The 72,089-nt window shown below is 37.3% G+C and overlaps 5 protein-coding genes, 1 long non-coding RNA gene and 1 other non-coding gene across 8 annotated transcripts; 4 read left to right on the forward strand and 3 right to left on the reverse strand.

Moving 5' to 3' along the window:
* The first annotated feature begins 8,512 nt into the window (after nucleotides 1-8,512).
* On the forward strand, nucleotides 8,513-11,503 carry LOC113321493 (tetratricopeptide repeat domain-containing protein PYG7, chloroplastic-like). Its single transcript, XM_026569410.1, has 5 exons — nucleotides 8,513-8,880; nucleotides 9,670-9,721; nucleotides 10,079-10,365; nucleotides 10,635-10,781; nucleotides 10,943-11,503. Exons 1-5 carry the CDS (start codon nucleotides 8,668-8,670, stop codon nucleotides 11,225-11,227), a joined length of 984 nt encoding a protein of 327 aa, XP_026425195.1. The 5' UTR covers nucleotides 8,513-8,667; the 3' UTR covers nucleotides 11,228-11,503.
* A 2,333-nt stretch (nucleotides 11,504-13,836) lies between these two features.
* On the forward strand, nucleotides 13,837-16,530 carry LOC113321520 (glutamate dehydrogenase 2-like). The gene is made up of 9 exons (XM_026569431.1): nucleotides 13,837-14,180; nucleotides 14,281-14,394; nucleotides 14,733-14,954; nucleotides 15,065-15,139; nucleotides 15,245-15,361; nucleotides 15,455-15,705; nucleotides 15,797-15,872; nucleotides 15,950-16,036; nucleotides 16,113-16,530. Exons 1-9 carry the CDS (start codon nucleotides 14,073-14,075, stop codon nucleotides 16,296-16,298), a joined length of 1,236 nt encoding a protein of 411 aa, XP_026425216.1. The 5' UTR covers nucleotides 13,837-14,072; the 3' UTR covers nucleotides 16,299-16,530.
* Nucleotides 16,531-32,092: 15,562 nt separating this feature from the next.
* Nucleotides 32,093-34,004, forward strand: LOC113321531 (MATH domain and coiled-coil domain-containing protein At3g44800-like). Its single transcript, XM_026569434.1, has 2 exons — nucleotides 32,093-32,213; nucleotides 32,934-34,004. The coding sequence occupies exon 2, from the start codon at nucleotides 32,952-32,954 to the stop codon at nucleotides 33,798-33,800; it is 849 nt and encodes a 282-aa protein (XP_026425219.1). The 5' UTR covers nucleotides 32,093-32,213; nucleotides 32,934-32,951; the 3' UTR covers nucleotides 33,801-34,004.
* Nucleotides 34,005-34,167: 163 nt separating this feature from the next.
* LOC113321543 lies at nucleotides 34,168-35,535 on the reverse strand. The gene is made up of 3 exons (XR_003346742.1): nucleotides 35,042-35,535; nucleotides 34,658-34,929; nucleotides 34,168-34,580 (listed from the first exon to the last, which is right to left on the reverse strand). It is a non-coding gene; the product is annotated as an uncharacterized LOC113321543 (long non-coding RNA).
* An 8,948-nt stretch (nucleotides 35,536-44,483) lies between these two features.
* TRNAD-AUC lies at nucleotides 44,484-44,557 on the forward strand. The gene has a single exon. It is a non-coding gene; the product is annotated as a tRNA-Asp (tRNA).
* Nucleotides 44,558-66,241: 21,684 nt separating this feature from the next.
* LOC113321503 (putative disease resistance protein RGA1) lies at nucleotides 66,242-70,589 on the reverse strand. 2 transcript variants are annotated; one of them, XM_026569418.1, is made up of 6 exons: nucleotides 68,196-70,589; nucleotides 67,795-67,894; nucleotides 67,565-67,685; nucleotides 66,927-67,211; nucleotides 66,765-66,835; nucleotides 66,242-66,651 (listed from the first exon to the last, which is right to left on the reverse strand). In XM_026569418.1, the coding sequence occupies exon 1, from the start codon at nucleotides 70,458-70,460 to the stop codon at nucleotides 68,199-68,201; it is 2,262 nt and encodes a 753-aa protein (XP_026425203.1). In that variant the 5' UTR covers nucleotides 70,461-70,589; the 3' UTR covers nucleotides 66,242-66,651; nucleotides 66,765-66,835; nucleotides 66,927-67,211; nucleotides 67,565-67,685; nucleotides 67,795-67,894; nucleotides 68,196-68,198. The 2 variants fall into 2 exon arrangements, with proteins under 2 accessions (XP_026425203.1, XP_026425210.1); XM_026569425.1 differs by lacking the exon at nucleotides 67,795-67,894.
* On the reverse strand, nucleotides 70,486-71,882 carry LOC113274463 (putative disease resistance protein RGA3). The gene is made up of 2 exons (XM_026523848.1): nucleotides 70,643-71,882; nucleotides 70,486-70,499 (listed from the first exon to the last, which is right to left on the reverse strand). The coding sequence occupies exons 1-2, from the start codon at nucleotides 71,880-71,882 to the stop codon at nucleotides 70,486-70,488; spliced, it is 1,254 nt and encodes a 417-aa protein (XP_026379633.1).
* Nucleotides 71,883-72,089: the final 207 nt, after the last annotated feature.

The raw sequence follows: 72,089 nt of genomic DNA on the forward strand, positions 1-72,089 counted from the left end.
AACTGAAATATCACCAACTCATTGGGTGAACATTCACAATTCTCGTAAAGCCGGACAGCTAGCTTGGCTTAGAATTCGGTTCTTAGCCTAAAAACTATCTCTTGGTGATTAGTAGTCATAACTTCAGGTCATTCTAGAAACATGTGTAGATGCACTTTACACTCTTATCACGTGTCTTTAGTTGTTATCAGTGCTAGGATTGTGCCTTAGATAGCTAGATTGACATCTCCATTTTGCTGTGAGCTTCTACTGTCTTGCACATGTCACATTTGATGGAATCTGAGATTATATTTTGTCCTAGAACTTTGTAGGTACGTTCTAAGCAAACCTTCACGAGACTTCACTCGTCCACTAGGGACACTTAGTGGTTTAAAAGGCTTAGTGCATATGCTAAATGCATTCGAGAGACCAGCGACAGTGGTATAGGTAGGATTTCCTTAGTTTTGTTTTACTTGAGGACAAGTAAAATTCAGGTTTGGGGGTATTTGATGAGTGCTAAAAAGTGCATATTTCTATATATTTTTCTTGGCATTTAACTCATCTTTTGTGCATTAATTCTACATTTTATCACATATTCTGTATTTTCTTTGTTTTCAAGAATAAATATTTTTATTAATTAATTTTGCATTTTTAGGTAATAAATAAAGTTTGGATGAATAGCGGAGCGGAAAAGAGCAGAAAAGCGGTGAAAAGCCGGGAGGAATTACACAAGGAAGCCGCGAAGAATGTTGTGCACAAGACCAAAAGGCTAGAAATGGGCTTGAAGAGGAAGAATTGTTCTTAAAGAAGATATGGGCTTGGCATACCCAAGGCCCAAAACCCTCATCCAAATCCATTTCCTATATCCATACCCGTTTCCCTTTCTAGCCGTCAGATTGGATCATCTCAGCATCCTACGGTCGCAGCATCGCCAGTACATCAAAGTCTGAAGCTCCTGTCTAACACCACATCACCTTACTCGATCTTGAGCCGTCAGTTTCGTTGTATTTTTGCATCCAAAGGTCGCTCATGATCTGTCTCCATCTCGCCGTTAGATCCGTTCCAGAAGATATTATCCCACGGCTCATCTTCGCAAGACATCAAATCTTGATGTTCCCGACACACACCCTAACACCTAGGTCTATTATACCCAAACAAACATACCCTAAGCTATAACGCCATCGACCTTCTCTTTCCTTCTTCTTCTCCTCTTCTTTCTGCAACAACCATGTCCGCCTCAACCACTACCATGTCCGCCTCTGCCACCACCATAACTCTCACCAAAGACATCATGGCTCCTACCAACTGAAACCCACTCTTCCCCTACTCCTCTAACTTTCTATAACATCAATTCCTCGATATTTTCCTCTCACAGGAACCCTAGGTTAGGGGTTGATGAAATAGATGAGCTAGAAAAGCAATTAGGACATGGGAAGAACAAGAGAAGACGCAGGAAGAGGAATAGAGGCATGGGTGAAGAGTCATAATCATTTTCATAGATTAGGTAAGATTTTTTATCAAACCCTAATTTTTCTGATTTGGGGATTCTTTGATTATAGCTTGTATGTATAAATAGGGGTCTCTGGGTGTTGTAATGGGGCATGCCCGGAGTAGCCGGTGCACCAAGTTGTAGTAGTTTATTTTCAGTATTGTGTTCATCATGTTATAATTTAATAACTAGGGTTTTGATGAAACCCATAATCATATGTTAAGATAATTCATGTTCATGTTGTTGTTCTTGTTGTGCTTCATTGCTTTAGGAATGATAGTTAGCTAATGGATCAAATTAGCCTGTGATCAATTGTACTGTAAGAAGACAGTTGATACTAGGGGTGAGTTAGTGAAGTTGGTTGATAAGTCATCCATTTGAGACCTCTCTGGAGGAAGAAATGTGCTTAATTGATAAAGGAATGACAGTTAGCTAATTGAACCAAATGAGCCTGTGATAGGTTGTGCTGTAAGAAGACAGCTTATACTAGGGGTGAGTTAGGGAGACTAACTGAGAGATCATTCATTGTAGTTTTATCTGGAAAAGAACAAGAACATAATTTGAATAGGAATTGCCATAGCTTAGGATTATTGGGTGGATTCAAATGCCCTAGTGCTTTTAGTCACTGTCACTAGAAAGAATTAGAAAACAACACCAGCTCCCTCCTTGTCCCTGTGGACTTCCCCTGCTTATTCATTATCTACTATCTGACCCTGTATACTTGCAGGTGTAAATATAACCATAGTTTTAGGTTTAATTCCTTGAGCTACCATGTATCAACAATAGAAGTTGATGCATTTTGTATGTATACTGATTAGAGAATAACTGAAATCTACTAGAGAAAAAGATTGATTATGCACATTTATTGTATCTATGTATTTAAGTTTGCGTATCAACAACAGAAGTTGATGCAATTGTATGGAGTCAACAACCAATGTTTACACAGTAACTTAAATGTACCACATTTTGTTTGTGTCAACAATGGAAGTTGATGCCAATGAATGGAAACAACAATAGATTTTGTGTATCAACAATAGAAGTTGATACAATTGTATGGAGTCAACAACCAATGTTTACACAGTAACATAAATGTAGCACATTTTGTTTTTGTCAACAATGGAAGTTGACATCATATCTGAAATGTACTCCAGTTATATATTGCTACAATTTCATATACGTCGCAAATCACTCGGGGGCTACGCCCCCTCGTGAAAGATATATTATGGGTAAAAAGTGAGAAAAAAAATATTATTGTCAAAAATTATTTTACTAACTATATTTTTATGTTGATTTGCAGGTTCATGAAGATTTTGTTGATTCGGTGACAGATGAAGAGATGTATTTGATAGATCTTTCGGCACCAACACGAGAGTTGGAATAAGAGAGACAGAGGAATGAGAATCTGGAAGAACAAAACATGTTTCTTGAGTTTGAAAAGAAGGAAATAAATTATCATAAGGAGGGCGAAACAAAGGCATTGATGAGCGACATAATATTCATCAAGAAAATCATTGACATCAACAAGCACAGGATTCAGTTGCAGCCTGGAGAAGAAGAGAGACTCGAGGATATTTCTAATGAAGTGAAGCTATGGAATGAAAAGGAGAATAATCTCAAGAGGGCAAGATCAGGGAGTACTCTAGAGGAATTCAGAAGAGAAACCAATGCTATGCTTGAGATTGAAGTAACTCAAGTGGAGAATAAAGGTGAAGACCCATCTGAAAAGGAAAATGAAGCTGAGTTGGAACCTGTTAGAAATGGAGAACCATCTGAAAATCAGAATGAAGCTGACTTGAATGTCGAAGAAGAACAAAAATCAATTCAACTGGAACTGTCACTTTCAGATGCAGGTGAAACTGATTTAGAATAAATCTTTAAGAAGGGTTATCAGAGTGGACTACAATTTCAGGTATACCCTTTGGTGTCGGATGCTTTAAAGACAAAATGGCAGAAGGGCTTCCATGTAGGAAGAGAAGAAAAAAGAAGACAAGAAGAAGCAGATATTCAAATAGCTAATGTGATAGCAGAGATTGGTAACTCAGATCAACGTTAGAAGAGGACAAAGATCTTCAGATGAGTACTGTGGTTGCAGAGATTGGTAACTCAGCTCAACAGATAGAAGAGGAGAATGAAGTAAAAGAAGGAGAAAGGAATACAAACATGTAGGAAGCGGAGATGGTGGGAGATTTAATTGTTTATTCAACTCCTCCAATGACCATTATAGATCCAGGAACATCGGATTATGTCCCTACAGGTACTGTTTAACTCAGTTGAAGAAGTAATAAATTTGAAAGACATATTAGTTACTCTAAAAATTGTATGCAAGTATGTTTAAGTTATACCAATTTGGATAATCTATTGATTTGTTATGAATTAATTTGAGTAAGTTGTTTATATATGCTTTTTTTTTATCAAGTGTCAACAATGAAAGTTGATCCATGAAAGCAATGGATCAATAAATAATGAATGATTGGTTTGTTATAAAGAAGAGAATGAGTGTTAGGATTTACAAATAATGGAATTAATTTTGTACATACAGATATAAAAATGCATACTTTTTATTTTTGTAAGTGTCAACAATAGAAGTTGATACAATAATGTGGGGTAAACAATGGAAGTTGATCCAATAGAAGAACCAACAACAATTGTTAATCCCAAAGAATAATGCGTCAACAATGATATGTTGATATTGTTTAATCTAATCGGATTATTTCCCTGCAGGTACTACCCCAAGCTTCGGTGCGATCACTGCTGGAATATTTACTCCTACTCCTCCGGAAAAAATGGAAGATTCTCCCACTCAACAAACAGAGAGGGTGATTAAACTCCCGATGATGATAATGTGTTAGAAGGCCTTAAAGTTCTATTCAAATTATATGAAATTGATGGCCCAACTGAAGACGAAGACACCACCCAAGACGATGATGATTCTGAAGCGACGCAAAGCAAAAGGAATCAGTCTGAAGCTACTGGAAGAGCAACGAGGTATAAAACAAGGTCATCAAGGAATGCGCATCATAAAAACACATTTGATGATTAAGTGAAGAAGAGGACCAGAAGAGGAAAAGGAAAGAAGAAAGGGGGAGGTGTTGAAGAAGAAACGATAGTAATCGACCTTGATGATTACGTTGATGTGACGCCACCTGATCTAAAAGCGCTGAAGAAGCCAGAAAACCTCAAACTTTGGAAATCCTGCACCAAGGCGCAACAATAGGTCCTTCGTCAATTCTTTGAGCAAGCAAAACAATGGTATGTAACTCTGTAACAAATTGCATGTTTATTCATAGGTATAAACAGTGAAAGTTGATGCCATGCAATATCTACGAAAAACGATTGTAAAATCCAAGTTGCAGTTAAAATTTTCTAATATGTAATGCTTCAACAATAATATATTATGTTATGTCAGGGAGTTAACATAATCTTTGCAAATGCAGTACCAGAGCACGTACCTTTTATTTCAACAATGTACTGGAAGAGATCGTCTATGGAAGGCATCTCCAATATCTAATGGATAACCAGAACATTAATAGTGAGATTGTTGACTACTACACCAACATGCTGCAATCAAAGATGGAAAATCCATCTAAGCCGGCATACTATGGGAAGAAGCACTTAATTTTGTCTATAAATTGTTATATAAGTAACGAAAACTCTTAATCTGTCTTTTGAATAACTTGTCACATAAACTTATTTAGTTCTACATTATGGTAGTTGTTACCTTATTTAGGTGAAATGAAAAAATTTAATGTACTAGGGATGGTTCAAGTATAAATTATGAATAAATGAATGAATTATTGTTGTTATCTGTCAAAAAAAAACTAGATGCCAAAAATGATGCAACAAATAATGAGGGGTGCAGTAGCTAGAAAAGATACAATGAAAGTGGAAAAATGTGGGATTCCAGATATGTTGAGGAAATATTACCCAGTGGATGACAATGACGCAATATTATTGATACCGATGTGTCTACAAGACGGGATTAGAAACCCTTCCATTGGGTGTTTCTTACGTTGATGCGTGGAAGATGGTTGATCTTCAACACCATTTATCACTACAAAAGATACAACGAGCAGTATAATGTCATGGTCCAAACATTGACTCCAGTCCTGAACCAAATGGGTATAAAAGATGTTGAGACAGGTGGACCAGTAACTACAATTTTAGACCATTACACGGTACCACAGAAATGGGGTTTGGACTGCGCAATGCACATCTGCTTGTTCATGAAGTGCTTGGTGAAGCGTGGATAATACTGGGATCTAGATGGTAAGAAGATCCAATACCATGAGAACATAAACAGGAAGAGAGCGAAGATTGCTACCAGGATGTTAACTGAATTCGGTGCATGTAAACCAACTTTGGAAATTACTGACACACTGGAAGAAGGTAAGCAAGTTCAAAAACTTACAGACTCAGTCGAAGAGGTACTCAACATAACATAGAATTATACAACTTAGAATCAAAACCTAATACCCATAAACAAAGGGAACTTGATCGAGGAAAAACTATTTTATGTTATCAACTCCAATTGTTGATCGCATCAATAACAGTAAGTAGAAGATGGGAATCATGTTTACCTCTTTCAATTTTGTCTTTGAATCTTCAAAATCAGTAAAACCTAATTTTCTATCATTTCTTCTCTGATTTTTTGATTATTGAAACTGAAAATGATTATAACCAAATCGGTTACTCAGATTTATATAGGTTGACGGTTTATTATTTCAGTTTTGATCGACGGTTTCGAATTTGATTTTGGATTCAAAATTTTTTCTTCTTCTGCAGTTACAAAAGAGCGAGGTAGAAGGGATGCAGGAGAGAGAGATCGTGCGATGAACAGTAACGGCTACTGGAGTAAATGTCACTCCAACGTTATAATCGTATAATTTATTTAGGGGCATTATAGTAATCTACTTGTCCGTGTTTTTGAGGGGAGGGTATTATTATTTTGGGGAGGATATTTATGTTGGGCCTCTATAATAGGGGCATTTAATTAATGTACCCTTATAAAAATAAAGTACAAAATCCTAACATCTAACGTGTAACTCGGACCGATTAAACACTAAATAGTAATCAAACCAAAATCATATAATCATATAACAACGGACTTACGAGTAAACAATAGATATAGTTACGTTTGCATTCACGAAAAATATGAATGTGGGGAACAAATCGAACACAAGTCCACCTGATAGAATACCTAAAAAAAGTATTTAAGCTTACATTGAATATAGCTGGTGTTATCGTAGTACAGTGGTAAAAGTTATTGGGTGATCCCAATAATCTGAGATCTAAACCTTAATATGATAATTGATACGAAAGAATTACAGGTTATCAATTCTTTTTTCAGATTGAAATCCTTGAAAGAGGTCTATGGTCTTATAGTTGTTTGTCCCTATCTTTACCCTTGTATCAGGGCTCGAGAGTTCCTTTATTCAATTTTTTTCCTTCTTTTTGTTGCTGGATATTTAGATTGGACACATCTTCTCTTTGTTTCCCGGACCTAGAGTCTGCGGTGGATGACCCATTTCGTGTCCTAACTCGGATTTTTCTGGCAATATAAATAGAATTGGCTGCAAAAGCCATCTAAAAGGGGTATTCTTGTATGTGAGAATATAGTAATGGAAAAGTAACCGAGCCATATCTGGTGTATCATAAGGGGTTTCCTTTTCTATTGATTCCTATGGGTTTGATAAAAAAAATTTTATTGAATGAGGTATTCAACTCCAGGGATGAGTCGAAAAAGAAATATTTCTTGGTTTTACCTCCTATTTTTGATTAAGAGAATAAATCCTTTTATCAAAGGGTCAGGAAAAGAAAAAGATCTGGGTCTCCCGTGGGAATGACTTGGAAAATCCAAAACCAAAAAGAGCGGTATTTGCTAGCAACAACATAATGGAGGCGGTCCGCATGAAAAATTCATCCCTAAAATTCTATTTGAATCCTAACGACTCTGAAAGAGAGAAAAACCCATCCTGGGATTGTTGTTTGGTACTAAGTAAATTTTAGTTCCATCACCTAGATAATGATTCATTCAAAATCTTTGAGTGATTGAGTCGGAATGTTATGAGATTATTCAAGAATACACATTGAATACTGAGATTACGCAAAGAGTTTCTGGTAATAGATCAGTGTTCAAAAACATTTTTATGGTTTCTCTAGAAGAAATGAAACTAAAGATACCGTAGAATTGTACGAAGACTACCCAAAAAGTTATACATGTATATTTTCAAAGGAGTAGCAAACGTATTCGTAGGTTCACCAATACTCCGTTGAAAATATTATGGTTGTTCTAGAAGAAATGAAAGTAAAGATACGGTAAAAATAATTTTTTTTGGAAAAAGAGCAACCTTGCTTTCTTGCACAGATCCCCTATTAGGCAACTGTTCAAGAAAGCAAGGTTGCTCCTTTTCCAAAAATTTATTTTTGTTAGCATATATCTACTCTAAAAAGTATAAATTTTTAGACTCGTATCGTTGTGGATGAACCCAAATCCAAATACAGAAATCTAACATCTAACTTGGAATGATTAAACACTAACTCCATCTGTTGTTTCTTGGATTTGAATCATTTCGATTTGACTCATCTGGTTCCGAGTCAAATCACCTGACTCATCTGGAGCAGATTTAATGTGTTTTTTTTTCTGAGTCTGATCTGATTCAGCTGATTCAAAAATATATTAGTCAGTTGTTTGGTCCTATAAGTCGTAGGCGTTATGTTACTTGACTCTAACAACTTCGAGTCAAGGATTACATTTAAGTCACATAAAAAATTAGATTTGACTCAATTTGGAAAACAAACGATCTGACTCGGTGAGAGTCAAGAGTCGACTAGATTTCTGACGTGAGTCGGATGCAAACACCCATGTTGTAGGTAAGATTCAAATCCCATATCAGCCGCAACTAACAACAAGCATTCAAGCTTACATCAGATTTGACAAGGCCATAAAAGTGCACCGGATTCGGGATTCGGGATTCAATTTGTTGTCCATTTGTTTGCCAAGGGTAAATTTGTAAACTTGTAGCCTTGAGGATAAACCCATCCATCTTCTTGCAAAAGATCATCTTTTTTTCCTCTCCAACTCCTAGCAGAGTAATTGTATCCTGATACAGAGGAAGAACATGCTTGGAATTCCAGTACCAACCACTACTCACTAATTCTATCACTATCCTAATACTAGCTTCTCATTAAAAGCTAGGAAAATGATAAGTGCAAGCGTAAACCCTGACATTCATCCTAGAATTGTTTTATGCTCAACTTTCGCAAGAATTAGTAGTACTACTTCATCATCATCAATGTTATCTTCTTCATCTTCATTTCTTTCTAGAAAGCTTTCATTCTCTCCACTCAGAAACAAACTCCTTTACTCCAGTACTAATCATCATAAACACAAGTCTACTGTTCTTCAGGATAATGTAAGTACACTCCCCAGCACTGAAATTTTCTTCATTTTTGTTCCAATGTTGGGTTTTTCATGTAATTCAAGGGGATTATGATCATGGGTTTGGTTTAAATTTTCTAATCTGTTAGTAATTTTAAGGTCTTGGGGATGGGAGGCAATTGCCCCCTACGATGGCACTTGAATGAGTTGTTCAGTTCTGTAGATGAGACTTTCTTATCTACTACACTGATGCTAAACAGTGTTTAATTTTAAGAAATATTGGGTGGTAATGTAGAAATTCATACAATTGCACATACTTGAAGTTTAATTTGTTCTTCTACAAATATGTGCAATGGTACGATGGAGATTAGAGTCTCTATTATGTCATAATTTTACGGATAAATTGAGATTATGGGCATTTGGTCTGTGGTCTGGGGCAATTGCTCCATGGCCTATGATACTACTTCACTTGGATAGTTATTCAGTTCTTCATTGTCCACTAAACTAGAGTTGTGATAATGCTTGAATTGGGATGCTAAACTAGAGTCCATTTTGGTGAAGCATTTTTGAGAAAACTTAAGACAGTGTCGTAATGTGGATAGTTGCACCATTGCGCATATTTTCAGTGACATTCTTCTTCTTGTAAAGTCGTACTGCTAAATTTTGCTAAAATATGATGGAGATTAGGGGGTTCTGAGTCCCCCAGTTTGTGACAATTTATCTTCCGTTGGTGTGTCTGTTTGTGGAAGAAATTGAGAGATTGCTTTGGTGGTCTGATGTTTATGCAGTTGTTAATTTTGCTTTTTTTTTGGGAGTGAGACAGATATTCCGATTGGAAAAGATGAGATGCTTAGTTTCAGCCAGTCATGGTGAAGGTAATTTCATGGATTTCTGTTCTACTGAGTTTTTTCATCTACTCCAATACATAGCTGTTTAAGTTGTTGTTTATAGTGCTTAGTTCATCACATAAATTTGGAACCAAAGAATTTGTTTTTCTCACCCGTTTGAGGTTCTAAACTCTAATTGGAACTCAAACTACAAGTCTACACTAAAGGCTATCAGATGAAAGAGTACCCACTAGGATATTTCAAGAGGTTCAACATCTCAATGCTCATTAGTCAGAGCATTGCTTTGCTCCTCTTTACAGAAGCTCATTTTTCTATACATTTTTTCTTGCGAAGTTCTATATGGTGCTAGTCATCCCCTTATTGAATTTCATCGAATTTTTGCAGATTTATCTCACGACTTTGTAGTGAACGAGGATGATGAAAATGCCAATAGACCACTGATGTGGCTACCTGCATGTGCTGCGGTGACATGGCTGAGTTCTGCAGAAGCAGCACACTCCAGTGGAGAGATGAGATTCAACTCAGTATACGAGGTTGGCGAGCTATTTGAATTGGGAATTCAGTTATCGTACTTGCTGCTACTGTTAGGTTTACTTGGGGCTGGTACGTTCTTTGTGATTCGTCAAGTCATTGTTCGCAGAGAGCTTGACCTTTCTGCCAAAGAATTGCAGGTAAATGGTGTTCCCTTATATCCCTTTTCAAATTCCCATAATAATCCTTCTATTGTCGCTTAGTCTCCTGTTTACCGTGAACGCAAATTCGTTTTATAACCCCCCGATAATTGAACCTATCCAACAAAGTAATTTTCATCTTTCTTGTTAGGATTATGCTTAATTAGCAGAATAAGCAAATAAGACGGAAAATTTTCTGAATGAGTTCAGTCTATTTGAAAGGTTGTGTATGTTTCTGATTTTTCCTTAATCTTGTATGAATATTTCAGGAGCAAATACGAAGTGGTGATGCTAGTGCTACTGAGCTCTTTGAACTTGGTGCAGTGATGTTGAGAAGGAAGTTCTACCCAGCTGCAATAAAATATTTGCAACAAGCAATCTCGAAATGGGATGGAGACGATCAGGATCTTGCACAGGTGTGGTACCATGTCCATTATCTTCTCTTCCTTGGTTAGTTTGTCTGGGATACGTGTACGAGTTTGGTGGTCATTTACTAGTACCTCTGAAAAGCCACTTATCTTACTCTCCTGCTGTCATCTGCGTCGTGTATGGCAATTTCTAAAGCTCCATTCTGCAGGTTCACAATGCCCTTGGCGTTGGCTACATCCGGGATGAGAAGCTCGAGAAGGGAATCAATCAGTTTGAGACTGCTGTAAGAATTCAACCTGGTTATGTTACAGCATGGAACAACCTGGGCGATGCGTACGAGAAGAAGAAAGACTTGAAAGCTGCCCTTAAGGCTTTCGAAGAAGTTTTACTTTTCGATCCTAACAACAAGCTGGCACGGCCTAGGCGAGATGCTTTGAAGGAACGAGTGCAAATGTACAAGGGAATTCCTATGAAGTCATCCAAAAAGAAGTAAATATCCTTGTGCACTCTAAATGTAATTTCGTGTATTTTTGTCAATCTAATTTTGAGTTGGAATTCTCTTGTAAAAATTTAAAATCCTCTGACAAATGTTAATTGCGAAATAGATGGATTGATGGGCTGAAACCATACAAAGTTTCACAGTAAGGTAAGAGTCTTGGAAGGGTTACAGGAAACTTGGTTCTACGCAATATCACCATTGCATAGAAAGTTGACTTACTTGGTTGGCACCGGTTTAGTTTATGTTTTAAATGTATTCCATTGAGATGAATCTGTGAGGTATTAATCAGAAATTTTTCCAAGAATAATCCCGACAAATAGGAAATAAATTATACTACTCGATTAGTAGCACCAAATATGATAATCTTGGATATGCTCGGAGAAATACCTTAAGTGTGACTAATACATGCGTGTAACCACGTATGTAATTCTGCTAATCTATACTATTCTTGATTTGTATTTATGATGCACATGGACAAAGAATAATGGGCATATGCTAGGAATGTGCCGATTCATTGACCTTGTTAAATTAACTCAATTAAAACATTCAATGAAATTGTACCCACTGTGGTCACTGATGGCTGACATTTCCAACTTAAATTAAACTTTTTCCTCGAAAGAGCAGAACGAAATTTTTGGTTTTCTCTCGGTGAATGTAAAACTTCATACGATTTTTAATAGTTCAGAATCTTCGAATGATGGATTGCTCAAATCCAAATTTTGTAAACTAACAAGGATAAACACCTAAATTGATGTATGTCAAAGCCAAAACTAAAAGATTCAAAAAGAATACTTGGAAATCAGACAACTAAACTCTTTAAATCGAAGAGAGTGTCTTTTATTTTAGTAAGCAGAACATAATTCAAAATGTTTTAACTAGAAACATTTCATTTTTTTTATTACAAATCCATCACTAATGGTAGAATGAACAATAACAAGTGTGGATTTGTTTTCTTATTTTTCGTATTGAAAAAGAAATAAATATAAATATAAAAGAGTGGAACGAAATCAAACTATGTCCTCAAAAGAGTTGAACGAAATTTTAGATTTTCTCTCAGTAAATGTAAAATCTAATAAAATTTCAATAGTTCAGAATCTTCAAACGAACGTATGCTAACAAGGATAAAAACCTAAATTAATGTAACTTTCAAAAAAAAAAAAAAAAACCGAACTCAAAATGCTTTAACCGAAAACATTTCAGTTTTTTTATAACAAATCCATCACTAGTGGAGATGGAAGAATGAACAATTAGATCAGAAATGATATAAAAAAAAAAACTGTACCATATTCATACTTTCAGTTAGAAATGAGGATTTGTTTTCTAATTTTTTGTATTGAAAAAGAAATAAATGATAGGATGGATTATACTGTATAATACTTAGGCAGAAAGATCATGCTTATCATGCTGCCTCGATGCCAAATAAAGTAGCATTATCAAAGGTTTGTTTGTTGTTAAAAATGAAAAAGGACATAAGTAGAAATTCAGTAACTAGCGGCTTCAGGTTTCCGCACAATTTAAACAGTAATAATTAGTGAAAGATTACACTCATTAATCACAAAAAAAAAAAAGAAAAAATTCCCGTTTAAATGAATCACCGCTACATGAGACTACTAAGATAAATGTGTGAGGTCACCAATGAGGTGGCATTGTTTAATTTTCACCGACTTATTCCCCAGTCAACGATCAAAAGGCGGTTTTATCTTTGTTTCTACAGCTAACTCATAAACTCGTATACATGTTAAGATTTTTACTAAAAATTCGTTTTTCTTGCATGAAAAACAACAAATCTTTTTCCCAATGCAAAGAATCATTCTATTTAATGCAATAAAACAAACAAATTTTATTTTCAATGTAAAAAATAATTATTAATTGTTTTAATGAACCTTAATCTGTATACCGGTATGCAATCATTGTCCGATATGTTTGAAAATTAGTTTAAGATATCAAATGTGACCAAACATAGACGCGGCACCACGTATGATAGCATGGCATGCTTCTTGCTGGCTGCTATCCATGGATATAGATGGATAATGACTCTCACACTTTTCTATTCGCACACCTTTATATCATGTAAGACAATAAAAAACCCAAACGTGGGCAGCACAAATGTTTTCTTTTCTCGTCTCGGAAAGGCAAGTCTGACCGGAACTCTCCCCATAACATTTTGTGAATAGTCAAAAAGATGAGAATTGACGTATTAGGCGATTCAATAACTGTCGGTTTCGAGTCTCCTCACCCATTTAAACAGTGATTAAGTGAAAGATTACAAATTCATTATCACCCTAATTAATCACAATTAATCCCAAAACTTATCTATTCAGAAATTCAATTATCCCATAAACCGCACAGTAACTTAATAAGCTACACTCGACTTAATCTACTCCCACGTGTTAGTCAACCCTCAGATACAAGTCAATAGATGAATTAAAACCGTTGGATTAATCTTGAATCCAACCTTCCCCTGTACTAAAACCTTGGTTTCTCTCATTAGAAAATTCACAGTCCACCCATGACTCATACTCCTCCTACTTTCTCTCTCTCCAGATCATCATCGTCATCTTCAATTCATCAGAGTAAGTTCAATGCACACACAATCACTAATCTTTTTCTTTAATTTGACCATTTATGACTCTTTTATCCTTTCCATCTCGGTTTATTTTTTCATTATAAATACAATCTCAAATCTCATTCTAATCGATTCATTCTTCATTTGAGTTTCCAGTAATCTGGGTCTTCTTGTTTTTGTCTATTGATACCTGGGTTGTTCTTAGATTTTCAAAAATTCTTTGAGATTTTTCTTATTTCATTTTCAGAGAGGGGTTTTTGTTTTCGAATTAAAATGAATGCATTAGCAGCTACTAATAGGAATTTCAGAAGGGCTGCTAGAATCCTTGGATTGGATTCTAAGCTTGAAAAGAGTCTTTTGATTCCTTACAGAGAAATCAAAGTAAACAATTTCTTCTGCTACCGAAACAAATTGTGATTATGATTTTTTTTATTTTTTTTTGAGATCATTGATCATGAAATTCATGATGTTTTTGTTGCAGGTGGAATGTACAATTCCTAAAGATGATGGAAGTTTGGCTACATTTGTTGGATTCAGGGTGCAACATGATAATGCTCGTGGTCCAATGAAAGGAGGGATTCGTTACCATCCTGAGGTGATCTTAATCATTTTGATTCAGAATTTTGGGTTTTTCTTGATTTTTTTTTTTTTGATAAAGCTGTTCAGATTTAGATCAGTTGACTCAGTTTGTCTGATCTTGGCCGTTCAATTATTCCTGCTTAGTGGGTAAATCGGTCACTCAAATGGCTCCTTGGTATTGTTCTGCCTAGCATCACTGTATCAGTGATTTCAATTGACATTGAATTCGGGTTGAATATGATCCAAGTTTGAGAATTGATGGGTGTACTAGTAGTTTATTGGTGGTCTGTCTGCTTATTGAATTGTCTTGTATTTTGTATTGAAGAGAAAGGTGTGGTTGATTGTTGTATGTAGGTTGATCCAGATGAGGTTAATGCTCTAGCTCAACTTATGACATGGAAAACAGCCGTAGCAGATATTCCATATGGTGGAGCAAAGGGTGGAATTGGTTGTTCACCAAAGGAATTGAGTTTAAGTGAATTGGAACGTCTTACGCGTGTTTTCACTCAAAAGATTCATGATCTAATTGGGGTTCACACGGACATTCCTGCACCTGACATGGGAACTAATGCACAGGTATCTTCGTGTATGATCACTACTTGTTAGGCACATGATTTACGATGATTATGTAGTATTGTTCGCATCCTTGATTCTGAAATTTGTAAAATGATTTATGGTTTGTGCAGACAATGGCATGGATTCTGGATGAGTACTCTAAATTTCATGGCTACTCTCCGGCTATTGTTACTGGAAAGCCAATTGTAAGTACCTATTCATGATTAGGAAAAACGTCAACGGTCTATTGAGATTTGAATGAGACTTTTATGTTCATAAATGTTAACCTACGTTGTTGTTGGATGCTGTAGGACCTCGGCGGATCACTAGGTAGAGAAGCTGCCACCGGACGAGGTGTTGTATTTGCAACAGAGGCTTTGCTCAATGAATATGGACAGACTATTACAGATTTGAAATTCGCCATCCAGGTAAATAGAAAAATACTCTAATCTTTCTATTCAAACTGTAAATCGAGCTTGCATTTCGAATCTCTCTAAATTTGTTACTTTGAACTATTTCAGGGGTTCGGTAATGTGGGTTACTGGGCTGCAAAGCTGATTCATGAGCGAGGTGGTAAGGTTGTTGCCGTGAGTGACATCACTGGTGCAGTCAAAAACCCCAATGGCATTGATATATCCGATTTGATTAAGCACAAAGAGGCTACGGGTAGTTTAAAGGATTTCCAAGGTGGAGATTCTATGGATGCTAATGAATTGCTTGTCCATGACTGCGATGTTCTCATTCCCTGTGCTCTTGGCGGTGTTCTTCACAAGTTAGTCTCTTTCCTTCTCAAGATTTGTTTTTGTGAAGCGTATTAAAAACCTTACCAGTAAGTTCATACCATTTTGTCCGTTCTCTTAAAGGGGCAATGCTGGAGATGTGAAGGCCAAGTACATCATAGAAGCGGCAAATCACCCTACTGATCCTGATGCGGACGAGGTAATTTACGAGTCATTTTGCTAACCTTGACGCATACGTATGCAGTTGAGATTTTTAACTCTGACATTTATTTTCAGATTCTAAGCAAGAAAGGAGTTATTATACTTCCTGACATATATGCAAATGGTGGAGGTGTGACTGTCAGCTATTTTGAATGGGTTCAGGTACATCTTCAAATTATAACTGATTCTTTGTTAAGTGAATGTTTGAACGATACTAACGTGTAAAATGTTGTTACAGAACATTCAAGGCTTCATGTGGGATGAAGAAAAGGTTAACAACGAGCTTCAAAAATACATGACAAGGTCTTTCCGGGACATCAAGGCTATGTGCCAGACCCACGATTGCGATTTCCGGATGGGTGCCTTCACATTAGGAGTGAATCGGGTTGCACGTGCCACCGTCTTAAGAGGTTGGGAAGCCTGATAAAATCAATAACACAAACTCATTATTCTACAACTCTATTTGTAGAAGATGAAGTAGCTAGTTTGATTCCTGTTCTTGTTATTCCTTTTCATTTCTCTATATTCTTGTTATTTTTAGCATCGCTTTTTTCCATTCTGCCCGATATAATGCAAAACCAAAATTGGGCACACCCAAGAAAAATATTGTATGATTCTTTTAAATAAATTTAGTGATTTCATTAATTTTGAGTTTATATTAACTCTGGTTCTGAACAAGACACTTGAATGAATAAGGCGCCCCAAAACACTATGTTGCAATTATATGGGGAAAGGTCATCAAAGCTAAAATAAAAAGAAGATTGTGCAAGGCGAGAGCCACATTTTACCGAACAAAGTTGGCGCGTCGCCGGGTGCATGATTATTTTTCTCCTAGATATGTGTTGAATATTTTTAGCATCCATTTTTAATGGGCCACAAGACCCACATCTCCCTTCAAAGAATTATTGGTGAGCTTTGTTAGGTGCAACATCCATTTAATTATAAACAGGGAAAACTAGACGTAAGTCCAAAAAAAATTTCTTTTCTTAATGTCAGGCCCAAGGTTTTCTTCACATCCAGTCTCACCCAAAATTGTTTATAAATATTAAAAAAGCATAGTAGTACACAATGTAGTCGATCTCGGATTTCGGTTGGTCTCGGTCCCGAGCGAGACACTGGTATAACGTTGTCTCGGGGAGATTCCGTTTCCAAATCTCGGTGTAATCTCGGTACAACTCCAGAGAAGGAAATTTTGTAAAACAGGAGTATTGTCTCCATTGTTCTCGAAATGTTTTAATACCGAAATTCCGTCCGAGATGCCCGGAATTCCGTCCGAGATGCCCGGAATTCCGACCGAGATGCCCGAAATTTCCGATTTCTTTCCGTCTCGGCGAAATCTTGCGTTTCGTTTTGTGGTGATCCGAAATCCGAAATTCCGCCGGAATTCCGGCCGAGATGCCCGAAATCGACTACATAGGTAGTACATTATTATTCTTCAGCGGTTTTGGGAAATTTCATTAACTCCCTGAACGATCACAACATTTATTTCCTCTTCACCCGTTTCTTACCTCCTCCTCCATTAACTCCGTAATAGAAGAGAAACTTTTTCTCCATCATCCAAATCAATCATTTAAATCGATGATTGAAGTTGATTAAACCTTAGAAATCAATTTTATAACAGCTTACAAACCCTAGAATTCGGTCCAACAAAATGGATGAAACACCAACAAAAACACGTCTTCAGAAATTTAAAGCTACTAAAGAAAACAAATCTGGTATTAAAGCTAGTGTAATCGATGTTTTTCTTGCATGCATTCATTAGATTTCATTTTTGGTTTTTCAATTTTAACTTTTGTTCTTGATGGTGATGACCTAATAGACGAAGAAGGGAAATTCGAAGGGAAAATCAAGTTGACTAACAGAAAACAACCGGTGAGATTTATTATTAGATTCATCTGTTAGTGATTGATTTTGTTTTTTCCATTTTGTTTTTCGTTTTTTGATTTTAAGATTTGTTGTAGTAACTGCTGATGATAAACCAGAAGCCGGTAATTCGGGAAAAAGAGTAAATCTAGGAAGAAAATTTTTCTGGTGAGATTTTCATTTTGCATGTATTTACCTATAAAAAAAATAATTCTTTATCACTTTCTTCTTCTTCTTCTTCTTCTTCGAATTTTCATTTTGACCATCCATTGAAGGAGATGAAAATAAAGGCAAAGCACGATGGTGGGAAGAAGAGAAAAGAAGTCTCTAGTGTGCATCTAAACTAGTTCATGTGTGATCATGTTTTCATAACAAAATCTGCCAAAAAAATAACATATGTTACGCAGGAAATATGGTGCATCACAAGTTATGCATCATTAAAAAATGTGCAGAACGAGTTATGCAGCATAAAAAAAGTGTGCGTAGCGAGTTATGCAGCATAAAAAAATATGCATAACCAGTTGTGCAGGTGCATTACAGATTATGCGTATCAAAAATCACTGCATAACCTGTCAAAATTATTATGAATAACCCTTTTTCCATTTTACTTCTTTTATTTTAACATCATGTTTATCTGCTGATGATGATCTTAGAAGAGGAAAAGAGAAAAACTGATGATGACTAACATATAAAGGAGATGATAACCAAGGCAAAGCACGACGCTACTAAGAAGAGCAAGGAAGTCTCTGGTATGCATCTACACTAATTCATGTTTGATTCATGTATTATGCAGGAAAAAATGATGAATAAAATGTTACACATTATAAGTAAAATGTGCATGACCATTTATGCAGTTGCATGAAAGATTATGCTCACCTGTTATGAATGACTTATTTATTTTTCATTGTGTGCTAAAAAAATATCCTGAAGCAACCCCATCAAGGAAATCTCAGAGATTGAATGATCTGGAATCACCTAAACCTGAAGCAGAGAAGAAAACAAAGGGAAAAAAAGAAGCAAAGAAAGTTGCACTAAAGGAAGTTTTGGGTGATGATATAGAGAATGAGGATGATAATACAGGTGATGAGAAAGAAGTCTGTGATGGGAAAGCTGGTAAGATTTGCTTATATCTTTTGTGTGATATAATGTTTCTTTGGTGTTCATTTGGTATGTTTCAGTCAAGCAAGATGTTGATATTTAGAAGAAAAGAAAAATACGTGAACCTAAACAATTTGAAGCCCCGAAAGGGAAGAAGAAGAAGCAAAGTGAAAAACCCGAAAGTGAAGAATAAGAATAAGAAGAAGAACATGTTAATCAATGAGTCATCTATAAACCAGGTGCATTCAATTCCTGTTATGCATCAGTTATCTTATCTTATCACTTACCTGCTTGTTTAGATGTTTACAACTTGTAAGTACACATCATGCTTCTTAAAAAAAACAAATGCATAATAGGTTATGTCTTCTTAGAAAATATGCATAATATGTTATGCAGTCAACTGGTTGTGCATAATATCTCAATTACCCGTCTGTTTACATTTTAAAAATAAGAAGAAGAACCTGTTAATCAATGAGTCATCTATAAACCAGGTGCATTCAATTCCTGTTATGCATCCGTTATCTTATCTTATCACTTACCTGCTTGTTTAGATGTTAACAACTTGTAAGTACACATCATGCTTCTTAAAAAAACAAATGCATAATAGGTTATGTCTTCTTAGAAAATATGCATAATATGTTATGCAGTCAACTGGTTGTGCATAATATCTCAATTACCCGTCTGTTTACATTTTAAAAATTAGTGCATTATAGGTTATGCATGGTTAAAAGTTTATGCAGATATCTGAGAAAGAGGCATAAGTGGTTATGCAGTCAAAATAGCAGTTCTAACTTAGTAAACCGGATTTTTTTTTGGTACTTTGTTTATGTAGTAAAACCTAAACCCAAACCCGCGGTTCAAGGAGGTACTTATAGAGCAGGTTTTCTAAGGGTAGACACGTTGTCCGTTTAAAGAACGAGATAGCGCTGACTCAGTCACTTTCCCGCGTCAAGCAATTCCTATGCAAAACAAGGTCAGGTGTTGTCAGTCAAGATTCCAAAGCACATGTAACAAAGTGTGGATAGATGATATTGAAAACCTGGTGTTGAAAAATCTTGATCAGAAAGGTCATGAAGAGGAAGTTGTCTCCTTTGTCTTCCTTTACATGCTACTCGTCTTGTTCTTTTGTCGGGCAATGAGAGATAATTTGGACGCCTCATATGTTGGTTTGGTGAAGGATTTGGAGACCATGGACCTGTATTTTTTCCTGATCTAATTCATGAACACCTAATGGACAACATCAAGATTGTGAAAAGAAAAGATCTTAAAATCAGGAATTAAGGTGGTTGTACTATATATATTCTCATGTGAGTTTTATTTTTTATTTTTTACTTTCTTAATCTGTATCAATAAATCATTTCTCAGGAATTAAGTTAGATATGTCATCCCTAGAATGAAACCAGTTATCATTAAAATCTTTTAAAGAGTCTATGTTATTTCTAGCCCTTTTCCTTTTGTGAAAAGTATGGAAGTACTTGGTGTTGTAGTCTTGATCTTTGAAGAAATTATCTCTAGATTTTTGTTTGTGGAAGTCATGCTGAATATTATGCCATCTTTGTAGTTCTTTAGATATTTCCAGAGCTTTAGCAGTGTTAGCTTCTGAATGAGGAAGAGCTTGTATGGAGGAGAGCTTATTCTTCAGATTGTATACATTTTGGTTTATGTCTCCAAAGTGATCTCTATTCCATTTAGATAAAATAATTCTTGTGTTGTTGTAGTCTCTTGACAAGCTTATATCCTGGTGATATATTAACTGTTTTTTCCCAAGCGCTCTTTGGCAATCTCTAATGCACAAGTTCTATCTTGTAGCTAAGAGAGGAAAAATTTAAATGGCTTCCATAGTTTTGACTGAGAATAATCTGTAACAAGAAGAATGGGACAGTGATCACTGCCTAGTTGATTCAGATGAAGGATCTTAGAGTCAGGGAAAGAAGAATTACATTCTGCATTACCCAAAGCCATGTCTAATCTTGATCTTTTCCTCCCTGTGCCCAAATTGTTGTTTGACCAAGTATGCTCTCTGCTTATGAAACCCAAGTCCTGTAATCCAACTTCATGGATAATAGAATTAACAAGACCATCTCCTGAAGAAGAGGTAGATGAAGAAGTATCTAAAATGTGGAAATTTAAATCCCCTAGGAGAACCCAAGGCTGAGAAATATTAAGACCAATATCCTTGATGAAGTCCCATTGTGTTTTCTTTTTACCATAGACACAATACCCATACATACAGGAAAGAAGTAATTCTGGCTTGCTAGGATCACTTTGAACAACAACATGTATCATGTTGTTCTCACAGCTAAAAATATCACAAATAAACCCATTTTTCCATAGAAGAGCTAATCCCCCAGATAGCCCGATTGGCTGAAGAAATTTCATGATAGGAAATCTGAATGGAACAAGTAGAGTTCTCATCTTGTCTTCATGTATTTTGGTTTCACATAAAAAGATGATATCAGGATCTTGAGTTCTAATCAAATCCCTTAAATGATCTCTGGTGGCAGGGTTATTGAGACCTTGGACATTCCAGAAAATAACTTTCATATTGTGAAAAAAGATGAACAGATGAAAGAAACAAAGCAAAGTAAAAAATTTCCTAAGACTGACTAATTTAAATATGCATGAAAGCTTTAAAACTAACGTGAAATTTGCATGTAAATAATTAATGCAATTAGGATTTCTAATTGGTAGTTGTTGATAACTAATAAATGCTGAGAGGGTAATAAAAAAATAACGTGAGTAGATAATTATTAAATGCATTAAAAGAATAAGAGTTTTAAAAATAGAAGAAAGTTTTAGTACCTGATCTCGCTTGTGCGACTGTGTTGTATGATTAACTCCAGTTATGATCTCTTGAGCATTTATGGGATCCATGATTGGAATCGAAATGCTTCTGTGCGAGGAAGCCTCGGATGTAGTAGTATTAGATGATATAGCTTCACCAGCTCTGTGGCGTTTTCCAAGTCTACTGTCTTCTATAGGCAAGACATCTTCTCCCTTGAGTAGAAATTCAAGATTTATGGATTCTCCGTCCTTCGGGGGGACAAAAGCATTCATCTTGACAGATTTCTTCTGGATCTTTTTCACAGCTGGAGTTTTGATAAGTGAAGAAACAAACTCCTTATTTGAAGCAGCAATTGAGATAGTTTTACGAATGTCATTGAGTTTGCCAACGAAATAAGGCTTTCATGAGCTTTCTTCAAAAAATTTGCAGCGTCCTGGCATACTCCTTTTGAGTGGTTAATGATATAACACTCAGTACAAATACTTTTAGTTTGACGCTCAAAGAAATATTGCTGCCACTTAGTGACTCTAGCATTGGTAGAACATTTTACTCCCCTTCTCATTGGCATTGAGAGATCTACATTAACACAAACTTTCACAGGAACTCCATCAGAGGGAATTACATCTTTTGGCTCTATTGCCACAACTTCACCTTGGAATTGGCCAATTTTGGTAACAGAGGTAACATTCATGTGCTCTGGCAATAAATATTTGAGTTGTATCCAAAAAAGCTAGAAACCCCAATGTTTTTCCGTGTAAACATTGCTGGAATGTATTCGTGTATAACTAAGAGATGCCTGTTGATACTCCATGGGCGTTCCTCAATAACCCTGTTCAGTAAATCCCATTGATTGAACTTGAAGATGAAAACGTTAGGCTCCACCTCTATGATTCTAAGATTCTCCAGAGTTAAAAATGGCCAAGTAAAGTTATGCCTTTTTCTACCGTGTCATAAGACATATGACCTTCTATAATTATCTTACCAATAGCACTGTCTTCCCATTCATCTTTGTCTTCTTGTTCCTTGTTATCATTTTTGATAACCACCAGTTCATCATTATCTCCCAAATCAAGTGTAGCTTGTTTGAACTTGTTGACTAGATCCACAACTTGACTAGTTTGAACTTTCTCCATAACAAGATGTGATTGATGAAAGTAGTTTATGCAATAAGGATAATAGGACTTACTGAGAAAGGTTTTATGAATATGGTTTTTACAAAGTTTATGTGTAAGATAAGATCCTAAAATATTGCCTTGAATATTCTTGATATTTGAATGCGGAGTATTTTTAGGTTGATGGGAAAGGTAACGAAGATAATTCAAATCTTTTCTAGTTATGATAGAGTGATAGCTGGCATCTGTTAAGGAAGGTAGAAAAATAAGGAAACAAAAAGCCTGCATGCAGTTGACTCTATGGGTTTTGAATTTTTTTGAAAAATTTGAAAGGCGAGATGAGTTACTTTCCAAAGAATTGATACCGATCCCTGACTTCTTCAACACAGCACCATTAGCAAAAGCAGTGATTCCAATCATATGCAAGACCTTAAGCAAAAGCTTGATAAAATAATCAGCAAAAGCTATGATCACAACAACAAAGTAGGCAAAAGCCATTAGAAATAATCAGAATAACAATCACATGTAAGGGAAATCAGAGCAAAATTAAAGATCCATAAACACAAAGAAAATTGAATATGAAAAGATGAAAACTAATGGGGACAATGCAATATGATTAGAAATACTGACTAATGAAACATTAAAAAAGTCTAGAATCATTAAATGAATCAGGTGATAAGATTAATCATGAGAAAAAAAAGTAGAAAAAGAGAATACTGAGTTAACCCGTTTTCGCCCGATTCGCAGAGCTCTGACGTCGACCTTTAGTTTAAAGAATTATCATATAAATGTTTAAGTTCATGTTTACAACCGATTTATAAAGTAACCCACTCAAGTACGCAAACGGGTACGCATACTTGAGTAGCCGGAGTGAGTTTGGTTACACCAGTACGCGTACGGGTGCGCATACTTATTATACTTCCAAACTCCAACAGAATTTCACGGAGATGAACTTTTCCGCCAGTATGCGTACAGTTACGCATACTTTCCCAGACATCAGCAACTGCCAGTACGCGTACGGGTACGCATACTTCAGGCTCCCGGTTTAGGACTTGCACAATAATGTGATTAACACACTCTGTTTATATCCAAACATGGTTACATGATTCTAAACTCTTTATTTCAATCGTTGAAACTTTCTTAGAGGATGTTATATAGTTGTTATTCACAAACTATTTTTTATCTAAGCAATTTGCAAGTTATTGAAATTATCATAATAAAACATTCCAAGTCTTCACCAAATGATTGTATCACACAAACCATGTGGGATGTTACTCGTCTATTTTCATATGATTATATTCGGATTTTCGTCACGAATGTAAGATGAACTTGGCCGAAGCGAAAGCTTGACAACACATATTCCGAGAAATATATAAGCGAGTTAAACTCAACTCGAAATCTCAAATGTGTATAATAGAAAACTATATCGTAACACGACTTATGTCTCAATATAGGAGATAAAGGAGAAATAGACTTTCCAAGTGATAGATGAGTTTCAGTCTCCACATACCTTTTGTCGATGAAGTTCCACAAGCTCCCCTTAGTAGTTCTTCGTCTTCAAATGATGAATGCCGTGAAATCTAAATCTCAAGTACACAAACTATGTCCTAGTCCGAGACATCTAAATAGGCTAGAAATCAATACTTATAGTTTTGATCACTAACATTGACAAACATGTTTGATATATCAACGGATGGGAGTTCGACCGATCAATGCTCAAAAAATCTCCCCCTTTGTCAATTTTAGTGACAAAACTATCAATACATATGGATTACAAAATAAATAAAAACTTTGTAGCTTCTCATCCAATGCTTGATCTCCTTGGCATCTTCAACACGACTCGAAATCTTCGTCACTTTCAAGTACTCCATGATTCTAAATGTTTTCAATTCAACATCATAGTTGTTGAACATCCTTAGCGATAACAATGAGAAAACAAGTGCTCTCAATCATTGTTATACAATGTCATAATATTATTACACATCATCAAAGTTAAATTGTATAACAACTTTGACAACAATATTAAGGTGACATGTATCACTCCCCATTATTCAATACATCATCTCAATATGAAAACCAGTCCCCCTTACATAATGATCCGCAAACCATATGTACACATTAATTCTCCCCTTTTTTGTCAACTAAAATTGAAAAAGGTAGGAAAACTAGTGGGATCCTCATGATATTTCCATAGAGATTCTTCATGACCAAAAGAGTTTATAAAGATACAAGATAACCCCTATAATACTCCACAGCCGCACTCCCCACAAAGATATGGCAATTAAGCACAAGTTCAAAAAGAACTCTCCCCCATAAAAAGTCATTCCCGAGAGAACACCAAAGGCGACCTTGCTTCAAGAAAAGAAGGATTTATTTGGAAATAACCAAATCACATGAAAACATGAATTTGTATCTAAAAATCTCAATTGAATCAACCACCAAAAATGATTAATTCAATTGCACATGCTCGACATAAGAAAACTTGCGGAGCAACACAATAAATACACAAAGATGTGGATCCGGGAAGATCAATACTTCTGAATAAACAAGAATTCATTCTATTTTTCATCACTATTTGCACAATGACATATAATAGACATAATTCTTGTAAAGAAAATTTCATCCTTTCTTCCATCAATATTTGCACAATGACATAAAAGTCTTAACTTTTGAATTGTCAAAAGTTCATTCAATCTTTTATCAATACTTTCATATCGACATATAATAGAGATAACTTTTGAACACATATGGGATAGTCAAGGTTCACGGACGTAAACAACATATCCCATAATTTGCAATATATAAAACCATAAAGATTAATACTGCAAAAATCATCTTCGAAATAACTTTAGAATTTAAATAAATAAATCTAAAAACATTGAAGATAAAGCGTTTGGAAATAGCTACGTGTAATCACAATAATGACTATTCCAAACCCTAGTAATCCTTCTAAGAAAAAACAAGAATAAAAATTCTCATTAGAAGTTTCCTGGACATTGAGACCTCTGAAGAATTCTTTATCGTCCCCGAACTCTTTGTCGTAAACAGCCATGGGAACATATGGTTCGTGAAGATAGGAGTCAATTATAACAAACCTCCTAGGCTGATGATGTCGAACCAGTGCCTTCTGAATTTCAAGAGTTCTCATAACAATAGACTTTATTTGCTGAATCTCCTTTCTTGTATCCTTCAACTCTTCAAGAACACCAGAAAACTTCTGTGAATTTGAAGGAACAACTCTTGTCTTCCTCACTTTCCTTCTTTTTATTTTCAAAGTTAGAGGTAACGGAGATCTCTCTTTTTCCTTCATGATTGATGGCTTAACAATCATATTAACATCTTTTTCCATCAGAAGACATGATGCTTGGAGTATCCATAAGAGTACGGGTTTGTGAGAGGAAATCACAATTTAAACTCAACAAGAAGTCTTAAGATAAAAAGAGTTTCAGATAAGGAAAAAGGAATGTAGGGTTAAGCAACCTTTAAACAGGTTCATACACGAAAAATCCACAATCATGAAAAGAGTAAAATTGTCGAGAATAACCCTCTTTTATTGATAGGGAATTTGAGACTTGCAAAATACAACAAATCTAAGAAGAAAATAAAGAAAAAACTTTTCCTAAATCCTGAGACTTGCAAGTTGTGCTGCGGTGAACAACAATCTGTCCACCATATTCCTTTTGGAAGGAATTCATAGAACGTTGTCTATCAAAACGTTTAGACCATACTTTATTTTCTAATGGTGTTATATTATCTTTGAAAACTAACTCCTTCGAAGAAGACAAAATCTTACATACCTCGGCAGTTTTTTGAGCGAGTTTAAGCATATTTGCTAATCGATTTGCTCTTCGTTGAAGTTTGCTGACATATCTCATCTTGTGTTTGTGCTTAAAACACTATGAAAGCTCATGACCCTTGAGTGAACAATATATAAGAGAATGTCAACGCATATGATGATTCAGACGCCTGGGATGTGCAACCTCCAAGTCACATGGTGGAACCTGAAAAATCAGAATTTCGAGATTGATGTATGTATTGCGACAATTATCAAAATCAACATTTTTACAAAAAAGTGCAACACTTGATTTTTCGTCTTCATTGGAATCATAGTGATCAGATATATCATCAAGAGTTGCAGCTAGACCTTTGTTCCTAGTGTATTTTTTTTGCGGTTCGGACACTCATTTGCAAAATGACCAAAACCTTTACACTTAAAGCACCGAGGCATATCCTCGTCATCAGCCTCCTCAACATCCTTGTTTTTTGGAGGAATGCGATTGTGAGGTTTAACTGATGACCTTGGTGTATCTCTGGAAAACCGTTTATTTCTATTCAACATAAGATCTTTAAATTGTCTTGTGATCAACGAGACTGAATTGTCAAGATCTTCATCTGATGAATCAGCCTCAAAAAGATCATCCTCAGAGACACAAAAACTTTTAATTTTATCAAGTATTTTAGTGTTCTTTTGTGTTTTTGGATGTATGCTCATGATCAAATATATTTAGCTTTCCAACCAATGTATTTATGGAGAGAGCATCAAGGTTATTTCCTTCAACGATGTCATTCTTTATAGAATCGTATCTAGATGGCAGCGATCTGAGAATTTTCATCACAATGTTCTTTTCAGGAATAGTCTTACCCAATGCAAAAGATGCATTAACAGTTTCAGACACTTTGTGATTAAACTCATCAAATAAATTTTCATCTTCCATACGAAGGTTTTCCCAATCGGAATTAAGGTTTTGAAGCCTAGCTTCATTCTCACTGGTGTTACCTTCACATATGGTTTCTAAGATACCCCAAGCATCTTTAGACCGAGTGCACGTAGTCACATGGTGCTGAAGATCAGTGGTAATGGCACGTATGATAGCATTCAAACCGTCGGAATTTTGCTTTGCAGCAAGTATCTCAGCAGCGTCATATGCACCAATATCCTTTGGAACGGTCAGATCTTCTACTGCAACAACGGGAGCATCATGGCCATTAACAACATAAACCCATGACTGAAAATCACGCGCTTGGAGAAAGGCACGCATAACAATTTTCCACCTCAATTAATTAGAGTCATAGATGATTGGTGGTACGTTTATAGAGATAAATTTCTGTTCATATCAGATCGCTACAAACACAGACTTATAAGGTCTTTAACGTGTTTGCCTGATCTGATACCAATTCAAAATGCGGGGGTCTAACAACCACACCCAACAATTCGTTTGGCAATATGAGAGGACTTACTGTAACATACTTTCTAGAGAATCAACTAGACAGTCAGATTCAATCTAGAGAAAAGTATATACAAAAGTATTATATCTCTAACTCTTAATTCAATCCGCAATCAGCAAATAGAAATCTGCCAGCCCGATCGAATATAAGAGGAATAAACTTGAACGGTACCAAAGACCAATGTTCAAGGATCAATTAAGCTCAATCAAAAACCAAAGTTTGGATTTCCTCATTGATCGATACAACGCACAACCTGTGATATTTCAATTATATAACAAAATATAATGCGGAAAAGAAATAACACAAACACCAGAATTTTGTTAACGAGGAAACCGCAAATGCAGAAAAACCCCGAGACCTAGTCTAGATGGAACACCACACTGTATTAAGCCGCTACAGATACTAGCCTACTACCAAAGAACTTCAGACTGGATTGTAGTTGAACCCTAATCAATCTCACACTGATTAAAGGTACAGTTGCGTTCCTTACGTCTCTGATCTCAGATACTACACACTTGATTCCCTTAGCGGATCTCACCCACAACTAAGAGTTGTTACGAACCAAAGTCAAAGACTTGATAACAAATCTGTCTCACACAGAAAAGTCTACAGATTGAATAAATCTGTCTCCCATAGAAATACCCAAGAGTTTTTGTTCCGTCTTTTGATAAATCAAGGTGAACATGAACCAATTGATAAACCAGACTTATATTCCCGAAGAACAACCTAGTATTGTTCACCTAACAATAGTATAAATCATATAATGGCGAAACTAGATATTGTGGAATCACAAACTATATATGAGACGAAGATTTTTGTGATCACGTTTTATATTGCCTATCGGAGAAATTAATCTCGAGCAAATCTTAGAGAAGATAGTACTCAAACGATAAAATCGGGCAATATCAGAACACGCAACTACAAGATAAATAGTTGGGTCTGGCTTCACAATCCTAATGAAGTACTCTTTCAAGTCGTTAACCTACAGGGTCTCGATAGAAACCTAAGGTTAAAGGAGAATCGACTCTAGTTTATGCGACTAGTAACACACAAGAGGTGTGGGGATTAGGTTTCCCAGTTGCTAGAGTTCTCCTTTATATAGTTTTCAAATCAGGGTTTGCAATCTAAGTTACCTTGGTAACAAAGTATTCATTATTCACCATTAGATGAAAAACCTAATTCAACCAAGCTAATATCTTTCAACCGTTAGATCGAACTTAGCTTGTTACACACAAATGAAATGTACCCTCATTTAGGTTTATGAACCGTACCTAAACGTGTACACCATGTTGGCTAAATAATGGTTAACCGAAGTTAGCCATATGATAACTCTCATATCAACCATATTCATCTTAACCATAACTAGTTCAAATAACTCAAATGAAACTAGTTAAAGAGTCGTTCAATTGCTATATTCTCATAGAAGTATACAATAACACAATTGAAACAAAATAGGTTTGGTTCACTCGAATCAATTCATGAACATTATAGCCACGGTTTTCAAAGATAGCATTTCTTATTATATAAATGTTTAAGTTCATGTACACAACCGATTTTAGAAAGTAACCCCCTCAAGTACGCAAACGGTACACATACTTGAGTAGCCGGACTGAGTTTGGTTACGCCAATATGCGTACATGTGCACATACTTCTTATATTTCCAAACTCCAACAGAATTTCACAGGGGTGAACTTTCCGCCAGTATGCGAATCTGTACGCATACTTTCCCAGACATCAGCAACCGCCAGTATGCGTACGAGTACGCATACTTCAGGCTCCCGGTTTTCGACTTGCACAATAATGTGATTAACACACTATGTTTATATCCAAACATGGTTACATGATTCTAAACTCTTTATTTCAATCATTGAAACTTTCTTAGAGGATGTTATATAGTTGTTATTCACAAACTATTTTTCATCAAAGCAATTTTCAAGTTATTGAAATTATCATAATGAAACATTCCAGGTCTCCACCAAATGATTGTATCACACAAACCATGTGGGATGTTACTCGTTGATTTTCATATGATCATATTCGGACTTTCTTCACGGATGTAGATGAACTTGGCCGAAGCGAAAGCTTGCCAACACATATTCCGAGAAATATATAAGCGAGTTAAACTCAGCTCGAAATCTCAAATGTGTATAATAAAAAACTATATCGTAACGCGACTTATGTCTCAATATAGGAGATAGAGTAGAAATAGACTTTCCAAGTGATAGATGAGTTTCAGTCTCCATATACCTTTTGTCGATGAAGTTCCACAAGCTCCCCTTAGTAGTTCTTCGTCTTCAAATGGTGAATGCCGTGAAGTCTAAAGCTCAACTACACAATCTATGTCCTAGTCCGAGACATCTAAATAGGCTAGAAATCAAGACTTATATTTTTGATCACTAACATTGATAAACATGCTTGAGATAGCAACGCATGCGAGTTCGCCGTAGCAATGCTCTAACATTTACTTCCTAACGTTAGAAAGATAAATTATGTAATAAAAAAAGGAAACTGAGTTTTGAACATTTTTGGTGACAGAGAAATTTGGTCACCGATTCTGGGTTCGTGTGTGAGAATTTACGTCCATGGGTTTACCATTGAAAAAAGTTGGAAAATGGGTGTGGTAGTAGATTTCACTTATCAATATGTGACACAATACGTATGAGGATTTATTCATAAAAGGATCACATCAGTGTCTTCCATTGATGAGTATGTTCATGTGGGCATAACAATTCCTTTCGAATATCCTCGCAAAATGCTTTCTGAAACAGTAGTCAGCCAGTTTGGTCCATATTACGTATAAAAACCTACTCAGAATGGTATTGATAGAATACAAAAAGAGAGAAGAATGTTAGGCAGTCTTGAGTGTATGCATTGGGTATGAGAGGGATGGCTTGTTGAATGGCAATGTATATAGATCATTACCCAAAATCAATTGTATAATTTTGGAAGAAGATTCGGCTACCTATTATTGTCGGATTTATCATTTATTTTATTTTTTTTGATTTTTAGGTTCACAAAATGATATCAATGTTTTGTACAAATCACCAATATCTTTTGAATATTTGAAGCACGGACTCGCTCTCACGCTCTGAAACGCAATTTCACCATTAACAATAATAATAGCATCTAGCAGACGACATCTACCCACAAGATCTCCGCCTCTCAAGCTTGCACTCGGACCAACTTACGTATCAACTCAAAGGATAAAAATAAAAATTATTTTGATAATGCAGCAAATATCTTTTAAGAAACTCAAAAAATGGAAAAAAAAATAATACTAAATGACATAATTTTACATAATATGACAATTGAGGAAGCTCGGGATGATCCTACATGGACTAGCTATCCAGATGAAGATTAGAAGCCTGAGCTTGAAGTGTTCCATAACCATCTTGGAAGACATTATAGACTTGCCCTTTTCGGAATCCAAAACAGGACAATAAAAAAAAAGTATTTAGAAGAGAGTTGCACGTGTTATTGTGCACCATTAATAGCATCAGTGGTGAAAAATACATAATTTCTTCGACTGAATTCATCTGATATGACTTCTATTTCGAATTTGATGCTATTTTTTAAGAAATATGAATGTAAAGAAATTTAAAAGTGATTAGAGGAATGTATAATTCAAAACGGAAAATGATAATAAAATTCAAAGGTAACCGATATCTTGAGCGACAATTTTTTTTCCGCACAGCTCTAACCCCGTGGCTCGATGAAATAATATATATCGCACGGCTCGACGTTGGTCTCTCAAGGGATAGAAATTATGTCGCGCGGTGCCATACACATTTAAATTTGGTAAATATCCCTAGTGGTCCAACTTATTGTTGGAATTGAGAACCATCAAGTGGCCTGATGGTTCTCATGTTCCCTCCCTTGAAGGAGGTAAGGGTTCAAATCCTGGACCTTGTAATTGCTAGTAGTATTTAGGGGCCACAACTAACCACCATACTAACCTATCAAAAAAAAAAAAAAAAAACTTATTGTTGGAAGGGAAAATTTTAGACCAACTGCTACAGTATACCCTAATGGAACATCTAGGACCATTGCGGAAATCTATCCCCACCGTTGGATCGTATGCCTGTCTCTTTTATAAGCTATAACCCCCTAAAAATAAAGGTGCCCTAGAATATATATTCAGCCGTCATCGAACCAAAACTTCCTCTCTTCATTCCATTTCTCCTCCCCTGTTAGATCTCAAAATTTGTGGTGGTTCAGATTCGCATCACTGGAAAATCTCTTCTGTAGAAAACAGGTTGGTCCTCGATCCATTCGCTACTTGATTCTTATCGTTTTTCTGATATGATTTCATGATATTACCATCTAATGAACATGTTTCTGTAGTTTGAACGTATTTCATGATCAGTCTGTCTTTTGCTTCATCACTTGAGTCCATTTAGTCAATCTGGCCCTATTATCATAGAATTGTTTTCAAGGATTTTGGAGTACTAGTTAGATTTCATGATAAATCACCGGAACCAGTTTGTGTGAAACCTAATTAAGGCATACTGAACTAGCACAATTAGCTGCGCACCAATTTTGGCCATAAATGCAGTCTCTATTTTGACATTTTCAGTTTTCAAATTTGGAGCTGCCGAGATGTTCTCCACTGTGACCGGTTTAGGTGGTGTGGTACAAAATCATTCGTAAAGATCTAAATTACCAACAGTTATGTGAATTAGTATAATGAGACTAAGTAATTGCAGCGTATATACTTATATTGGACATGACCAAATCAAACGTGTAAACCGGAATTGAATTTCGGCGTTCAATACCAAATTCGGAAATCATTCTTCTTATTAGAAGAAAATCAATGGAAAATGATAAACAACTAATCTAGATATAACCCTCAGCATCCTACAATGAGGGACCATAATGACCAAATTGCAACATGCATGACCCATTTTCCTTGGAATGCATGACCCATTTTCTATACTAATTTGTTAATTTCACAGTATCTTCACATGCATTTCAGGCGCACAGAGGTAACTCAATGGAAGTAGAGCAGAGTGACTCAATGGAAGTTGATCAGAGTGTAGGGGTGCTTCCTAAAGATATCTACCCAGTTCCTGCACCAATGCAAGGAAGTGAAGTTACAGGGGGAGAGGAAGCTGTAGCTGAGGTCACAGTTTATTGTGCAACAAAACAAGACAAGCTCCCAGGTGCTGGCCGACTATATGAAGAAGGAAAGCACTGCCATGATGTTCTGGGTGAGGAATTTGACGACGTTGGAGGTTTCACTGTACTGAAAAGACAAGCGTCGTTGTATAAAGAGATCTGGTTGAACTATGGGCACATTGCATCGAACCAAGTTCTTACAGATTTCTATTATTCCTCCCAAGTATCGGTTGTCTCTGAATTAATGAGGTTTATTGTGGATATGAATTGCTACCCTCTCGAGGAGGTTTCTTCAGATGTAATTGACTCTTGGGAGAAGAAGATAAAAGTAGCAGAGAATCTTGAATTCAACGTCGTCTGGCTTCGTGAGCGCTTGGAAGATATTAAGAAAATCTTACCTCAGGAGAAGAAGCTTCAAGAAACATTAGCGGAACAGGAACTGGCAAAGGCACAAGTCGTTGAGGCTGAGCAGCAACTAGTCCTGGCAAAAGAGGGATTTTCCGCCTTGGAATCTAAGATTTCTCGTCTACTCAAGGAAAAACACAAATTTGTAAACAGATGCGGTGGTCCTTTGCTGGTTTTTAATTGCAGCACCAACTTGTTACCTGTCACGTCTCCAGTGCCAAAGGTTGCAACTGTGGTTGAAAAATCTATTGACAACAACAACTTAAAGGCAGTGCCTTCTCCAGGTATTGCAAGAAAAACACGCTTAATCTCTTTCTAGCCTTAACTTGTAGTCTTGTTGTGTACATGTAGTGAATGAAGTTTCCTTTTGAGTCTGATGCAGACGAAATTGATGATTTCCTTGTAAAATCATGTAATATTGCATCAACCTGGTGATGGGCTGGGATGCCTATATGAATTTTAAAATCATGTAATATTTACTTTAACTGAATTTGAAAGTGAAATCAGTCCTGTTAGGTGATAATTGAGATGTTAACTTCGGTTCAGCAAAAGATTTAGATGCATTGTTGTCATTTTTGACGTAGCAGCAGTATAACCCAATTACTTTGTGCTAGGACATCGCGTGCGGTCTCCAAATAGTACTAATAGAATGGAATTCAAGCTTAGAATCTCATTTCAAATGAGGAAAAGGGTTTCTATTTCGTATTTCATTGTGCACTACCATTACAGTTGGGAATTTGTAGGCAACTACACTTTTTCGGAAACCATGACATTCATTCTATAAGAGAGTCAAGCAGATTACTATAGCAGCATCCATATAACACATGACATACGTTGTAATTTTAAAACAGAGCAGCCAAAAAGAACACTCTGAAAGCACCTCAGGCCCTAATTTCTCTAACTGTTAATGAAGTCTTAAAGGAGTGGGCTAGTGTACCATCATCAGTCCAGTCTGTGCTTTCCAGTAGAATTATTCACTTGCAATGTCAATTGGTGCAGTGGCTTTCTCAACTCGTACTCCAAGTTCCACAATAGAGAAGCAAAGGATGACCTCATAACTGTACTCTGCCTGATGCTCTAATTGTTCCATCGTCTGCAACTGCAACACCAAGTTGGCATGAATGTCAACAACACAAACTATTCCGGTAGGTCCTGCATATGCAATCAAAGACTTACCAGAACTAAATGTTCCAGGACAAAGCAAATCTTTTCCAACTGCAGAAAGTCTACTCACAAATATGAAATGTTGAGCTAAGTACGATATCTGACAAGATAATGGGCCCTGCTTTATCATCATCTCTGCTGCTTCCATTCTATTCATTCAGATGCACAAAAAAACCAAATTAATCAAGTCTTATTTAATAGATCGATCTTCTCCACCCTTCTGTCTCCTTGAATAAATTCAGCATACAGTAATGGATTTCAGATAGGGTTCCAATTGCACGTACCTGCAGGAAGAACACAATATTCATATCACTATAATGAACGGGCATTATAGCATCTCACCAACTTTCTTATTTCCTAGAAAAAAAATCGAAATATACAAGAGAGGGATAATACCTAATACTTCATCAAATTCATCAAGTCTTCTATGGCAGATGGATCTCCTCGTGTCTTTGAATAAAATTAACTTGAAGAACTTTAAGAAATGAGATGGATTTGAGATCATAGGTTAAAGACTCCTTCACTTGTGGGCATTTGAAGATGATTAGTGTCTGAAGAGAAGAAGTCCATCCTCGTAAATCTGGAAAAAACTTAAGAACTGGGCAATCGACCAAAGCCAAGCTTCGAAGAGAACCATTGTACACATCAGTGCGATACAGAGCAACCACGTTCTTCCCCGTCTCTTCATCATTTACACCAAAGCCTTGAAAATGATTGCATTCCTTAATCCTCAGAATTTGAAGATTAGGACTGTTTTGGAGTATGCTTTGTTGGAATTTGGATATGAAACTTCGGAGATATACGAGCATGGTTGTATTGCTCGTACAGAGCTCCTAGGAAGCAAGACTAACACTTAACCTCTCAAAGAACTCTTAATCTTATTACTAACTTCTTGCTTGGTTACAATTACAAATGAATGTATCATTTCAGCACTACACCATATTGCCTAGAATACTCTAGAAAACACTAACACAATCACCTACTTTCTAGAACATTCTTACTTGACCGACTTTGACTGTCTCTTGAACATTCTAGATACATTTGACTCTAGCTAACTCTAGAAGCTTCTAAACTATTCTAATTAGCTAATTCCACAACTTTCACTGTGTAGAATTTACTACATTGTTCTAAACTAATCTAGACAACTCTAGATTACAAATTACTATTTCCAACATGCTTACTGGGAAAAATATAAGCTCCTCAATATTCTCCAACCATAGGCCTGTGAGAGATGTCTGGCTTCTCCCAACTGAGCATAATAACTTGTGGTCGATCTCCACTAACGTCAATCTCATCAGGGAAGGAAACAAAGGGATTTCTGTCAAGTTTTTGCAGCCAATAATATGCAGATGCTGAAGACAAGGATTTGAATAACCCAATTCTTGTAGAAGGAACATATCAGTAAGAAAGAGATTAATCAAAGAATGAAAATGAAGAGACTGTAGACGTGGTAGCTGCCCAATAACCGCTGGAAGTTGTGTAATTTTATTGCAGCCGGTGAGTATCAACGTATCCAAATTTGGAAGACAGGATGGAACACACATCCACGTGGGAAGAAGACACCCCGTGAAATTATAAATACTCAATTCTCTCAAACAAGTGGGAGCTTCGAATACTTGAAAATTACATGACTTGTCGTCCCAGCTTATGCTCAAATCTTCTTCTTTGTCCCAGTTTAGATGCAACTTACGAAGATTCTGTTTTCTTTTCAAATTTACTCTCTCAGCATCGATGGGGTCTTTCACGTTCTCAAGATTACAAATACTTAGAATCTCAACAAGGTTAAGGTTTTCTAACTCGTCAATACCAACATTATATTGAGATTCATTTGATTGATTTTCTGGCACCGAGAAAACCAACTCCCGAAGGCAAACTAGTTTTCCTATACCCAACAATGTCATTGGTTTCCTCGGACGAAAACAAAGACCTACGATCTCAAGATTGTTGAGGTTAGCACAAGACTCTGGTAATACTCTGATCGCAGTACCATCTAAGCTAAGGTATCTTAACTGAGTTAATGTTCCAATATCTTCGGGTAATTAGAAAGACTTGTGATGGAATCAGGTAATTCTACCATATCCGTATCTGAGACTTCAAGGTATCTGAGTTTTCTTAATGATTGAATGTTTGAAAGAAGAATTTGAACATTAATACCCATTTGACTCAATACCAAGGTCTCCAGATTATAAAGCTTACTGATGGACTGATCATAAACAACTTCACTAAGATCAAGAGAGGTAAGGCGGAGGTACCTTAAATGTTTTAGCTTATCACTCAAAGAACGCCACTTTGGACTATCTTCATCATATTGTGAACCATCCACATGTAAGATACGCAAGTAATGATTATTATCTGAGAATATAATAGGATCCAGCTTTGAACCTTCAGGGATAAAGAGTGTCCGCAACTTCTTCGAGTTACTTGAGCTTTTCAGAAATGATGCTGATATATCTACATCCTCATCCAAGATTAACTGCAACCGACGTATGTTAGAAGTAGTTTTCAATTCCTGATCCCCAGCAACAACTTTTGCAAGATCATGGACGAGATCATGCATCTTGCACGTCTTTATGTCATCCAATACACTCTTTTGCACCCCATCCAAAAATGAACTCCATACCAAACTCTCAAAGTATTCATCCGCAATCTGTTCAATCGATTTTCCGTTACAAGTATCCAGAAATCCTTCTGCTATCCACAACTGAACCAGTATTACCCTATTTATCTCCCAATCCTTGGGAAATATAGAGCAGTAGGAGAAACATTGTTTCAACTTGGACGACAAGTTATCATAGCTCAATTTTAGAATGGGTATGATTGTGCTTTGACTATCTGCTGTATTCCAAGCATTATTTTCTAGAATAGACAACCATTTGACTTCTTCCTTTCTTGAGTGCATTAGACCTCCGAGGAATTTTGCTGCAAGTGGTAAGCCGCTGCATTTTTTTGCTATCTCTCGCCCTATTCTCATCATGTTTGCTGTCTTTAGCGCTCCACCTGGAGAAAATGCTTTCTTCTCAATAATGGTCCAACATTCATCATCTTGTAATTTTTCCAACTTATAAGGCGGAATACTCCCCTTAACAGTATCAGCAACCTGAATTTTACGAGTAGTGATTAATATTTTACTCCCTTGAGTACCAACAAGCAACGGACTATAAAGGCTCTCCCATCGCTCAGCATTCTCGTTCCACAAGTCGTCAAGTACTAGCAAGTATCTCTTCCCATTTAGTTGTTCTCGAACTTTACGTACTAGTACATCAAAATTTGATAAAGCCTCAAACTTCTTTTGAGTAGATGACTCAATAATTTTTGTGAAGAGCTTTTCAACATCAAAATCTTCAGATACATGGACCCACATTGTTAGCTCAAAATGTTTATTTACGAACTTATCTTTGTAAACGAGCTGAGCTAGACTTGTTTTACCAAGTCCCCCCATCCCAACTATGGAAACGGCGGAGACTTTTTCCGGATTGCTAGTTGGTGATGTTGATGATGATGGACTGTCTTTGGTTAACATATTTATTATTATTTCCTTTTCATCTTCCCGTCCTATAATGTCTGATTCATGAATAAAGGATGCAGTTTGTCGACTCCGCTGCTCAGCACTTTCACCTGGAAGAATAGCAGTATTGCTAGCAGGTGTAGTTTGCAAGTGAAACCTCCTCATATCACTGGTAATTGCATCTAACCTCTGATTGATATGTTTGATTTTCCTTGCCGTCTTGAAAAGAAAAGCAAGTGGATTGTTGGAAGCCGAAACGAAATCAAGTACCTTATCCTTCAAGCGGTTCCCTCTTTCACGCCTACGCATGTTTTCGTAGGAATACTCATCCATTACATCATCTGCATCATACACAACATCTTTAAGCCTTCTCAACCAAAGGCCTACAGCTGCATCATTCAGTTGTTTCCTCTCAGCATCAGCTAGAACAGCAAGAATCGCCTCTAAAGTGTTCTGAAGCTTTTTAAGTTCATCTTTTACACCCCAAGCCAAATTAATCTCTTGACCAATAGCAGGAACCACTTTCTTTAATATTTCTGATACACCATTAATAAAAATCCCTTCAGTGAAAATGATGTTTAAGAGTGAAGTTGCAACAAACGGTGAGTTCAACAATATATCACCTGGATAGAAAACTCCTTCACTGTACTATTTTCATTCGGTACTATTTTCTAGTCGTTATCAAATAGCTGGACCTTTTAAATTCAACATACTCAAAGTAGAAACTATTGATCCACGTTTCTGTCACTCTATTATTCAGATGAACAGAATACCCACTATATTTTGTTCTTTCAAACATTAATCAGTGAAAAAGGACGGAGCCACATGAGGTTGTCTTGTCCTCAGGTTTTTGGTAATTGTCACACTATTGCCCGGACAAACCGGATTATTAATTAATGTACTAAGGTTTAAACCGTTGTTGCCAGATTCATACTCAAATTGAAATGTCTCCACATGACATTTGCACCATCTTATGGTATATCATTTGGGTGCTACGTTTTTTACCTGGTACCATCTTATGGTATATCATTTGCAAGACTCCTCATACTGTAACTCTCTCTGTCTGTCTCTTGGTCATTTGCATGCTCAACCTCTAGATTGTATCAGACAGTGTAGTGCAGTAATAATGCTTGAGTGTGGAAATTAGACTAACAGGGAGCTAATTTGGTTTTAGGGATGTTTGCCTTTCTCCGGATAACATCTGGCCCTGTGGGGATAAACAAAGAACACAAGTACTTATGATAGTTTGAGACAATTTGGAAGATAAGCCTCAAAAGTCTAAAAGTAAAAGTTTTGTGTCCTTCCTTCTTATTTACTTTGAAGCATCCAACATATATAATGTGAAGTTTGTATTTTGAAAATTATTTTCGATTCCAGAAATTATAAGGTGAAGTATGTAGGGGCAAAATGTCGCACCTCTTATTTCTATGCGAAGTTGTCACTTCATTACCAAGCGAAGCCGATCGCACAAAGGATACTAAAGATGACATCACAAAGTCACACTAAAAGCATGAAGAGTCGTGCGAGAACAACCAACGTGAGTGTGCGAGAATAACGCACGTCAGATACGAAAATAGGGGAAATATTAGATGTACCCCACTACATGTTAGTTGTCATCCACTATGTAAACACCTTTATAAACAGAAAGGCAGGAGAGAGAAAGGGAGGACACACATCTTTGTAGAGAGACACCTTTTGTATAGAGAAACTTTATTTTCTTTATTGATCAAAACAAAAAACAAAAGAAAAACTTTATTTTCTTTATCATCTTCTTCCCCAAAAACTATCTGTAGAGCTCCAAATACCCATTAATGGAGATTGTAAATGTAATACTGATGTAATTCCAACAATCATAGTGAAGAACCATGGATGTAGATCACAATGATCGAACCATGTAAAAAGTTCTTGTGTCCATTTAAAATTTTAGCATTCTTATCATCATTTTTATGTTTATATCTACAAATTATTAAGGGGTGTTAGTTGTAGGATTTCCTGCAACTACATTTTGACGCTAGAAACAGGGAGTAAAGGATTTCATCCTACCTGTAACAAATCTTATCAGATCTACAAGATTCAGAGTAAGGAATCAAAGTCTTAGTGTAAGATTTTCATGTTCAGGAGAAAGAGCAAGAGGCAAATCTTTGAACAGAACAAAGGAAAGGCGAAGATAAATATAAGAGGCATACGCTGTGATTTTTGTCACAAGCGAATACTAAGACAGATGGTTCGAGTTGGAGTGAATAAGCAATAGGTCACGCGTTCGATTCCTACTCAATGCGACATTTTTCGTATAATTTTGATTAAGTGCCAAGGGATCAAAGAATAAGAGAAATATGTTATGCGTTAATTTCGCATACAGGTGCTTGAACAGTTGGTCATCGCATACAGGTGCTTGAACAGTTGGTCAAGAGAACAGTATGTGTGTTCGTGGTCGCCAAAGGATCCAGCCTAGTTGTATAATTTTGATTAAGTGCCAAGGGATCAAAGAATAAGAGAAATATGTTATGCGTTAATTTCGCATACAGGTGCTTGAACAGTTGGTCAAGAGAACAGTATGTGTGTTCGTGGTCGCCAAAGGATCCAGCCTAGTTTTCTTCTTTTTACAAAGGGCGAAAATATGAATAATTTCTCAGCATTGTTTCATTCTTCCGTAAACAAGACTCAGCATAGTTGTCTAGGAGAGAAGTTAATGATAGCTCATATTTTTTCACACTTTTTTACAACTGCTAGGGAAGAAAAGAATAAGAGGATGGAAATATGCGTTTCTTTCGCACACAGAAGTTGGAGTAGTTGGTTGAGGATGCACCGAACAAGTATTAGAACGCATGTTCGAATCCTAACTGATTCATATTATTTTTACATCATGCGATACTTCCGCACAGATGGATCATTATGCAACATTGTGCATTTCTTTCGCACAAGAGAACTAGCACAGTTGGCTATCAGCGAAGAGAATGAGTTTGACATCACGTGTTCGAATTCCCCTTCATGCGAATTTTGTCGCACATTTTTCTGGAATACTAAGAGCGAAGATTTGGATAAAGATACAATATTGTTTCATGATGTCGTATAGAGGATGACGCACTTATCATCGCATGAACCACACTAAGAAGATAAGAGGCCAAGGCTACAACTATCTTAATCAAAGACGATATCTACACACCAAGAGGAACTCACATCAAGAGAAATAGAACGCTACAACAAGAAGAAAGAAAAGCAAAGAAGAAGAAGGCAACAATAAGACCTTAATACAAGGCAACAGAATATATAAACACAGAAGAGAGGCATCCAACTGTGGCGTGCACCCTAGTTCACATACATGCAAGAGGCAAAAAGTAAGACCTATCGCATTTCAAAGTCGGGGAAAACCTGTTAAGCATGACTCAAGGGAAAACTACATCGACCCTGGAACTTGAGTCATGGAGATTTGGGGTGAGAAAAAACGAAAAATCCCATCCAGGAGAGGTGCCTTAAATTTTCAGTCTAAGCTCATCGCCTTAGATTGGAAGACCAAGGTGAGAAAGTCTCAACTAATAGTGCAGAAACTCGATCAGGGCGCCGAGGTACACGATTGAGTCAAGAGTGATATCTTGCCACTCTTGACAAGTCCTGACTATGATGCACTCGGTTCGAAGATACCCCACTTAGGGTGCGGTATCGTAACCATAAACCTTATCGGTGGAGGGATAAGAGGCTGCGAAATCAAATGGTTATTGTATTACTGGATGGGAGGAGCCAACCTTAACCCGGTAGAGGTAAGCTTCCTTGAAGGGGCAACCATGTGGAAGATAAGGACGGCACCCTCCATTAGGGAGCTGAATTATGTCAAAAGACGGCAATGTCATGGGGCTTCTACTCACGAGAGTACTTAGGACTGCCGCATTGTCGCATCAATATATTCTGAAGAGGCAATAATACAAGAATAAGATAAGGCGAGATCAATGGGTCAATACACTACGGTGTAAAGACTTCCTGCGATTTCGTCGCACAAGAGCAAAGAAATCTTTAGGAAAAATAAGACATTTAATTAGGAAGGCAAAATAAGACCTCATGAGAAAAATAGAACACAAGTTAATATTGTTTTGCAGGAATTGATAAAACGCGAATAGGCTGCGAAGAAGATCGCATAATAAATGTGATTGAGGCAAAGCCAAAGAAATATGGAAGAGAAGAAACAATAAGTGCGCGAAGATGAACGCTTATACTAAAGACAAAGCCAAAGAAATGAAGAATGGAAGCAATTTGAAGTGACATCAACATTAGTGCGGCAAAATAAGCTAAGTAACACCAACATTATCTATACATTGCATCAACAATAGATAAGCTTTCTCATCATATAAGCATCGCATACGCATTTCATGACATAAGCATCGCATACACATTTCATGGAATAAGCATAACATACATATTTCATCGCACAAGTATTTTCGCTCAATTATTTAGCATAAGAAACTTGAAGACATTATACCACCGCATGACAACAAAACATAAGGCAGAGACAAGACAAGAGTAAAGAGCAGAGGCAGAGCCATTATACCGCATGAGCCATTATCTCGCTCATCCAACACTTTCTCAAGGATTCTACCCTCATAGATAAAGAACAGAGGCAACTATGGATTATCAAGAAAACATTTTTTGTTCTTTATCTTCTCGGTTAGAATTATTTCCAAAGAAGAAGCCCATTCATGAATAACAATAATTCTCACAAACAATGGAGTAAGCAAAATAGAAGACATGTCATAGAAACCACATACAATAACCAATGAAACATCATCTTTGCAAGATCAAACACACTCAAGTTCAGCATCATCTCAACTACTTCAACGCCGAGTATGCAGAGGCAAAATCGAAAGCAATGAATCATTCCATGAAGAACTTGTGATCAACAACAACAATAATTTCGCATGATTTGTTCGCAATACTTCTTATTCATATTCAAGGACAGATACTTCTTATATTTCGAGGATTAGTACTTCTTATACTTCTTCAAGGATACTTCATACTTCGCATACTTCAAGAAATGATACTTCATATATACTTCTCAAAGATTCAGAACTTCACAAAAGAATAGAGGCAAGTACGTAATTTTCAAGAAAATTATTCGTTCGCGTAGTTCCATCATCAACAAAGATCAAAGACTACTCCAACATCAAGCATCTCGCTCCAATAACTACAACAACGGATTTTTTCTTAAAGATCGCTCTTCAAGCAATATTCAAGAAAAAGAGGCAAAATGTAGGGGCAAAATATCGCACCTCTTATTTCTATGCGAAGTTGTCACTTCATTACCAATCGAAGCCGATCGCACAAAGGATACTAAAGACGACATCACAAAGTCACACTAAAAGCATGAAGAGTCGTGCGACAATGAAAAGCACGTGCGAGAACAACCAACGTGAGTGTGCGAGAATAACGCACGCCAGATCCGAAAATAGGGCAGATATTAGCTGTACCCCACTACATGTTAGCTGTCATCCACTATGTAAACACCTATATAAAGAGAAAGGGAGGACACACATCTTTGTAGAGAGAGACTTTATTTTCTTTATCATCTTCTTCCCCAAAAACTAGATCTAGAGCTCCACATACCCATTAATGGAGATTGTAAATGTAATACTCATGTAATTCCAACAATCATAGTGAAGAACCATGGATGTAGATCACAATGATCGAATCATGTAAAAAATCCTTGTGTCCATTTACAATTTTAGCATTCTTATCATCATTTTTATGTTTAGATCTACAAATTATTAAGGGGTGTTAGTTGTAGGATTTCCTGCAACTACAAAGTAAAAATGAATAAGAACGGAGTATCCGAATTGTGCGTGGTTGTAGTCTTGTAATAGAAGCTCTTCCATAATTTTATAATGTTTTTATCTGCAAAATACATTTTTATCAATTGTGTGGGTTAGTTTTCAAAAATGCATAAAAACATTATAAAACTATGTATATGGTGGAATAGAAATTTAGTAAAGTTGTGTAATGGTTTAGATCTAGCGTTCTATTGTGTGGCATAAACTTTGGTTTAGTGACATCATAGAATGCAAAAGTTAGTCGATTATCATCGATCCACCCCACAAATTCTGTTTTACCGAATGAATTATGTTTTTATATGTGATTTAGTTTGGTTTTATTAGGCATTTGACGAATGAACTCCGGAGTTCATCAGACATAATGAACTGCTACACAAAATAAATAGGAATTAACACAGAAAGGTATTCTGGTCTATTTAATATTTTTAAATAATTATGGACCAAACAGGAAGAGTGTTTTCCCGCTGGACCAAATTGTTGTGGTCCCGAATATAAATGGACCAAACGATTATTTACCCTTGGGATTGTAGTTCAATTGGTCAGCACACCGCCCTATCAAGGCGGAAGCTGCGGGTTCAAGCCCCGTCAGTCCCGACCTAGGATCCGATGAATCCGTCAACTCATTTCTCTATTTTCGGTGAAGAGAGAGGACTGAAAGAAAAATCTAATTCCCGCCGGAAGTCTTTTTTATCATCAAAGAAATACAAGAATTTAAATTCATTTGTGTATATTTTTTCCTTGATATTTTTGGAATTTTTTTTTGTTAAAACAATTAATAGAAAATAAGGATATTTTGACTTTCGGTCCCAAAAAAGTGACCGCAGTTGCATTTGGGTCCTAGGAAAATCAAAATTAGAGTTTGGGTCCCAGGACCATGATTGACCGCATTGACATTTAGGAAAGTTAGTTAAATACAGAAATGACCAAAATTATACTAGACTTCCAAGTATTTACTAACCCAGCCATCATAGTTTCTGTTAGACTAGTGTATGGCTTAGAATTACCCATCATTTAAGGGCTGAGATGCTTCTGAGAAAGATTAAATGTGCCCTATATTTGTTGTTTGAAGTTTGATTAGTCGTTTTGTAGTGCAGGGAAGTTCTCTTGGAAACGTCGGAGTTGATGATTTTGTAGAGATTCACGACTTCTCTCACTTAAACTTTTTGGTAACAGATGATGATGGTGTGAATATTTAGTCGCCATTTATTGCATTATCCGATGGAAACAAAAGGATGCCCATTCTGAGATTTGTATAAAATCTGATGAGGAGATGATATTTAGAGAATGGTGGAAATTTTACTCGCAACCCTATGTTTGAGTTTTAATTTGTTTCTGCTCAATGTAGTATCAAAACTTTAAATCAATGTGCATTGATTCTTTTCCTTGAGTTTGCTATGCTTACTTTGATTGGAACCCATGTTTATTTTTGTTGGTTTGAGTGGAATTAATCAGTTGATTCATGAAAATTTCTGTGTATAGGTGTAATTGCACACAATTTGTTCGATGAAATGTTTGTTAATGATATTGCTTTTAGTATTGTTGGAATGATGTCACAGGAAGTTTTGTTCATGTATCAGATTTGAATTTGACACAAGAACATAATGAAATGTACAAAAACGGGGTTGGCATCCAAGAGCTTTTTGTTGTTCCCCATTGTCCCAAATCCAAGGTTTATGTTTTAAATCAACCAAGTTTAATATTAGGTGTTATGAACGTAAGCTGCACAGGTGACCATTAATGGCTGATTCATCACATTGCGTTAATGGGTTGTTCTTCATTTTATCCCGTGTTTCCAGTGTATTGATGGGTTGTTCTTGCTCAAATTATATGGACCGTAGGATTGATTCTGTTCTCAGTTGATAGACGCATACTAATTGATTTTACTTGACAGTGTAAGAAGTGTGTTAACGGAAGCGAACGGCGTTAACTAAATATTAATTATTTGAAATATAAATCTTTTATGTAACGGTCAAGACGGTCAATTTTAATCGTGGGACCCAAACTCTAATTTGAAATTTTCCGGGACCCAAATACAACTCCGGTCACAAAGTTGGGTCCTAAAGTCAAAATATCCCTAAAAAATACCTGTGTTAACATATCATTTGTCCCCCATGTCCTCATCAAAAATTTATCATAGTTTGAGTGAATTCCATGATCAATCTGTCTTTTGCTTCATCATTTAAGTCCATTTTGTATGCATCAATTCGGTAATACTCTTTTTTTCCAAAAGATAAATCATCTGACCCAGTTTTTGTCATAGCTACAATGGTTTGTGTGAAACCCCGAAGACATTCAAATCTGTAACTAGAGGGTTTTTCAGAGAACCCAAATTGTTGCTACTAATCTGGACTACTGAATTTCAAAGTGAATAATATCCACTTGAAATATCACTTTGGTAGCTTTTTTTGGCCCCAGTTTTCCATGGCATATATCATATATGCTACGGCTAGCAACAATGTTTCAGGCTTACAACCTAGTATTTGATAGCTGCACATACCACACAGATATTATTAAGGCATCAAACAAATTTCCATACAACTAAGTTAGTCCCGCTAGCCCCTTTTTGAAAAGGGGAAATTTTCTTCAAATTTCCATGAAACTAGACATTTTATTCAAAACTTACTGTATCCATGTCAAGTAAGATGCCAATGGTCTCAACTGAGAGATTTTTGAAAGGCACGGAGCTGAATCATTTAAGAAATGGGAATGACTTGGGCGGTGAGGGTGTACCGGAAATGGTTTCAACCAATTCAGCTAATATGGTTTACAAGAATATCAAAAAACTCGGATAGAAAGGGGGAAATGCATAAGGAAGTATCTACTTGTCTCCTGAACCCTTTCAGTTGGAGTCAGAAACTGATGGTGGAGATGATACATTTAGTGAAGATCCGCTGGAAAATTTGAAAGATGTTACAGAAGAGGAAATTGTAATCCTCAAGATCAAGATTTTGAAGACCCTGAAGTAGATACATGTGAAGATTAATCTAATGAAGAGTCAGAATATGAGACGGACAATGATGTCATGTATGTGGCAAAGGTAAAGTCCGTTGAGTTGGTCTCTCGGTGGAAACCAATGACTAAAGAAAAAATTATGGATAATCTCATGATGTTTATTTCCTCGCTTTGTCTTCCTCGTGGAGATGAAGAAGCTGAGATTAAGAAAATACATATGATGTCTACGACTGTATAATTAAAAGCAAAACTAAGATTAAGCACACCCAAAAAAAATAAATAAATATACGATCTTTTTCTTCACTTTAGTGATTTCCTCTGATTCCACATATATTGTTCTGGTTACCGCCAAGATGTTCCTTTCACACACTACGTACTAGCATTAAACTTTTCAACAGTTGAGCATATTACAGCGCAGACCTCATTTCATTAAATTTGCAATATGTGACTGCTTCAGTAGCCTAATCTCTATCTTGATCAGCAATTCAATCCTTCTGTCGTGAATTTGCTTCTCTATGTGCCCAAACTACCGCTCCTGCTTTATGAGATAGTATGTTATTCCGACATTGATCCTTGTAGAAAATCTGATATCAAATACTTAATGAAAGAACACAAAACTTAAATCAAACAAACTCTCTTCTATTGATATGTTTCGACTCATGGCTCAACAGCCTATTAATATGACTCACAAACTTGACTCTCAAGTAAAAAGACTTTCCTAATCAAAAACAAACTCTAACGAGAAACTTCTAGACAATTCTCACGTAAAGAAACTCTTAAAACCAGTAATACTTGCAACCCAAGTGAACTTCTAAATACCATACCATGGATCAACAACTCTTGTTGATCCATCCACTTCATGTCAACTGTCCCAGTTGATCCATACTATATTGGATCAACATACACTGTTGATCCACATCACTTTCTTCATACTGTATCAACACAAATTGTTGATCCCTTCTATCTTCTTCATAGTATCTTGGTTTATTTCTCAACATCCTCCCTTAAACCAAGATACTCTTTGCTAATCATTCCCAACTTTCCCCGCAAGTAAATGAAAGTGTTAGACTTCAAAGACTTGGTGAAAATATCTGCTACTTGCTCTTCACTTTCAACAAAGTCCACAACTATCTCCTTATTACTGACAAAATCTCTAATGTAATGATACTTAATATCAATGTGTTTACTCCTTCCATGAAGCACTGGATTCTTAGTTAATGAAATTGTAGACTTGTTGTCACAAACTATTGTTGTTGGTGTCTTTTGTTCTTGAAACAATGACTTCAGCATCATTCTTAGCCATACAGCTTGTGTAGCACAGTTGCTAGCAACTATATACTCAGCTTCTGTTGTAGATAATGCAACAACTTGTTTTTTCTTTGATGACCAAGAGAAAAAACCAGTTCCTAACTGAAATCCATAACCTGATGTGCTTCTTGTTCCTTCTGTATCACTAGCCCAATCACTCTCAGTAAAACCAACTAGTTTTGGATCTTCTGAAATATTATAGAGAATTCCCATACTGGTTGTACCTCTGACATATCTTAGAATACGTTTTGCAGCTTGTAAATGTGATGGGTTCTTCCATAAATCTGCTAACCAATCCAAATGCATACATAATGTCAGGTCTTGTAGCAGTCAGATATCTAAGTCATCCAACAAGACCTTTAAAGTCTGTTGAATTCACAAGTTCTCCTGAGCCTTCTCTTGTCAACTTCAATCTCTCTTCTACTGGTGTTAAGATTGGATTACAATTATCCATCTTGAAATGCTTTAGTATTCCTTCTGCATATCTTTGATGATTGATGAAAATTTCTTTTTCAGTTTGATGTACCTCTATGCCAAGAAAATATGACATTAAACCAAGATCTTTCATCTCAAACTCCTTCACCATATCCTCCCTGAATTCATTAATCATCTCATAACTATTTCCAGTAAATATAAGATCATCCACATATAGACACACTATGATGTGATTGCCAAGAGTATCAGCTTTTAAATACAAAGTATGCTCATGTGGACATCTTGTAAATCCTTTCTTAATGAAATAGGAATTTATTCTTGTATACAAAGCTCCTGGTGCTTGTTTCAAACCATACAAAGCTTTGTTTAGCTTGTATACTTCACTCTCCTTCCCCTCCATAGTGTAACCAGCTGGTTGCTCAATATAAACTTCTTCTTCCAATACTCCATTCAAAAATGCTGACTTCACATCCATCTGAAAAATTTTCCACTCCTTTTGTGCAGCTAATGCAATTATCATTCTCATTGTGTCTAATCTTGCAACTGGTGCAAATACTTCTGAGTAATCTACTCCTTGTCTTTGTCTATATCCCTTAGCAACTAACCTTGCTTTCTTTCTATCCACTTCACCATTTGACTTGTATTTTGTTTTATAAACCCACTTAGCACCTATGGGTTTCTTCCCTGGTGGAAGTTATGTTAGTTCCCATGTATTATTCTTCTCAATTGACTTAAGTTCTTCATTCATAGCTTGAATCCAACCTTGTTCTTTTGATGCTTCTTCATAAGTTACAGGATCACAATCTCTAAATAGTGCAAAATTCACTACTTCGTCATCAGTATTTTCATCATCTCTTGATACAATATAATCATTCAACCTAGCAGGTATGATATATTTTCTTCTTGGTCTTGTATTTTCTTGTTGTGTTATTGCTTCAGTTCTTGCTTTTTCATGTTGTTCTTCAACATTGTCTTGAGCTTGCACTTCTTCCTCAACTGCAATTGGAACTGTTCTGACAGCACCAGGTGGATCAACAACGTCCCTTGTTGATCCATTGTTATGTGGATCAACATTAGTTGTTGATCCATTATTCCAGTTCCATTTTGAATCTTCATCAAAGATCACATCTCTACTTGTAAACACTTTTCCTGCTTCTGGTTTATATAATTTATATCCTTTGGTTACTGAACTATAACCAATAAGGATACACTTCTCATTCTTGTCATCCAATTTCTTTCTCATCTCTTTGGGTACATGTGCATATGCAATACACCCAAAAAATTTCAGATGTCTTACATTTGGTATTACACCTCTCCAAGCTTCTTCTGGTGTTATGTTGTTCAAACTATTTGTAGGACATCTATTGAGTAAATACACAGTTGTGTCAACTGTATAACCCCAAAAACTTTTTGGTAAATCTTTTGTTCTTCTTATAGTTCTTTCCATCTCCATTATGGTTCTATTCTTCCTCACTGCAACTCCATTCTGTTGTGGCGTATATCTTGCAGTTAGTTGATGCTGAATGCCATGTTCTTCCATAAACTTGTCAACAACAGTATATTCTTTACCTCTATCAGTTCTCAAGATCTTGATACTCTTACCAATTTGTCTCTCATCATAAGCTTTGAAACTTCTAAAAGCTTGAAATGCATCACTCTTTTGTTTAAGAAAATAAACCCATGTTTTTCTACTAAAATCATCAATGAAAGTTATAAAATAATTATTACCTCCATGTGAAGTTACTTCAATAGGACCACACAGATCACTATGAACAATCTCCAATTTTTGATCAGCTCTTCTAGCTTTGTTGACTAGGAATGGATCTCTGTGCTGCTTGACAAAGATGCAATTTTCACATCTTGATTCTGGTACCTCAATAAAGGGTAAGCCTGATACCATCTCCTTCTTTGCTAAAGTTTGCAAACTGTTAAAGTTTACATGTCCCATCCTTTTATGTCATAACCAAGAATCATCATGAACACTGCTACTATAACAACTTTCCTTTTGATACAAAATATTCAAAGGAAACAATCTATTCTTAGTCATATGCACTCTTGTAATAAGTCTTCTAAAATGATCTCGAATTGTACAAACACCATTAAAGATGTTCATAGAATAACCTCTTTCAGACAATTGACCCATACTCAAAAGATTTTGATGCAAACCTGGTACATAAAACACATCCATAATATATGTTTTTGCACCATTTTTCAGAACAATTCCAGTCCTTCCTTTTCCCATAACTGGAATGGTAGAATTGTTTCCAAACTTCACAGTTGATCGCAATGATTCATCAAGATTATCAAATAAATCTTTTCTTCCACTCATATGATTACTGCAACCTGTATCTAGATACCACTTATGTTGAGGTTGTTCTTCAGGTGTATGACAAGCCAACAACATATTTTCAGCTTTCTTTTCTTCTTCATCTTATTCTTGACTTTCTGCAATATTAGCTTTGAAATTTGCTTTGTAGTTATTGGCAATTGTCTTTCTAGGTTTTGGACATTCAGTAGCAATGTGTCCAAAAGCTCCACAATTATAACACTGTATTTTTGATTTATCAAATGGCTTCCTATAACTTCCATCATTTGATCTCCCTCCATTATTGTATCCTCCTTGAAAACCTCCAGCATTAGGTTTTCCTTGATTATTTCTCCAGCTAACTTGACTTTGAAGAGCTTCTTCAACTTGTTTTGCAGCAACTGTCTTCTCCAACAACCTTTGTTCATAAGATTGTAATGAACCCAACAACTTATTAAGAGTCATTGTTGCAACTGTGTTGCATTCTTCTATAGCAGTAACTTTTGACTCAAATTTTTCAGGAAAGCTTCTTAAAATCTTCTCTACAACTGTTGAATCTTCTACAGTATCACCATTGGCCTTCATATCATTGACAAGATTCAGTGTTTTTGAGAAACAATCTGATATTGTTTCAGTTGTCTCCATCTGCAGCAGTGCATATTTTCTTTTCAAAGTTTGTAACCTAACCTTCTTGACCTTGTCAGAACCTGTATAATAGCTAACTAAACCATCCCATGCTGCTTTAGCTTGCTTAATATAGATAACTCTGTCCATGAGAGATTCATGAACACCTTGATGAAGAATATACTTAGCTTTAGAATTCTTCTTTCTGTTTTCATTCAACAGAGTTAGCGCAGCTCCTTCAGGTACTACTTCTTCTGCTGGTTCAGCATAACCATCTTTCACAACATCCCATACCTCCTGGTATGTGAAAATATTCTCCATCTGCAACCTCCAATGTTCAAAGTTTTTTCCTTCGAACACTGGTACTTTGATTGAACTTAAACTCGTCATCTTCTTCAACTTAACAACTCATACCCACAGCCCTAGAACCTGATACCAGTGCTCTGATAACAGATGTAGAAGATCTGATATCAAAGACTTAATAAAAGAACACAAAACTTAAATCAAACAAGCTCTCTTCTATTGATATGTTTCGACTCATGGGTCAACAGCCTATTTATATGACTCATAAACTTGACTCTCAAGTAAAAAGACTTTCCTAATAAAAAACAAACTCTAACGAGAAACTTCTAGACAATTCTCACGTAAACAAACTCTTAAAACCAGTAATACTTGCAACCCAAGTAAACTTCTAAATACCGTACCATGGATCAACAACTCTTGTTGATCCATCCACTTCATGTCAACTGTCCCAGTTGATCCATACTATACTGGATCAACACACACTGTTGATCCATATCACTTTCTTCATAATGTATCAACACATATTGTTGATCCCTTCTATCTTCTTCATAATATCTTGGTTTATTTTTCAACAATCCTTTTTCATGAAATCCAATTACTGTACATATTCAGCTGCACCACAAGACTAGATTAAGTCAAAATGCAAATCGAGGCAATAGGACGAATCATACGGAGGAAAAACAAAATGATAAGAAAACAAAAAATTTCAAATAAAAATACCTGCAGGATGGTCTCTCAATGTTACTTGAGTATTTCAGCCTTAAGGTGGTAAATCGGCTTCAACACCGAAACCATGGGCTTTGCTGCTTCCAAAACAACCAAACGAAATCAAACATAGTTCAGAGCATGATGAACAAATGAAAACAACATCCAAAGAACAAATCGTAACAATTGCTTCCAAAAAAATAATGCAATCTGGGCTAGAATAAGGAGTGTGACTAAAATAGAATTACGGAAACACAAACTCATATCTACATCGTGTTGATCCTAAGCCATTATTCATATACCTAATGTAGTTGCAGGAAATCCTACTATCACACCCTTAATGAATCTTAATAACAATTCAAGTAATCATCTTAAAATTCATACATTCATTCATAGAATCTTCAATATGGTTACAAGAGTTAAATAAACTCTAACTTGGAGAACAAATAATTTTTCTCTCTCTTAAATTCCAAATCTAAGCTCTCAAAGACTCTTTACAAATTCGCTCGATCCCTTATATAGGGAATTTACATAGTGGGTGACAGCTAATAAAGCCCTTATTTTCGGAAACCAGAAACGCGTTATGAAGTTGTGTCGGTTTCAATTTGCTGCTTAAGATGCTCGCTCTGACAATGAGAAGTTACAGAACCAGATAATTCAACTAAACAATGAACACTCGTATTCGCTTGACCAGATTGAAAATCTAACCAATGAGAATGCCTATTTTTCTCAACAATGCGAAACATTGGATTCCCAACTTTCCCATTTATCTTATTTGTTGGGTATTGCTGACTTGAGACATCAAACCTTATCAGATGAAAATCAAGGTCTATCCAAAGAGAAACGTTCTTTTCTGAAGAAGGAAGCGATGTTTTCGCACCAATATCTTATTCTTCAAAAAGTTTGTGATGACAAAGGAGAATCTCTTCGTTTATTACAGAAACAATATGATGAATCTTCAGAGAAATTAACCGCTCAGAACGAAAATATTATTCAGAGCAAGATAAATTTGACGTTGAAGATGAATCAACTTCGAGAAGAACATACTCAATTGAAAAAATCTCATGATGCTCTTATGAAAGAGAAGACTTCCCTTTCTTTAGATTGCAAAGTATTCGATCTCATCTTAAAGGTCTGGATGGTGATGATTTTGATAAGGCTGTGGAGAATGTGAAGAGTAGTGGTCTTGGTTTAGCTCAATACCTCATTTCTCAAAGGGAAGGTAGTCACATGGAGCTGACTTCCTTAATTTATTTATCTTTTTTAGCTATTACTTAATTTTTGTCGTTGCGAGAAATTCTCCTCTATTATAACTCTAAATTTCTTCATGCAGATTTTGAAAAATCGCACCAGTCTACCGTCTCTCATCTAAGATCTGATCTGGTCAAGGTTCGCAAAGAGCGTGCGAAACAAACAAAAATATCCAAAGATCTTTCAGTTGCACTCAGTTCTTCTCGCGACCGAGCAGAAAGGAGATTTTGTTTTCTTCAAGACTTTATGGAGGTTGAGAGAAGAAACACTGAGAAAGGTATTGCTCGCCAAGCTCATGTTAAAACTCAAACTCTTATCAATAAGATTCTCTTGAGAAAATCACTTCCTCCGGTGGTTGTTCCTCCTCTTGAGATAAACGATGATGAAAGACTCACTGAGCCTGATAGCGACTATGATCATGTAAGCGATGAGGAAGAAGATCTTAACATTCCACATCTAGAGAATCAACTTGGGGAGGAAAAATCTGGTGAAGATTTATCCAAAGATCCTGAGAGTGAAGTCAACATCGAAACTTTTGCAGTTGTTCAAGATTCGCCTTCTAATAATGCTTATCCTTTTTCTTTTTATTCCTTCGCGCCTGAAATGAAGCAGCTGTGCAAAGAGGAGAGGTAGTTAATACTGTACTCATGGAAGGAATACTAGGGAAATTCTCGAAGGAGAAGAGAAATAATATTCCATGGATGTGGGAATGGTCGAAGAAACAGTGAGAGGCATATCTTGCAATGATGCAATAACTTCCTCAGTAGAAAAAGTGATAGCTTGAGTGGTAGCACCCAATTCCTGGGAGGTGTAAGTCTATTTACGAAAAAAAGATAGGTTCGGAGAAGTTGAAAGGATTTGGTCCTTACATGGGTTCTGAACGAAATCATCAGAAGAGGTAGAGGATAACGAACATGCGAGGATCTTCGCTTGAGAAGAAGTAATATATGGTGAAGAATTGGTAGTGTTCGCTTGATCAGAAGCGGCCGCATTCGCTTGAGTGATAGGGTCAGTTCGCCCAGAAGACACCTGTTTTGTGGAACTAGGATTCTTTTTGAAACTCGGAAGAGCCATGCGAGTATCAATAGTAGGAGGTTGTTTGCTTTTTCTAGACTTCTTCTCTTTCTCTCTCGCGCCATCCTGCGAATAACAACGCATATAAGAAACATAGGCAACAATATTGTTTAAAGAGTAAGGTGTTTCTTAATACCTTGTCATGCGAATGCTTTCTCTTGAGAGACTTATCATCTTTGGACCTTAAAAAGGAATTAGGGTTTGGAATGGTGAAACGAGCTCCAGAGGAAGAAGTTTTGCTGCAACAATACCAGTATGGGAAGTATCAATGACATCAATAGAACAATAATAGCGATACAGGAAGAACAATAGCAACCGATTAACAATGGTGATAAAGAACAGTAGCAGCAGAATAACAGTGATAGTGATAAACAAGTCGTACACAGCAAAAAGCATAATAGAAGGGATAAAACAAACCTTTGAGAGGAATCCATGGAGTGTAAACACTAACAGAAAAAGAGAAGATGAAGATGCAGATGAGACGAAAATTCAAAAAGATTTTGTGAAGAAGAAAAGACTAAAGAAACAAAGATCTATCTCTCTTGAAAATATTAAGTATAAAAGAAGATGACCGGCTGCACCAGGTGGAAGAGGAGACGTGTCGGTAAAAAGTGGAAAAGTAAGAACATGTGAAAGGTTATGCTGAAAATCCGGAAGCCTGTCGGTCAAAGAGAATATAAAAAGATGATAAGGTGTGGCAAATCGCATAAAAGGTACGAAGTGGATTATAAGAACAGTTTCTCTCATCGCTCTTTTCGTAATAAAGATCGCTAAGAGAAGAGGCAAAATGTAGGGGTTAAATATCGCACCGTATGTATTATGCGAAGGGGAACCATTATAATGGAGCGAGCTGAGTTCGCAGGTAGCATATCCTGGATGACGGAACCAATGACGTCATGAATTCATGAGTAAAGTGTGAAGACAGTGCGAAGTTCCACGAACACGTGCGAGAAGACCCAAATGTAAACATGCGAGCACATCCCCGTCAGATCCGAAAATAGGGGCTTTATTAGCTGTCCTCCACTATGTAAAACTGTTATATATAGGAACAACCACACTTGTGTTGAGGGAGAGATCTTTTGAGAGTTAAGGTAGAACTATAGGAGAGAGAAAGTTATTTACTCCCCAAGTTAGGGTTTTATCTTCTTCTTTCTTGTATTGATTTGTAAACTTAATAAGATCCATATATGTGTTATTCATGATGATTTTCTAGTTGGTTATATAGATTATCTAAGGGGTGTAGTAGTGAGATTTTCCACTACTATAGGATCCTCGAATATACTCAAAAAATATAGTTTTTTTGGATTAATTGAAGGCCTCTATATCGATAGATATTTTAATTTTAGTTATTGGAAAGTGAAATTTGGTTGATCAGGAACCTTTGGATGCCCTGAGACCTTTTGTGAATTTTGTCATTCAATCAGGCGCCCTTGGCGGCTCTGAGACCTTTTGTCAGTCAATCAGGCACCTTTGGCTGCCCTAAGACCTTTTGTGAATTTTGTCAGTCAATTAGGCGCCTTTGGCTGCCCTGTGACCTTTTGTGAATGTGTCAGTCGATCAGGCGCCTTTGGCTGCCGTAAGATCTTTTGTGAATTTTGTCAGTCAATCAGGCGCCTTTGGCTGCTCTGAGACCTTTTGTGAATTTTTTAGTCGATCAGGCGCCTTTGGCTTCTCTGAGACTTTTTGTCAGTCAATCAGGCGCCTTTGGCTTCCCTGAGACCTTTCGTGAATTTGTCAGTCGATCAGGCGCCTTTGGCTTCCCTGAGACCTTTTGTGAATTTCAGTCGATCAGGCGCATTTGTCTGCCCTGAGACCTTTTGCCAATATGCTATTTTATCAACTTACTTTTATTGCTCATAACGGTTGCTTACATGGCATGACTCATGCATAGAATTTCTTCAGCCACTTTCCATTGATGGGCGTCTTGACTTTGGTTCCACTCATACGTCTGAGCTTATAGTATCCGCTTTCTGCTACCTTCCTTATCATAAACGGGCCTTCCCAGTTCGCGACAAACTTTCCAGCACTAGCATTTCTTTGTGCGTGTGGTGCGATTTTCAAAATCAATTCGTCCACTTTGAATATTCTTTCTTTTACACTCTGGTTATAATTGTTAGTCGCGCGCTTTCTGTAAGCTTCCGCGAATCTTTATGCTCGCGCTCTCATTTCCTCTATCGTATCTAGATGGGCGAAGCGATTATTTCATCGGGCGGGGTGTGGCTAGCCATTACTACCCTCTCAGATGGGATTGATATTTCTGCAGGCAAGATCATGTCTTATCCATAGACGATTGAATAAGGGGATGCTCCCGTGGAAATGCGTTTTGAAATCCTATACGCCTAGAGCGCCACCGGCAATTGTTCATGCCATTCTCTATGATAATCATGCATTGTTCTACTAAGGATGTGGATGAGCGTTTTATTTGTTTCCTCCGCCTGTCCGTTCCATTTAGGGTAGTAGGGAGTTGATGTGTGGAGCCTTATGTTGTATTGGCGGAATAGGTCGATCACATCCTTGTTTACGAACGATTTTGCATTGTCTGTTATGATTATCATGGGTGCGCCGAATCTGTAAATGATATGTTCTTTGATGAACGCAGCTATTATAGCACCGGCGTAATCTTTGAGGGGTATCGCCTCGACCCACTTGGACGCGTATTCCATGGCTGTTATTATGTATTTATGACGTTTCGAGGACAGCGGGTCGATCGGGCTTATGCGATCGAGTCCCCAACTATGAAATGGCCAAGGTGTCACTATGATGTGCAGTAAGGTATGCGGCGCTTGGATCAGGTTTCCATGTGTCTGGCAGTGTAGGCATTTCCGGACGTGTTCCGCGGTGTCACTTTCCAAAGTTGGCCAATAGAATCCTCCCTCATAAAGTTGTAGGAACAATTTCCTCCTCCCTTAGTGGTCGACATCGTGGGAACGAGTCATTACTTATACTTATTCTTGTTCCAATAAACACCGCAGTGCGGCATTACCATAACTTCTGCGATAGAGGATGTCCTCGTGCATAAAGAAGTGTGTCGCTTTCTTTTGGATCTTGAGAGCTGTCTGTCTGTCACTTGGTAACCTCTTGTGTTGGATGAAATCGACATAGGGTGGCCTCCAATATATTTCTTTGACAGTGCAGACCTCGGCTGGTTGGGGTGGTGCTTGATAGTCAGCGCAACTGTCCTGGAGCGTCGATGCTTGAGATGACATGCTTGGCCAATACACACCCATCCGTTGGAGTCTTCTATAAAGATGGACGGCGCCGGTTTGCCCGCATGTTTTCGCGTGTAGTTCTTGAAGTAACTTTTCAGCTTCTCTTTTATTTACGCATCTCGCAAGGGACCCCCCGGCTACCCTGTAATACAAGGCTCCCTAAATCTTTACAAATTACTTCAAGGCTTGAACGGGTATTACTCTCCCTTCGTCCATTCGGGTTAGGTATTCGATATATACCCGTATCCAATCATCCGCCTCCGCAAAACACAGGTTTTCTTTCCAAGTACTGGGGAGCTCCTTTCTCCTTATTGTGACCGTGCCTTCTTCCTTGTCGTTTAATTGTACTTTGCTTGCCAAGGTTGCTAGGGCGTCCGCGTGCTTATTTCCGCCTCTACCGGTATAATCCATAGTTGATCCCGTTTGGTTAATCAACCTTTGAGCTTCCGCCCGATAAGGTGCTAGGTGTGGTTCCTTGACGTGGAAATCGTCGTTCACTTGATTCGTTGCAATTCTTGAATCACCCTTAACTTCTATGCTTCCTAGGTTAAGCTCTTTCGCCATTCAGAGTCCCAAGATCAGCGCCTCGTATTCTGCGACGTTGTTACTACATGGGAAGTCTAGTTTGAATGAGTATGAGAGCATCTCCCCTCGTGACGCTTCGAACACAACTCCGTCTCCTCCGACTGTGCCATATGATGACCCATCAAAGGACATTATCCAATGTTTATCAGCGTCTGCAACCCCTACTTCCTCGGGTATATAGTCATGTACTTCATCATCCCCTTCCCCTGGAAACATAGCTATGAGATCGGCTATTGCTTGTCCTCGCACTGCGTTTGGTCGTTGATACTTAAGTTCGAACTCCGAAAATTGTAGCAACCAACGGGCGGTTCTCCCCGTCAGGACGGGCTTGGAGGCCAAGTAGGCTATGGGGTTCGCTGCTGCCACCACGATATTTTCGTGCACCAAAATATAAGGTCGTAGCTTTTGCGCCGCGTATATAAAGGCTAGGCACGCTTGTTCAACGCGTGGGTACCTCAACTCTGCATCCCGTAGGACTCGACTGACGTAGTAGATGGGTGATAGCTCGTTTCCCCCCATGTCTTGTGCCTGGACTGCACCTATTGCCAAACCAGTGAACGCCGTGTAAAGGTAGAGGGGGACTCCCTGCACCGGAGGCCTCAGAATTTTGGGGCTCACAAGGCATTGTTTTAGTTTTTTGAACGCGACACACTGAGCTTCTCCCCACACGAAAGGGATATCCTTCTTTAGTAGCAGGAGGAACGCCGTCATTAACTGCGCCAGACCAGGCACGAAGCGCCTTATGTACGATATTCGTCCGATGAAATCCTGCAATTCCTTTGTGTTAGATGGCGGCGTCATCGTCATGATCGCTTCAACTTTCCTTGGATCCACTAGAATCCCCTCATTAGTCACCACGAAGCCTAAGAACTTCCCCGACGTTACTGCGAAGGCGCATTTGAGGGGGTTCATTTTAAGCTTGAACTTTCTGCATCTTTCAAAAGCCGTCCTTAGGTGGGAGGTATGATCTTCGACCTCTTGCGTCTTGACTACGATGTCGTCGACGTATACTTCTACCGTATGGTGCAGCAAGTCATGAAATATGGACGTCATGGCGCGTTGGTATGTGGCGCCATCATTCTTTAGGCCGAACGACATTACCAGATAATAAAAGTTGCCATACGGAGTTTGGAAGGAGGTCTTTATGGCTTCCGAAGGATCCATCTTTATTTGGTTGTATCCGTTGAAGCCATCCATGAAAGAATATCTCTCCTTCCCTCATGTTGCATCTAGCGTCACATCAATATTCGGAAGAGGGAAATCGTCCTTCGAACATGCTCGGTTCAGGGCTCTGTAGTCTACGCAGCATCTGACTTTTCCATTCTTTTTCGTGACGGGTGATTCATATTTTTGATTTGTTGTCGTAGTAAATAGAATTCGAACTCTAAGACTTGTTAAGATTAATTTTAAAGGAATAAAATAGAGAGTTACTGGGTCTAGGATTCGGCCAAACTCATATCAATAGGTTCAATTATTCATTCTCAAACAATTATCGCTCAACAAATAAAACAACATCGACTCTTATTCTTGCCAAGGTAGATTCTCCAAACATTAGTTATAAATCGTAAGCATGGGACATCAAACATCTAAGAAAGCATGACCCATCTAATAAAATAATAACTAATTTTTTCAAATCATAATTCTATTTTAATTAAGTGCAAAAGTCAAATAGAAAATAAAACAAATTCACCCATGTATGAAGTCCGGCTTCCTCCGTCGACCCAGTGTTAGAGTCTAGCTCCACATGGTGAAAACACACTCCAAGGAATCTTTCATTTCTCAAAAAGTTGTTTGCAAGGAGAAAAGGTACAAAGCAGTGTGTTTGTAACAGTTATAATTGTTACAGAACCCACTGTTACAGAGAAACACTTAACAGACTGTTGCGAATTCGAAATAGTTGTTACAAAAACTGTTACAAAGATATTGAATTTAAAACTATAGGTAACGGTTTTTCTGCGACTGCTTTTAACTGCTGTTTCGTGTTCTTCTTCTTCTTCAATGGCAGCAGCAGAGACAAGTTCTGCAACTCCCGATTCTCACCTCTATTCCGTCACCTAAGTCTCCATATCCTTCTAGGATTCCCATCAACTTATTTATACCCATAGCGACTCCAAATCTCTCGAGTAAATGCAAAATATTTTTGATTATTCTCCATGCAAGGTACGAGTATTTTCTTCCTTTTTTTTTATCTCCTCACACGCTCTGTTGGTATTGACATGTTCCAATTACTTTGATACACGACTCTTGAATGAATTAAACTTCATCCAACCACATGCTACCACCAAGAATATCTCAACAAAATACCAAAAATATCTCTCGAGAATATTCTTTCACTGTTTCAACCAATCTCCACGTTGCAGCCATATTTGATCAATTCCAACACACATACCTTCCCTGGTTGAATGAAACAGGTCATTCTGCAACCAATTCCGACCAAAAATCCGATTAAATTTCATCCAAATCACTTCTACAAATACACGCAGATACAGTCAAACGCGTGAACCCTGTTTTCTTTGGATCCAATTATCCATCCAACCTGGATTGATTCTAAGACCCTTACCGGCCATGTTTCACCTCATGGAGTTATCCCAAACAAGTATAGCCATTAAATCTCACTACAGAGCTTCGAATTCTCATACCCTAATTCTGGTCCGTGAAGAACAACTTTCCCGCCAAAACTGTGTTGCTTCAGATCCATGATTCTAGCAAACCCAGCCAAAGTTTATGAATTCCATCAATCATACCAACCCTGTTAAGCTTTAACAGACTCACCCAAGAAGTTTCAGCAATTGAATCTCATTATTCACACCATAAACACAAACCCTAATTATGTTCTGTGAAGTTCAAAAATTCCCGCCAATTTCAAATTCAAACGGAGAAGAAGATGGGTGCCCCTTATCCGATCCTGGGGTGCGAATAGCATCTGCCTATTTGGGTGACCTTGGGTGCCCCTTAGTAATTGAGCTGCCCCTTAACCAATAACGAGAGTCCGAATAACACGTGTCCTCCGGGTGCAAATAACAACTTTTCGAGCTGATTCTTTTAAAAACGTTTATTCCCTAAAAATACCTACAAACAAGTTTATTAGTGATAAAATGAGTCACATCTAATGTATTTATGGGTGAAAATGTGTCGCACTTCTTGCTTATCAACGGGTACGATGTTGGCTAGCCAGGTGGGGTGTTGGATAGGCTTAATAAACTTGGCTTTAAGCAATCGTTCCACTTCTTCTTTTATCGCGAGTGCGGTAGCTCTAGGGAACTCTCTGCTCCTTTGTTTCACGGGCTTGATTTATGGAGAGACTCCAAGATTGTGTATTACTAGGTTGCTATCTTGAACTGGCATTTCGTCATAGTCGTAGGCGAAGACATCCTTGTAATCCTTGATTAGCGCGATCATAGCTGCCCTCTCTCCTTCATCTAGGCTATTTCTTATCGTGATAAGACGCTTATCTTCTTGTGTCCCGATGTTGACTTCTTTTGTCGCATCCAGAGTGAGGTCCTCCGGTATTCGCTCTCCGGTGGTCTTGACGGTAGCCTCTGTCAACTGGTCTCGTAGCTCATCGTCGTCAATTGTGTTATAAGGGAGTTCCGACAGGCCCTGTTCTACGCTTTCATCGGGAACCTCCGCTTCCGTCATTGTTGTATCAACGTAATCTGATTCATCTGCAGGTGCTCCCTCGGCTAATTTCTATAAGCAGTATACATGCCCCCCATCTGGCTTGGAAAAGCGTTGAAAACTGGGCTTCTTTTCTTGTTTTCTCCTCTTCTCCGTCGGGAATACCAGACTGGAAGGGCTAAACACGGACTTGACCGACTTCGGTTTCTCATCTTCTCCCCATTTTGGTAACATGATAAGCTGCACTTCGGGTATCTCATCCTCTTCTTTTGGCATGTCGTAGAAAATTGCATCCGCCATATATGCTTCTTCTGGATCGAAGGGGTTGCTTGTGGCGGGGATTCGGTATTGTTTGCTTCCAATGTTGGTTTTTGCGAATTGGTGGTATGTCGATGCAAGTACCTTGTGGTTGAGCAGCCAGCCTCGCCCCAATAACACATGGAATGGCGTAGGTCCTGGATGGGGCCAACCTTCATGACCAGGTTGACAATCCCAATGGTTGTCTGTGCGTGGCCTCCAAACCCTTTAACCGTTGTAGTCCTCATTTTGATCTCAGACCGTTGCACTCCCAGAAATTCTAGTGTGTGTACGGAAATTAGGTTCAAAGACGTGCCTCCATAGATAAAAGCTCTCTTCAGTGGTTGCCTGTTGATATGCGCTGTGAGATATAAAGGTCTGAGGTGTTCCCCGGGGTAACATATGTCTTCATTTGTGAATACGATTATTTCCTTGGGAAGGAGACCGCAAGGCCTCCCTGCTGGTATGGCTGCTATATCCTTAGACGCTTATTTGACCTGATCCTCGCTGAAGCCGAGTGAGTCAAAGAACTGTTGAGATAGTACCGTTTTAGTGAACTGGATAGCCACGCTGTATGTGTTTGCCAACGTTGGGTTATCTACTTCAACTGCACATGCTTCCCCTTCGTCATCATCCCACGGCTTCCAGTCATCTCTGCTTGGGTCATGGGTTAGCATAATGACTTGTTTTTGGGTTGCCTTACCACCCTCCGGGCTACCCATCTCAATCTCGCCGATTCCCAATTTCTTATGGAACATTCTTCGAAGGTTAAAGCAGTCAATTATGGGGTGATGTACCCTGCGGTGGAAATGGCAATATCTGGCATCGTTTGTGTAAATGGTGCTCAGATCCATCTTTGTTGGGGGTAGTTGAACCTCTTTGTTTGCTATCCATTGTTCTAACAACCCTACGATGTGGTGGAAGCGCTTGTCTTCCCAACCTTCTCGGTTATTATTTACACGAGTATTTCGGGGTATGGTTGATACGGTGTTAACCGAGTTTCGCCAGATGTAGTGTGAGCTTGGTTCCTCGATGCAGTCGGCGATTCTTGCAGCTGCTTCTTCTAGTTCTACGAACGTGGGAAAGCGAAAGCTGACCAAACTTTTCTTGAAGGATGGGCTCATTCCTCTTACATAGATTTCCACTAAATCTTCCTCCTTAACGTCCTCGTGGAAATCCAGAGTGAGGAGGCGGAATATGGCAATATACTTCCCTATTTCGTCGCCTGGGCGCTGGTTGCACTTGCTCAGGTCGGTGGTCGTGACTTTACTTTTCGCTGAATAATTTTTTTTAAGGAAGTGTGTAGACATGGTCGTCCAGGAGATGACGCTCCCTGGCCTCAGGTTATCGTACCATGAGAATGTTGTGTCGGTTAACGACTTTGGAAATTCTCTGAGACATAGTTTCCTATCGGTTGCCCGATCATTCATAGCGGATAGGAATCGGCGGAGGTGTTCCCTTGCGTTTCCCTGGCCGTTGTAGACTTTGAACTTTGGTGATGTGTAATCCTATGGATACTGATACTCTGTGATCTCAGAGGTATAAGGACTCGCCATGAAGTTGTAGTTGTCTTGTTTTAGGACTCTGTAATTCATCTCCAAGTACTTTGCCACTGCCTCCTGTGTCATAGCTATAGGTTCCTCCTCTTTCTCTTCCACATTCTCCGCTTTTTCTTTGGCGCTTTTTGCCGAGTTGGATGCCTTCATAAGCTTTCTCAATTCCTGCTCCCTGCGTATGTGGTCTTCTAGCTCCTTTTACATTTCTTTGAGAGAAGGCTGGGTAGGTGCCGCCTCCTCCGTTTCCTGCTGTCTGTCTTCTTCACGAGTATCTCCTGATTTTCTTACTTGAGTGATCGGGTCTGTTACTATTCCTACTCTATCGCCTTCAGGGTTGAGCGGAGGGATGGTTGGATTCTCTATCGCCTCTGAGCTGGCGCCTTCTGGGTGTGTCATGGTGGGCTAGGAACGAGTCTCCGAATGTGGTCGCCAAATGTTGAGGGGTGAATCTGATTCTGGTCCTACCCGTCCTAGCTTACACCAAATGACCTCACACTACTAAATGTGGTAAGAGAGAGAAAGAGAGTTGCCTTTCCATTGTACCTTGTCCTTTCTTTTATAGGCTTTCCTAAAAGCCCTCTTTTTACTACATCGTGATGCATGTCCTAACACCTCTTCATTACCCTTAATGCCATTCTTTAACATAACCTTTCCCTTCTTCATTAATTTCTCCCTTGTCCTCCTACCTTCATGGGTATTTCCTACTTGGACTTGGCCTAGTCCCCAAGTCCCCATATCGTAACCCAAGTCCACATTTCATATAATAAGAAGATGATTACCTAAATTCTCATTTAGTGATTGTGGAATATAATTGTCAGATTTATGACAACTACATTAATTATGATGCATTTATCCAAATCCAATATTCAACGATCATCACCAGAATTCTCTCAACATGGAAAACTCCAAACCGTGAAAACTTAACTAGAACAGGAATTGAGTTTCGCGCGATTCCCTTTATTAAATTATGATTTCGGAATTACAAAAAGTAGCCAATTCTTCCTTGAGCTTCTTAATTAGGAATATTCAAAAAGAAAACTTGAAGGGGAGAAAAATAAAAATAAAAGAAGAGACGAACATTTCTGTAGTGGTGTAGGGTTTTTATAATCTGATCACTTGGATTTCTCCTCCTCTCCGACTAAATATTGTTTACTTACACCATGTTTGTTTACTCCTGACTCATCTGAGTCGTCTGGATCTGAATCATCTGGATCTGAGTGAAATCATCTGACTCATCTGGATCTGAGTCGATATGTTTGTTTTGAGTCAGATCTGACTCATCTGACTCAGAAATAAGTGAGTCAGTGGTTTGGTCCCATGAGTCAGGGGTATTTTGTTACCTGACTCAAATGAGTCCGAGTCAGGGGTTATGTCTGAGTCAAAGGTCGAGTCAGATCTAACTCAAAGTGGAAAACAAACGGTCTGACTGCTGACTCGGTCCGAGTCAGGGGTTGACTCAGATTCAGACGCCGAGTCAGCTGCAAACAAACAAGTTCTTAGTCTCCCTTCTTAATTTGTTATGATATTGTTTAATTAGTCTCATCTAATAGTATTCAAGTTTCACCGTATATTTTATCTTTAGAAGGTTTGGCTAGAAAATCCTCTACACAAGAATTATGTGGACATAGTTCAACAATTAGAAGGCTATCTACTTTGCAATAACGCACAAAGAGCATTAGTCAATCGTTAATTCATATTCAACCCCACATACTGTCTATTGTTTTGTGCCAGTGTGCCGTATCATATTCTTGTCCAAGAAATTTGTATACCGATATGTCGCAAAAATTATCTTGAATTACTTATCAAGTCATTTTTCACATGTTAGAAAATTACAGCATATACAGTGACTGTGCATTTGTGTTCCTAGTCTCCGTTCATATTTACTTTTGTTATGCAGGATCGATTCAGGAACAAGACTGCCTACACAAGCAGATTCTATATTTTTAGGCTTGATCGACAATTGTTTGAAAATTTTAAAACTAAACAAATATCGGTTACTGCCATCAATTGGATTCAACTTTAATGGTATGATTGAACTCCAACAGCCAACTAAAACTAAAAGAGTGAATAACAGCCGTTGTTTACTTCCCAGCAATATTTCAAAGATACACATACAAGTCTTTTGTCATCCATTCCACCACTTGAACAATCTGTGGGTTTAAAATCTCATCTAGGCTATTTCATCATTTTTCTTATCCAAGACATTTCTATGGACGTAAGTATATTCCTTCTTTTAATATCCACATAATTCTAATCTAAAATGCCAATTTTTTTCAGAGCTAAATATCTATCCTAAATCTGCGTTATTGAGTTCTGATTATCCCCATAGCAACCAACATGACGTTGGCAGATACGTTAAGAAACAATCAATGAGGAGAGGCATCTTCACGGAGCATGAATCTCGGCAGCCCCTGCTTTATCAGCTCCGCTGGTTGAATAGTATTCTTGTAAATCCACTACATGCAGCTGCCCAATGAAACCAAACCAAATCAGAATTAATTTGTGGCATCCATCAGATAAGCAGGAGAGTAACAACGCAAAATAAAACCCAAGGAGGTTACAGTTACAATTGAACATACCTGCAGGCTACATTAGAACTACTAGGATCGAATCACTTTATTTTTTTGCCTCTCCTTAGCCGTCCAAACACCTAAACCGAATCCAAAGATAGTTAATAGTAAAATTAATCATATATGAGGAGCCAAAAAATGAAACTAGATAAGGAGAGAAATTAAAAGTACCTGCTACTCCATCAAATTAATACACTCTACTCCAATACGTGGATCTCCTCACTAATCATCACTTAGATAAGTTCTACACCAAGGGGAAATGGCTGATGATTATTGTCGGCATGGAAGACCATACTTGTGAATCTGGCTGTGACTTTAGCACCGGGTAGTCTTTCAAAGTCAATACAAACGCTGTAGGTTTATCAACTAGTTCTCAACGGTTTCATTAAACTGCGACCTAAACAAAACAATTCTCTGCCACAGGCTTCCATTTTTCCATGAATCCATTGTCAGCACCTGCACCAAGTTGGTATTGATGTCAACAACAGAAGAAAAAAAAAAGGTGACTATGGCAAAGGGCATTTCCGGAGCAAACATCATTCAGGTAAATATTGCAAAGGCAACCAATACCAAAACATCCAACCCAAGTGCAGAGTAAAGTACAAAAATCTCTTGGTTTTTCCAAATGTTAAATCAACCAAATACATTGGCAGATTGAAATATTTCAAATAACGACCTGAAATCTTGTCGATAAGTTTGAGATATTCACTAAATAATCATTCTTTTCCCCCCAAAGCCTTGCCAAGTAGGTGATAAACTTGATAATGGAGGTACCGATTGTAAATAACAACTGCTGAAAGACTACTCACAAATATGAAGAAGGTTGAGCTCAGTACACTACTATTAGGACTTGATAATTGTCCTCCACTTTATCATCTCTGCTGCTTCCAAAAATATTTGTTATTTTGTTTTAATCACTTGTATTCAGCGCTGCACAACAAAACAAAACCAAATCAAACATAATAGGGAGCCTGAGAAACAAAATGGAGAACAACATATGAAGAAATATGTAGAGACATAGAGTCACAATTGCACATACCTATCTCTGGATTAGAGAAGGTAATGTGATTGTAATTCATATCAGAAACATAATTCATATCGTCTCCTGTCCTTAGCCATGCATGCATACACCTATGAACCTAATAAAAGGAAGTATACATCAAACAAACTTAATTTCCGTGTAATGATATAATTTTTGAAAAAAAAGTATACGCACGAAGTATAAAATCAAATTGTGGAAACATACAGATATATATATACACGTAAGAAAAAATCTCAGTAGAATACACCATTTCCATTTCCATATGCTATAATAAATCTAACCGGAAGATATAGAATGATATTAACTACATGTTAAACCCAAACCTTGGAACAATATAATAGAATTTCATAATTGTTGAACCAACTGAAAATGAAATTATAAGAAAAGGGAGACAGTACCTCTTACGCCATCAAATTAATCAAGTCTTCTACAACAGATGGATCTCCTCGGTGGTCGTCTCTTTGAATAAAATCAACAGCAAGTTCTTGAAGAAATGAGAGATTTTTGAGATCATAGTTTAAGGACTCCTTCACTCGTGGGCAGTTCCAAATGACTAATTTCTGAAGAGAAGTCCATCCTCGTAAATCTGGAAGAAACTTGAGAAGTGGGCAATTGAATAAACCCAATTTCTGAAGAGAACCATTGTAGAGTTCAGAGCCACACAGAGCAACTACGTTCTCATTCTCATCATCATTTATACCAAAGCCTTCCAACTGATTGCACTCTTTAATTCCCAGAGATTGAAGATTACAATTGTTTTGGAGTATGCGTATTGGCAAGTATTTAAGCTCATCAATATCCTCCAAACATAGATGTGTGAGAGATGTCATCTGGCTTCTCCCAACCGAGCTTACTAACTTGTGGTCGACCTTCACTAATTCCAAATACACCAGAGAAGGAAACAAGGGGATTTCTGCTAAACGTTTGCAGCGAATAATCTTCAGATACTGAAGGCAAGGATATGAATAACTCAATTCTTCTAGACGGAACATATCAGTAAGAAGTAGATCTATTAACGAAGCAAATCCGCTAATATCTAAACTCTTCAAAGACGACAATCCCGTAAGATCAAGATGACCTAGACATGGGAGCTGGCCAATAGATGCTGGAAGTTGTTTAATTCCTTTGCAACTTATGAGTTTCAACTCTACCAAATTTGGAAGACCATATGGAACACACATCCACGTAGGAAGGTCACACCCATTGAAGTACTCAATACGCAAGCTTCTTAAACTCGTGGGAGGTTGGAGAGCTTCAAATACTTGAAGATGACACGACTTCATTTTAATTTTTTTCTTCATTTCACCAAAGTTTAGACACAATCTACGAAGATTCAGTTTTCCTTTCAAATCTGCACTCTCAGCATCAATTGGTTCTTGCACATTCTGAAGATTCCCGATCCGAAGCATTTCAAGAAAGTTTAGGTTTCCTAACTCTTCGATACCAACATTACCTTCGGGTTCATTAATTATTGTTTCTGGCACCGAGTAAACCAACTTCTGAAGGAAAACTAGTTTTCCCACACCCAATACCGCTGGTGGATCACACCAATTGTGCCCAAAGTATCTAAGTTTTGTCAAATGTTTGACATTTCTAGGAAGCTCACACTGGAAAAGATCCACAAACTCAAGATTGTTGAGGTTAGCACAAGACTCGGGTAACACGGAGATCCTAGTTCCATGTAAGTTAAGGAATCTTAACTGAGTTAAAGCTCCAAAATCTTCGGGTAATGCTTCAAGTAAAGGACACATTCTGAAATTAAAAATGCTCAAATTCTTAAGACCTTCCACGGACTCTGGTAAGGCTTTAAATTTTTTGCAGGAACTGACGTCTAACGTTTCCAAATTGGAGAGGGTGATGACAGAAACAGGTAATTCTTGGATTGGGTTGAATGACAAATTTAGGAATCTAAGATTTTTCAAGCCAGAAATCGATTCTGGAATGAATCTTAATGCACAATTATTGAGATCCAGCGTCTGCAAATTAGAAAGACTTGTGACGGAATCGGGTAGTTCTACCATATCCGTATCGGAGACTTCAAGATATCTTAATTTTTCTAATGACTGAATGTTTGTAAGAAGAATTTGAACACCAATACCCATGTCATTCAATACTAATGACTCCAAATTATAAAGTTTATTGATGGACTTATCAGTTTCTAATTCACTAAGATCAAGAGAGGTAAGACGGAGGTACCTTAAATGTTTTAGCACACTCAAAGAATGCCACTTTGGTCCTGGATAAGTATGATCTGGTGAGCGACCCACATATAAGATACGCAAGCGTTTATTTTCTGAGAAGATAGAAGGATCCAGCTTCGAACCTTCAGGGATAAAAAGTGTCCGCAACTTCTTCGCGTAACTTAAGCTTTTCAAAAATGTTGTTGATATTTCTTCACCCAAATCCAACTGTAATCGAAAAACTTTAGAAACATCTGCAGATTTACTTTCCTTGAGAGATAACAATTCATTTTCCCCAAAAACATCTTGTGCAAGATCGTGCACAAGATCATGCATCTTGCATGTTTTAATGTCGTCCACTGCATTCTTCTTGAAATTATGAAAAAAGGAGCTCCTCGCAAGACTTTCAAAATAATCACGTCCAAGGTCTTCGATTGATCTTTTGTTTCTTGTACCAGATTGTTTGAGAAATCCTTCTGCCATCCAAAGATGAACCAAAGTTTCTTTACTAATCTCCCAATTCTTGGGAAAGATTGAGCAATAAGAGAAACATTGTTTCAAGTGAGATGGCAAGTAATTATAACTCAGTTTTAATACCGGTAGGATTTTTCTTTTGCTATCTGAAGTATTCCAGGTATCATCGTCCCTAATTGATATCCAATCACTTTCTTTATTATTTGAGCGCATTAGACCTCCAAGAAATTTTGCTGCAAGTGGTAAACCACAACATTTTTTTGCAATTTCTTTTCCTATGTCTGTCATTTTTGGAGAATCTAATGCTCCACCAGGAGAAAAGGCTTTTTTCTGGATGATAGACCAACATTCATCATCTTCTAATTGTTTCAAATTGTAAGGAGGATTACTCCCCCTAACAACAGATGCAACTTGGGAATTGCGTGTAGTAGTTAATATTTTACTCCCTGGAGCACCAACGAGCAACACAGACATGAGGCTAGTCCATTGCTCTAAATCTTCATTCCACAAGTCGTCTAGTACTAGCAAATATCTTTTCCCATTTAATTGTTTTTGAACTATATTTACTAATACATGAAAATTTGAAGGCTTATGGAACTTAGTTTTAGTAATCGACTCCATGATATTTACTAAGATGATTTCAATATCAAAAATTTCTGAGACATGGACCCACATTGCTAGCTGAAACACTTTGTTTACCAACTCGTTTTTGTAAGCGAGTTGTGCAAGTGTTGTCTTACCCAGCCCCCCCATACCCACTATGGATATTACAGAAATGTGTTCAGAGTATTGATAAGGATTGACGAAAGATGATGTTGGTGATGATGATAATGGTATTGGTGAGGATGTTGATGAAGAAAAAGAAGATGTGGTATGGGTTATTAAAAGTTTTGTTATGCGAGATTCATCATCCTCCCTTCCTACAATTTCTGACTCATTAACATGCGATGTGTCTTGCCGGTCCAGTTGGTCAGTACTTTCACCATCAGGAATAGGTGTAGTAAATTCCAACTGAAACCTAACCATATCCTTGGTAATTTCATCTAATCTTTTGTTAATCTCTTTGATTTTTTTACCCATTTTCAGATGAAAAGCAAGTGGAAGTTTTGAAGAAGATGCAGTGAGATTGAATACCTTATGCTTCGAGCTGCCTTTTTTATCACAGCGACGCATGTTCTCGTAGGAGAACTCATCAATAACGTCATCAGCGTCATAAGCAATATCCTTGAGCCTTCTCAGCCAGAGCCTTACAAGTTCTTCCTTCTCTTGCCTCTTCTCTGCGTCTGCAATCACAGCAAGAATCATTTCCAAGGTACTTTGAAGCTTCTTTAAATCATCTTTGACCCCCAAAGCTGAACCAATATCTTCAGAAACAACACCCACCAGCTTTTTTAGGATTCCTGTGGCACCACTCATAAGAATGTCTTCCATAGTGATCAGATCTTCTATGTGAACGAAGAAACAAGAGAGAAGAAAATCGGATTGGATTAGAAATAAGAAAATAACTCTAGTATAACTCTTAGATACAGTAGGTGTTTATGTGTAATATAGAGGATAGCATTTTGCTGTGAGTTTATAGATGGAAGATTCCAATAGAAATCCCACCAACATAACAATTAACAAGGAATAGCTGGCAAT

This window comes from Papaver somniferum, chromosome 1 (assembly GCF_003573695.1).
Source record: "Papaver somniferum cultivar HN1 chromosome 1, ASM357369v1, whole genome shotgun sequence".
NCBI lineage: Eukaryota > Viridiplantae > Streptophyta > Magnoliopsida > Ranunculales > Papaveraceae > Papaver > Papaver somniferum.

Coding starts and splice junctions, on each gene's coding strand:
- LOC113321493 (XM_026569410.1), top strand. CDS start 8,668: ATGATAAGTGCAAGCGTAAACCCTGACATTCATCCTAGAATTGTTTTA. Junction 8,881..9,669: donor CTACTGTTCTTCAGGATAAT/GTAAGTACACTC, acceptor GGAGTGAGACAG/ATATTCCGATTGGAAAAGAT. Junction 10,366..10,634: donor TTTCTGCCAAAGAATTGCAG/GTAAATGGTGTT, acceptor TGAATATTTCAG/GAGCAAATACGAAGTGGTGA.
- LOC113321520 (XM_026569431.1), top strand. CDS start 14,073: ATGAATGCATTAGCAGCTACTAATAGGAATTTCAGAAGGGCTGCTAGA. Junction 14,395..14,732: donor GGATTCGTTACCATCCTGAG/GTGATCTTAATC, acceptor TGTTGTATGTAG/GTTGATCCAGATGAGGTTAA. Junction 15,873..15,949: donor CTGATCCTGATGCGGACGAG/GTAATTTACGAG, acceptor ATTTATTTTCAG/ATTCTAAGCAAGAAAGGAGT.
- LOC113321531 (XM_026569434.1), top strand. CDS start 32,952: ATGGAAGTAGAGCAGAGTGACTCAATGGAAGTTGATCAGAGTGTAGGG.
- LOC113321503 (XM_026569425.1), bottom strand. CDS start 70,460: ATGGCAGAAGGATTTCTCAAACAATCTGGTACAAGAAACAAAAGATCA.
- LOC113274463 (XM_026523848.1), bottom strand. CDS start 71,882: ATGGAAGACATTCTTATGAGTGGTGCCACAGGAATCCTAAAAAAGCTG.